The following is a 72,089-nucleotide window of genomic DNA, read 5'->3' on the forward strand; positions in this document are numbered from 1 at the left end:
AAAAGCTTCCTATGAATATGTGTAGTTCTGCCATTATTTTCCCAAAAGTTTTACCATCTGCTTACTGAGATGTAACCAGCCATGGCTCCTGTTTGCAATCCCATTTCTTGGAAGGTGGATGCAGCAGGTTCAGGGATGCTAGGTCAGCTTGAGATATCTGAGAATCTGTCTCAAAAAACAGAACATAAAGAAAAAAATTCACCTCCCATTCAAAAAGTTAATAAATGGGTCTTAATATACCAAAGCTACAAGGTAAAAATTTTGTAAAAAATATCACTCTTGAACAATAAAATCAATGTGTGAATAACTTAAAATACCTACAAGTAAAGGTTTAAAAAATAGTATCTCCTGAATTGAAACTATGACACCAATCACAACATTTTTTTCCTCTCAGTTGATTAAATATAGTTAGGGAATAGTTTCAAACTAGGTAAAATTATGTCCAAATAGATTAGCAGTTAGGAATTCATACAGTTTAGAAGGGGCTGAAATCTATAATTTAAAGATATAGAAAACTAATTTTCCTACCAGTAGACACAGAGTTCAGAAATATAATGTCTTCTTAAAATTTTTCCAATGCTGTTTATTTCAAAATTATATTAAAATTTCCAGCTTTTAGACAACCAATGTCACTTTGTTTAGAATAGAAACTATTTTACAAATTATACAACTGTTAAAGATAATTATGTCTCAATGAGTTCAGTGTAACTACGAATGAAAAGAAAAGGTCAGAGAAGAGAACCTATATTCTAAGCACTTGATGAAACTTAAGTGAGGAGGAAAAAGAGATGGCTTGACATGTTTAATTATATAATTCCCCAAATAAGCCAAGATATGAATGCAGACCTCTGCTAGGTACCCTTCAGTTCAAACACAGATTATGCCACTAATATAGTTGTGCTTGACTTCAGAAAAGAAAGTCTTATTCACATTTCAAACCTTAGTGTCTTCATTTGCTAAATGAATTTTCTCTGAGGATGATTCAAAATTTAAAATACTTGACTAAAAATTGCATTATTGTTTTGGACGATTCTTGTATTTTCACATTATCTTTAAGATCCCTTAATGAAAACACTTCCTACTCAGATGGTGTTGGTTGATATCCTATTTAAGGAGAGTATCCTTAAAAAAAAAGGACCATTTTACCACTTTTCTCAGAAGTGGGAGAGAGTTCAGAACATGCCAATTGGCCAAGCCTGAAATTTCAAATGGAACAGGTGCAAATGTAACTGGTGATAATTGATGGCTAATTATGCAAGCAATAACACACCCCAGGGTATGGACTTGCCTGCCAATACATACAAGGCTTAGGTGTGAGTTTATTAGCAGGCAAACACACAATCAGGAAATTATATTGTACAGAGAAAATGCTTTTGAGAACACAAAATAGTTTTAAGTAGCATGTACTATTTTGAAAAAAGATTAGTACACTACACAAAATAAATCAATTAGAATCAAGTAGTCAGGCTCTGACACAGCAGTTTATAACATTTCACTGAGTGAATTTTATTCTACCATTCATAGAGCATTTCATTATTTTGGCCCTTTCCCCTATGACTGTTGAATCCCAAAAGCCAGTTAATTGTGAAAATATCAAATTCCTTCATTTTCTTTTAAAAGTAGACATTAATTAACTAAATTAATATTATGGGAGGTTTTATAAGATACGATTAAGAAGATGCATTCTCATAAACTACCAACTATTATCTTTTATTTTTCTTTTTAAATATTTTTTGTTGAAACAAGATTTCATACATATCCCTGGAATTCAATATGTAAACCAGGCTGGCCTTGAACTCACAGACATTCATAAGTTTTTTGCCTGCTGAGTGTGGTGATTAAAGTCATGTTCCACCACATGAGGCTAAACTATCAATTATATTTTAATACTATGTGGTAAATTATTGTCATGTGCCACCACACGAGTCTAAAATATCAATTATATTTTACCACTGTGTGGTAAATTATTTGCTAGTCTCTGAACACAAAAATTGACAGTTAATGGTTACCACTAGGAAAATAATGTTCTCATCTGAGAAAAAAATTTCTATGAAAATAGTGATTTTATTAGAGATACTCTTTTCATTTTGGTAGTTATTTTTTTATTCGAAGTTATTCATCACTGCTATTGCAACATCATCCCTTTCCTGACCACCTATTCCTTTTTAACTTATTTTTTTAACACAGATTGGGTAGTGGTATTATTAAGATCATATAACTCCTCTGCTCAAGATTCTCTAAGGTTTTCCATGTAATTCAAGTGAACACTCAATCATCTTGGTAACAGCAGACCATAGAGAAGGTGTCATAGGACTATCATAATCCTCTTTTCCTCCCTTAGCCTTTCTTTTGTTGCTGCCTTAGCTTCTTTGTTGAACATTGAATCTTACACAAATTCTTCAACCACTTTCTTTTGTCTTTATTGTTCTCATGAGTCTTAGTCTGTTACTTCTACCCACACAGGTATCTAACTGAAATCCTGGTGAAAATTTCACAGAGAGTCACATTATCCACATTACATTGAACTCTTTACCCATTGTATGTTCTTTATCCCTTTTTTAGACTTGTCTTATCTGTATTCCTTAGCAGCTTCCTTAGGATTATATTATGTTGTTTGGTCCTTTGCTTATTTTCACTTTTCTCACCAAGATTGTGAATTCCAGCAGGACATGGCTTCTTGTATATTTTGCTGTTTGATAAACATCTAGCACAATGCCTATCTGATAATATTTGACTAAGGAATATTTGTTGAATTTATTCAGAGTCCCTTCTACATAGAATTTTATAAATAAATATCGGTTCAATTGCTAGTAAATATAATAGTTTTATCATTCAAATTTTTGGTTACAGGGATGATTAAATGCTAAGATCAACTTTGTTAATCTTAATTGATAGTTTTCAAAATCTCTAATGTTCGTCACAATCATTGTATCCACAGGCATGTTCACATTTGTTTGACAATAAATTATTTATGAATACATATTAAACAATTGTAGCATCTATGTAGTTGTGCTGTAGATTATTGCTTTATGTTGGGCATTTGTTGACTCAAGCAACAACTAACCTGAGGAAAATGTGAGTTTAAGTTATATATTAATATAAAGATTCAAAACATATTTCCTACTATCTCTGTTGGCTTGTCTACATTCTACATAAATATGATGTACATATCATGGGTAAAAGTCTTACAAACAACTATGCTCATATTCTTAAATCATTATAAATAGATGAAACCAATCAAATTGCTATGGGTCTAAACTCCAATCTTGAACTAAGATTGATCAAATATTGGAATACAATGGCTATCTCCACCTGGACTTTGTGTAATAATATAGAAGTGAACATATGGATTTATTTTTAGAACTAATAGTATTACCACTAATAAATACAATACCCATTACTTTGTTGTATGCATATTTGGGGAAACTGTTTATTATATATCTGAAACCCCACTTGTCTGATTCACACATTCTTTAACTAATTGTCATTGTCCTGCCAATTCAAATGTGTTCTCATGAAGAAAAGTAATGGTAGTTTCTGGAAAAAATAATGTAGATGAGCCTCTGAATTTCTTGTACTGATACAGGTTATCTCACATTAAAATAATAATATAACAATAGCAGTAAATAAATTTTTATACTAAGAAAACAGAATTTCAGGGGCTAAAGCAAATCCTGGAAGGCTATGTATTTAAAACAGTATATGTGAATATTGCTGGCAGTATGAAACATTAATAATAAATTTCCTGGAGAGTGTACAATATGAAAATTTTCAAGTTAAATCCACTTAAAGACATGTTATGTAAACAACAACAAGAAATTTTTTGTACAGTTGGAAGATACACTCAGTGTTTTGTCACTTTATTTTACACTATAGTCATTTGTGAAGTTTCTTGAAACCATAGATCAAAAATATGTGGGAGAGCATGGCTGATTTGTCTTTATATGAAATTCATTCAATTTTTAGAGCATTCACCAGGCACAGATTTCTATTGTGACTCTTAAAAATAAAGAAATATTTCAAAGGTCCTGCTAAAATGTGACTTTGTGTCACTCCTTCACTAAAAATATTTTAATCAATACTCTTCTCTTAGGGAAACCTCATGTCATTACAGTGGACTACAAGATCCCTTGCAATCAACTTCCAGAACCCTCTCTAACCTACCTTCCTATTTGTGAAAGTCTGTGTAACAGAAAGTTTTCTTTGGCTGCTATCAAATACGAATACTGCTTTGTCTTGCTGTGAATCAGTCACAGATAATTACACCTATAGAAAGTCAGCACATGTGGTAGCTTTCTTCCAAAATAATGTATGATTTCATGAACAAGCAATTGGAAGCTGCCTCTGTCATGTTCCATTCTATACTATATGACAATTAGAAATACAAAATCACTGGCACCAGGTTCTATATTCTACAATAGAGTAAGAATAATCTTATTTAACTGAAGATTTACCATAGTCTTTTCTGTGTTTTTCCTCAGTGCTTTGTGTTCCCCTCCTATGGACTAATCATTGGAAGTTGATAATGACAGGAAACACCTAACTAACTGATTGCTAAGATGTTGTTACAGATGATAAAAATATGCAATATTAATCCCCATATATATTGATATTCTAATTTCAGATGGTGACAAGAACAAATCTACTCTATTGTCTATGTAATTCCATGCTTAACAGATTTCTCAGAAAACTTGAACATACATTTTTATCTTCTATAGATATTAAGTGTTAATTAATTTGACTGAATTTATAATCATCAAAAATAAGATATGATTAGTGATCAACCAAAATTAATCTTAATATATGAATTATAATCTGTATCCTATGACAATAAGCCAGTTTAACAGAGCCTCTATTTACTATATTATTAAAATTTTCTTCTTGGGCATTTGATTATGTTTTTTCCCACTCCTAGAAGATTGTGCTCCTGATATAAATCTGATAACTGGTAACTGGTCCTAAGAAGGTGTAGGCAGATGTTTCTTTCTTGCCTGCCACTTCTCATACAAACACAAAGAGGCTTTTATTAATTACAAATGCTCAGCCAATAGCTCAGACTTGTTACTAGCTAACTCTTACATTTAAAATAAACCTTATTTTTTATTCATGCTTTGCCATATGGCTTGGTAGTTTTCTCCATAGGGCATGTTCATTTTCTGCTCCCTCTGTGTCTTGCTGGCAACTCCAGATTCCTCCCTTTTTTCTTCCACCATTCTCCTAGTCTGACTCTCCTGCCTAACTTTATCCTGTTCAGTTATTGACCAGTCAGCTTCTTTATTAAACCAATCACAGAGGCAAATCTTGACAATGTACAAAAGGATTATTTCACAGCATGAAGCTATTTAATATGGTTCATATGCATAGAATTAAGAGTTTCCATGAACTTCAGACACTAGGGAAAGAAGCCATTGACAATGCTTTTCTAGCATTATCATTCTATAATAATAATCGCATATAATATATATAGATGTCAATATATTCTTATATACTTATAATATATTTTAATTATATAAAACATATTATAACATATAATAAATATATTATTCAATGTTAATGCAATATATAAATTATTTATATACTTATATTTACATACCAAATATTCATTAAGTTTCATTGCTTTCATCCTCCATAATTAACAGTAATCTGAAACCTTGTCTTAAAGAATTTCTAGTACTATCTGGCTTCATTTTGAATAATATCCCGATGTAATGATGACTTCCTTTCAGAAATACTGGTCAGTTGTAAATAAAATTAAATCTTTAAGAGCTGACACTAGACCTGTCACAGAGGAGTGATTATGCATGGCATGTAATTCGTTGGAGAAATATTGTAAAAAAGAAATAAACATATCTCAAAATTAAAGTATTTAACTTATTTTGGATTGGTCTAAAGCTAGACATGTTTAAGAACAGTTGAGCCATAAGCATCTTAGGTCATCAGTTACATAGTTTTTCTGTGATTATCTCAACTCTCTCCCATCCAGCTCTCCCCAAATCAGCATCCCTGTTAGAAACAAAATGATTTATTAGTTTTATTCCTAACATCAACAGATAAACTGTATATATTTAATAACTCTTACTGGATAGAATCAGTTTCTCTAGAACACATGGGAATATGGATAATATAGCTTCAACTGCAAACTGCCACTTCATCAAATTCAATAAAGGTACCAAATTATATTATTAAGATTCCTGGCAGTGTGAGGGATGATTGAATTTTTATGCTACAATGTTGTCATGTAGTTTAATCACTTTAGTGACATAATTGTCAAACATTATTTTATTCATTTAATGTTGCATGTGTTCAAATTATGTCTCATTTTAAAAAGTCAAAACTAGTCATTGATCATATTAACTGATAAGTGACTTCAAAAAGAAAATACAGTCATTTTCAAAATATCCAGATAATATGGGACACTGTGAAGAGGCCAAATCTGAGAATAAAAGGTAGAGAAGAAGATGAAGAAATACAGCTCAAAGGTACAGAAATTATATTCAACAAAATCATAGAAGAAAACTTCCCTAACCTAAAGAAGAATATGCCTATGAAAATATAAGAATCTTACAGAACACCAAATAGACTCCACCAAAATTTAAACAATATATACCCTCAAACCCAGCCCTACAGAAAGTACTGGAAGGAAAACTTCAACCCAATGAAGATAACTATACTCACAAAGACAATAGATAATCCCACTTTTTCAATAGAGAATCTCACTTTACCAAACACCAAAAGAAAAAAGGAGGGAAACCCACACATAATAACACCACCACAAATAAATAAAAAACATACAAGAATCAACAACAAGAGTCATTAATATCCCTCAATGTCAATGGTCTCAACTTGCCTATAAATGTCACAGGCTAAGAGAATGGATACAAAGGCAGAATCCAGCCTTTTGCTTCATATAAGAAACACATCTCAATGTCAAAGACAGAAGTTATCTCAGAGTCAAGGGTAGGGAAAAGATTTTTCCAATCAAAGGGGCCCAAGAAACAAGCTGGTGTCAATCCTAGTATCTAAAAATTAGACTTCAAATTAAAATCAATCAAAAGACATGAAGACGGACATGTCATATTCACCACAGGAAAAGTCTATCAAGATGAAGTCTCAATTCTGAACATCTATGACACACATACAAAGACATCCACATTTGTGAAAGATACATTATTGAAGCTCAAATCTCACATAAAATCTCAAACACTAATAATAGGAAACTTCAATATTCTGCTCTCACCACTAGACAGGACCTCCAGACAGAAACTTAAGAAGCAATACATGTCCACTAACCCAGTCCTACAGAAAGTTCTGGAACAAAAACTACAGACCAGTTTCCCTCATGAACACTGATGCAAAAATACTCAATAAAATTCTGGCAAATCGGATCCAAGAACATATCAGAAAAATCTTCCATCATGATCAAGTAGGCTTCATCCCAGGGATGCAGGGATGGTTCAGCATCCAAAAATCTATCAATGTAATTCACCATATACACAAACTGCAAAGGAAAAGCCACATGATCTTCTCACTAGATGCTGAAAAAGCCTTTGACAAAATCCAGCACCCCTTCATAATATAGGTCTAGAGAGATCAGGGATAACAAGAACATACCTGAACATAAAAGCAATTTACATAAACCAACAGATAACATCAAACTAAACAGAGAAACTCAATGCAATTCCTCTAAAATCAGGAATAAGACAAGGCTGTCCAATCTCTCCATACCTTTTCAATATTGTACTTGAAGTTCTAGCTAGAGCAATAAAACAACAAAAGGAGATAAAGGGGATACAAATTGGAAAGGAAGAGTTCAAACATTCACTATTTGCGGATGATATGATAGTTTACATAAATGACCTGAAAACCTCTACCAGGGAACTCCTAGAGCTTCAGCAAAGTGGCAGGATACAAGGTTAACTCAAAAAAAATCAGTAGCTCTATTATATACAGATAATAAATGGGCTGAGAAAGAAATCAGAGAAACATCACCCTTTACAATAGCCACAAACAAAATTAAATATCTGGGGATAACACTAACCAAACAAGTGAAAGACCTGTATAGCAAGAACTTTGAGTCTCTAAAGAAAGAAATTAAAGAGGATACCAGAAAATGGAAAGATCTCCCATGCTCTTGGATAGGTAGGATCAACACAGTAAAAATGGCAATCTTGCCAAAAGCAATCTATAGGTTCCATGCAGTCCCTATCAAAATACCAGCACACTTTTTCACAGACCTCGAAAGGATGATCCTCAACTTCATAAGGAAAAACAAAAGACCAATGATAGCCAACACAACTCTGTACAATAATGAACTTCTGGAGGCATCACCATCTCTGACTTCAAACTCTACTATTAAAGCTATAGTCCTTAAAACAGCTTGGTATTGGCACAAAAACAACAGGTAGACCAATGGAATTGCATTGAAGTCCCTGAAATCAACCCACACACCTTTGAACACCTGATCTCTGCTAAAGAAGCTAAAAATATATAATAGAAAAAAGGAAGTATCTTCAACTAATGGTGCTAGAACAACTGGATGCTGGCATGTAAAAGACGGCAGATAGATCCATATGTATCATCATGCACAAAACTCAGTGTCTATACTGGCTTTGATTCCAAGTACCCCCATGGTGGTTCATAATTGTCTGCAACTCCAGTTGCAGGGCATCCCAGTCCTTCTTTTGACCTCTATGGACACCAGACACACATATTGTATATAGACATACTTGCAGGTAATACATTGATATACATACAATAAAATAAATCCTAGAAAAACTGAATGCCCATTCCTGATAATGAACTTGATGTCTATAACCATCCGGGAGCCTTCATCCTGTGACTGATGGAAGCAGAGTCAAACACACAACTAATCACTGAACTGAACCCAAGGAACCCAGTGACAGAGAGAGAGGAGTGATGAGCAAATTGGCAAAGAATGGGCTGGCAAAACCAGCAGAGACAGCTGATCTGAACAGGGGAGTGCTCTTGGACCCCAGACCGACAGTGGGGAGGCCAGCATGGGACTGATCTGGACCCCCCAAATGTGAGTGTCAGTGAGAAGGCCTGGGCAACCTATGGGGCCCTGAGCTGTGGATCAGTGTCTATCCCTGGTATACAAACTGTCTTCATGTGCCTATAGCACAAAGAGAGATGCTCTCTCAGCCTGGACTCTTAGGGGAGTGCCTTGACCCTACCAAGAGTAAAATGACAGACTCTAGATATCCCCTATGTGGAAGGATTTGGCAATAGCGTGGGAGGGAGGGGGGGAAGGGGAGTTGCGGGAAGAGGGGAGGGAGAGGGAACTGGGATTGACATGTAAAACAAGCTATTTAAAATTAAAATAAAAAATGATAAAAAAAACTGAGGAATTTTAAAGACATTGGCTTTGGGATTAAGAATACATTGTTTTGGATAATAAAAATATTGATAATATCTTGGGAATTATATCTGTTGCTTAAGTTTAAAGATGAATAGGTAGTTATAATTTTGTCTATTACTTAGAGGAGGTGGTCATATACTCAATATATAAATATATCCTTCTCAATATAATTCATGTTTGTGTAAACATGTATTTTGCTTTTAGATTAAGAATGTAACACTTAATTAAGGTGTATGATTACAAAATTCGAAATATAGCATATTAAACAGATCGTAAATAATAGCCTACAAAGAAAAAGATTTTGAAAGGGATAAAGGAGAATCTGAATGAACTCTGTAGACAACTGACTGATCATATCCTGATTCTTCTCCATTGTATTCTTTGTGGGTCTACAATAGCTTATGGGGAAACAATAAAACTGTGAGCTTGAGGCCAGCCTGGTCTATCAAGCGAGCGATTTCCAGGACAGGCTCCAAAACAATACAAAGAAACTCTGTCTCGAAAAAAAAAAAAAGAAAAAAGTAGTTACATCATTTTTAAAGAATTAGGTTCTGTTGGTTGTTGTCTGCTCAGAGAATGCCTTACATTTTTTGATGGAGACAAAAAAAACTCATTTATTTTATGATCATCAGGAAAATTATACTTTAATGTTGTTTTAAGAATGGAAGAGTTCCTTCTTCCTTGCTGCCTGCTACATGGAGTGAGCTAGGCTGGGCAGTGCTGGAGAGCTCATCCTGGTGTTGACTACGAGAGAAATGTGGCAGGCTGACCAACCCAGCTACCACTCAGGCGGAGAACCAGGACTACCATCCAAACACCCACCACATCTATGAATTGCTGGAGCATGTGAAGTGGCTGGACCTGCAGATCAATGCTACAGTAGCTCCATGCCACAGGGCAACAATAGGATATTGAATAGGAGTCCCAGTAAGGTCCTGGTATCAATAGTGCAGTAAAAGGCAGAGGCTTCGAACTGGACTAATGACTCATTGCAATGAAACTTGTAAGGACTACAAAGTACACTATGTAACTCACTGGGCCACACTACAGCTTCCATGCCAAGATTTATTTATTTACTTAGTTAATTGTTTTACTTTAAAATTTTGTTTTACAGGAGTTCAAGAGCAGAGGGCAGAAGTGAGGGAATGGAGATGAGTGGGATCAGGATGCAAAATGTGAAATTCACAAAGAATCAATAATAAAAAAGAAGGGAACTGTTACAGTTTTCATCTAAAGTGTCACAGGGATTCTCATAATGTGACTGATTGTTCCTCAAATGGTGGCTATTTTGAGAGGCTGTGGAACCTTTAGGAGGTGAAACAAAACTAGTGGCAGTAGGTTGCTGTGGCTAGAACAACCATTGTCTCCTGTTTCCCCACTTTGTACAATGCTTTCTCTGTGACTTGATTAAGCTATCAGTCAAATACATCTTTTCTCTTTCAAGTTCTTTCTATCACGTATTGTGATCATAATGAACACAATAGTAAAGTACCTAATCCTTGCATACATTCTTGTTCATCCTCGTCATTTGTTACAATGTTGACATTTTTTATCAGGGATTTTTATCAATTTAATTTGTTTTTGACAATCTCATAAAGATATGAAATGGATTATCATTATGCACGTTTCCACAATCTTTCTTCCTTCCTTGCTCCATCGTCAAAAAACTGCCCTCATCCCTATAAATTCCTTTCTCACAGTCATGTCTTTTGTGTCTTTTATGACTCATTGGTCACATCATGGTTATTAAAAAGTACAGTGGAACCTAGTGGGTTCTGTAACGTTCCTGTAAATGTAGACAATGATTCTTCCTCTTCCAGAATCTATTAGTTCATCAGGAATATTTAAGAACCTGTGAATTCTTCTCCCATTCATTACTGATTTTATCCATAGTAAAATATTTTTCAAAATAATACATTGAGATAGTAGACAATTTTCATCTGAAAATGGGGAAGATTATTTGTTAAATTTATTAACAGGATCTCTTTACTTTCCACATTCTTGTCAATAAAACTGGAGGTTTCAAATATTGTCCATTTCTCAACAAATTGTATTTAATTAGATCAAAATATCACAAGGGAAAAAAACGATTGGAGACTATGTAAGAACACATTGAAAGTCAAAAAGATAATGCTAAGTTATCATTTCTTGTCATAGGCTGATGTATCATGAATAAATAAAAAGCCCAGAGACAGATTTTGGGATTCAAGCTGAAGATCAGGGAAACAAAGCACCTGGCTACTAGCTCTCACCTCTAGGAAGAATGGGCTGATCCATGCATGAAGTCTTCACCAAACCTCACACCACTGCCTCTCCTCAGTGTGATTCCAGAACGAAAGCTTCATACTGAATACTTGCTCCTGTCGTTTATATCCGTCTAATGCTGGGATTAAAGGTGTGAGCTATAATTCTCTTTTAGATTGATTCAGTTTTGTGTATCCCTTGAACTCAGAGAGATCTGTCTATCTCTCAATCCTGAATCCTGGGATTAAATGTGCGTACCACCGCCTCTTAGATTCTGGCTGCTTAGATTAAAGGTGTATATCATCATGGTTTGATATCTATAGCTTGACTTTGCTGTTCTGAATCCCCAGTCAAGTTTTAATAAATCATAAATAATATATCACTACAGGCTTGTATGACAAAAGATACCTCATGAATAGGTTTAATGAGGAATGGAGTAAATATACTCCAGTGTATATCTTTTGTTTTAAATACAAGCTTCGTTGTGTTACAAACTTATTTTTCTGACCTAGATGTTTTGCCCACTAAAATAATATAAAGCATACTATAGAGACAAGGGGATAATGTAAGAAAGAAAACATAAAGACATTAAAGATATGCTATTTCAGTGATTCCATTATGATGCACTCCAATATGCTATTACAATTCCAATAGTCATCAAGGAGGATTGCATTATCGTCAACATGAGTAGTCACAATGGCTCTTACAAATCCATTATTATCTCTATTGTCAGAATCTAATGTATTCATTTCCATTGCTGAGGCAGCTTACAACTAAACTGCTTTTGTTTTTTGACCACAGATTGCTATCATGTCAAGTTCAAAAAGTACAATCCTAGTATTCCTGGGAAGAACACAGAAGTTTTTTTTCCCATGTCTCAGAGAAAAAGGAATTTTAAAACAGACATAGAAGGGATCCTGAAGACAATCTGTTGGAGTCAGAGAATCAGAGAGTATACTGCACAACAATCTTTAGGTGTGGGTTCCTGCTAGGAGAAGGGAAAAGGAAGAAAAGGGAAAAGGGAATAGTAAGTTTTGTGAGTTAAAAAAGTATATAATCTCAATACAAAACTCTGTTAGGGAGTTAACCAACTGACGTGATGGAATTCGGGAAGTATAAAATCACATATTTCATAGAAACATGGTTCCCAGGAACGAAATGACAGACTCTAGAGATACCCCAGGGAGGGTAAGGCCCTTCATGGAGTAGGGATTGGGTGGGGGGATAGGGGGCTGGGGGGACTAGGGGAAGAGGGCTTGGAGGGGAGGGAGAGGGACCTGGGACTGACATGTGAAGCAAGCTTGTTTCTAATTTAAATATATAATAAAAAACGCAAAAAAAATCACAAAAATCCAAAAAACAAACAAAAAGAAATGTGGTTATGATTGTAATGTCCTTGTATGTAAGGTTTATTCTAGTCTGATTTTCTCTATATTTTAGTATAGGATTTCATATTTAATGAAGGAGATTCATAGGAGTCCTTTACCTTGTCTATACATGGAAGGAACCTGTTTTCATCATAAAAACAACTGTTACTATTTACCATGTCACTTTCAAGGTTGCTAAGGATCACTCACTATGCCATCTGTGCCAGATGATGTGGGTATATTGGCATTCCACATGGTGTCTGGGACCAGATCCACAGAGCCTTCCTTAATTTGCTTTCTTCCTATCTGAAGCACTCTATCATTTACAGTTTTCAGTGTTAACTAGCAGTCATTCTGGCAACGTGTCATATAACATACACATATCTTCAACTATACAAGTTGTATCTTCATACAAAATCAGTAGTTTCCCTATATTCCAATAATGAAGACATTTAGAAAGAAATCAGGAAAATGATCCCAGTCACAATTTCCCAAAACTATCTAGGAATAAGAATTAAGAAAGAGATGAATGCTTCTATGATGAAAATTTTAGCGCTGTAAAGGAAAATAAATTGAAGATGACACTAGAAAATGAAAGACCTTCACATTTTCATGGATAGGCAGAATAAATATGATCAAAATAGCTATCATATTTTGTTTTCCCTTTGTTATGATAAATACAAGTACCGAAAGTAATTTGGGAAAATGGTTTACTTTGCTTACAGATTTCAGTATATCATTAAGGGAAGCAAAGGAGGAACTAAACCAGAGACCATGCAGGAATGCTGCTTACTGGATTGCTTTCTCTGGCTTGTTCAGGTTTTCTTTTTGTGTAGACTAGGCCTACTTGTCTAGGAATGTACCATTCACATTGGTCTAGGTCCATTTGACAGTAGTCACACAGACATGCCATATATTTTGGTCACAGGACTAGAATAAATTAACCTGGTATTGAATTAAGGGCTTTCTCTTTGATTTCTAGCTGTTATGGTGTTGAAATATTATGTTCAGGATGCTGACAAAGAAAAATCAACAGAATTACCCAATTGTAAACTCTGAAAACTACAATAATTACCTGCCTGGCGAAGTATACGTATTAACAGACTAGTGGCACTAATGTTATGGGTATTTAGAAACAGCTTTCTGATCTATCTTAAAAATATTCTCTGTAAGATGAAACCTATGTCTGGTACCATAAGCCTTGACAAGAACCCATGACTTTGGAGGTAATAGACAATCGGACAGATTCTATTACTCTTATTCTACTCAATGAACATAACATAAAATTTGTTTCTAAATATTCTTTCTTATATGACAAGATTAGTGCATCCCCTCTTACTTACCAGAGAAGCTTCTTTATGAAGTGAATAGCAATTTAATAAAAAGACTGACAACTAGTCCAAGTGCAGAGAATAAGAGACTATGGAGTGTTCAGTCCTAAGTGAGTTATCTTTAGCACACCCCTTCCTACACAATGCCCAAGAAACAGGGCAGAAATGTGGAAAGAAATATTTTAAGAATAAGAATTCAGAACTGCTGTGAAATAATGTTTTTGGACATGACAGGGCCTTGGTTTCATGTTCACAACATATAGTTGCCTACTGTAGACCTGCCCAAGATCAAGCTAGTGAATGCTTCAGCATGGATTAAAGAGTGGTTATAATGAAGCCGCACTCAGGAAGGTGATGTCTACTGAGTAAGAGAGTCTCAGTTTTATTCAACAGTATGAACAATCCCTAGTGGAGGGCTTCATTTTCACACACATTTAAGTAGCACTAATTTTGGATTCAGTGGAAGAAAAAAAATAAATAGAAGACATAAAATTGGTAAGAAGTTTTTGATGTCCAGAAGGAGTTACAGTGGAAAAGGGAGTAATGTTATAGATACACTGCACATGTTTTTAAATCAATGAATAATGTAACAAAAAGGATGGAAAAAAGACAGCAACAGGTATGGATGAGGGAAGGAACAAAAGGAAACCTAATATTGTTGGTGGAGTGTAAACTAGTTCAACAAGTATGGAAGTAAATGTGAAAGTTCACTGAAAATTATAAGCAGATTAATCATACCTACTTACAATATGTAAATATGGAAAAAACCCAGCTTTACAACTCTTGGGTACTTATCCAAAGGAATCTAAATTAGCATCCTGCAAAAATATTAGCTCTTTCATATTTGTTGTTGTACTATTCAAAGTAGCAAGTCAGAGAATCAGCCTCCATATCCACACAGATTAATGGATTAATGAAATGTAGTGTGTAGACAGACTGTAGATTTACCAGTCACAAAGAAGAATGAAATAATGTTACATGGTTAAGAATTGATACATTAGTATCAAGAAAAGCGAGCAAAGCAAACAACATATTTTCTAGTATTTTTAGAATGTAAATTATTTGTGACTGTGTGTACATGTATGTGTATGTGAGATAGAGAGAGGAGGGAAGAAATAAAGGGATGAATATTTTGAAGTGGAAAGAATTCACACAAAGAGGTCAGCAGGACAGGAGAATGTAAAGGGGACTGCATTCAGTCTGGCAACCTAGTAATATACTTGGACAAAAATGTCATTGTGAACCCCATTGCTTTTTACAAGAAATGTACACTGCTAAAATCCTTTAAAGGTAATGTTTGTTCCGTTTTTGAGTGCTAATGTGCTGTATTAGCAGGTTGGTTTCTTGATCATATGTGTTGGCTGTTTTGTTTCTGTGTTTTGTTTTGCTCTTTATAGCACCATTTCTTTTATTTCTTTCACTTTCCTTGGTCATCATTAAAGTTAGTATTAATTTATAGTTGGGAATCCATTGAAGAACTATGTTTCTCATTTTTTTCACAGAACCAGACTTGGACAGTTTCTGCCTTTCATTCCTGGTGAAGGGTAAAAAATGTTTCCAATTCCTCCACTAAAAGATAAATCCTTCAGAGTATTTGTGTGTTAGTAATCCGTGCCCAGTTTCTCCTATATTCTGTCTCTTGTCACTGATAAAAAGTTTGCTTCATTTTCAATATCATAGCTACATTTTATAAATTTGTTTATTTTGCCTTATATTGTTTCCTAGAAAACTAACCTCTTGAGAAGAGGGTCCAGATTTATTCATGTTTTAAGGTTTCAATGTTGTCATATTTGTTTAATGTATAATGACGGATTAAGATAAATTTTATTTGAGTAAAAACTAGTATTATATGCATCTGAGATGCACATGCCTATATACATATATAACCATTTTTGCTTGAAATATTTCATCTTCAGCTGAATTTTATGGTAAGGTATGCAGCTATGAGATACTAGTAATTGATAAGTGTTCTAGAAATATATAACACATGTGGTACTAGTTAAGCTAAATGATTTCACAAGACAGTATATGTGTGTGTGTAAAACTGTTAAACAGGAAAATTAATTATTTAATTAAATTTTACAGGGAATAAAGTGATTAGGAGATTACCATGCTGTTTAATATATGGGAACAGATTTTATTTTTTTACATACTGAGTCATTTTTATTGAAATAGTTGACTCCAATATAATGGATACATGAAATGGAAACCTTGTAGCTTCATAGATTAAATTTACAAATGAGAAGACTAAATAATAAAAAAGGATGAGATTTTTTGACAGGTAAGTGGAAAAGCTAAATAAGTTGGTTATAAAAAGATAGTTAAGAGGCAATAGTTTTTTGAAAAGTAATTTATTCAATTATAATAAGCAAGTGTTTTTTGGTTTTATGATACAGGGATTCTCTGTATTGTTTTTGAGGCTGTCGGTCCAGCTTGGCCTCGAACTCACAGAGATCTGCCTGCCTCTGCCTCCCGAGGGCTGGGATTATAGGCTTGAGCCACCACCGCCCGGCACAAGTTTTAATTCTGTTTTTGCCACAAACTAACTCTGCCTTAAGCTAGTCATTTTAAAGTAGAATCTTAGATTTCATCATCTGTGAAATGAAGACAACATCACACATTCTTTAGTATTTCATTTTCAAGGATTACATGAGATAACCTATTTGAATTGTTAGTAAATATACTATAGCACAAAATTATTACCACTCATAACCATTGTCCTTCTCTAGTACCCAATATACTGACCTTGTTCCAGTATTATATATTTTAATTTCTTTTGTCAGTAGAATCATTTATTAAAATAAAATCTTTTGTAAAAGCTATCAAATGTAACTTATAAATATGGAATTATGACTGAAGTAAGAACTTGCCTCAATATCTATAGTCAGTCTCCCCTTCAGCTTATTTGAAGAAACCTAGGAGTCTTCAGAATATAGAACAGGTTATAGTGAGCATATATAGGAAACACTGTGTGATCCTGTGTGTCAGTTTGTCTAGACAAACATTGTACTGGGTTTCTCTGCATTTCTTCTCAGACACACTAAAATACAAATATATAGGGAACCAGCATAGGACTGAACCAGGCTTCCTGAACTTGTGTGACAGTTAGAGGCCTGGGCAGTCTATGGGGTCTCTTCAGTGGATAAGTATTTATTCCTAGTGCTCAAATGGACTTTGGGAGCCCATTCCTCCATGGAGGGATACTCTTTCAGCCTACATACATGGGAGATAGCCTAGGACCCACCCCCAAATGGAAGGCCTCACTCCTTACTCTCCCTGGGGAGTCAGTAGGGAGTGGGAGGGGAGGGAGGGGATTGGTTGGAGGCATGGAAAGATTGGAGGGAGAGGGAACTGGGAATGATATGTAAACTAAGATTGTTTCTAATTTAAATGAAAAATATAGAACAGAAAAAAAAAGAAATTGCTGCTCTATGTATTAAAACGGTAGAGATAATTGAGATGGTCTTGTATAGAACAAAAGGTCAAACTCCTCAGAATATATAAAGGATATACTTTGAAATATTCATACACAATTTTCAACAATGAGAGTACCCTCCCATTGTTTAGGAGAATAACTAAAACATCTATAATGTTTAATTGCCTTAGAATTGATTTGAAACTGGTAGTGAAATACTGGTGATTATAATAAAGCGATGTTAAACTAATATGATGGCATGTTTATTGGGTAACAATATTTTTGGGACATGGTAATTCTATCTGATCTATACAATTCAGTGTTTGTTCTATTAAATATAGAGTGGTTTTCCTAAGTGGTGTCTCTTAAATTTTTAGTGTCCTCAACAGTATATATGTGTTCACAGAGAATGCCTGCTGGAGTTGAGTGATGGGATAACGCACAGAGTGGATGGAAAGAGGTTAGGAGGGGAAGACCTGTGGGATTCACTAGAGATGAGGTAGGAGGAGGCTGTTGAAGGTGTTCTGTTATAGAAGTGGGCAACAGATGTGGATTTGACTTGAAAAATGGAAAAAGAAGTGACCATCTTCAGTTAGCCTATCTACTTCCTTTGCAGGAGTGGCTTGTGAATTCCCAGGGAGTGCCTGTTGGAGTTGGGGGCTGGGATAAAGCAAAGAATGGGGAAGGGTGGTTAGGAGAGGAAAATAGTATGAAAATGTTCAATCATTTTTGTTTATTTCTGCTATGTACAAGCAAATCAATTTTATCACACACACATGCATACATACATACATACATATATTTATCATTCACTGAGAATTTTTGCCTTTTGGAGTAGGCTATATATTTTAGAAGAGAAAATTGTCTGCTGGCTCTGTGCAATACGACTTACAGCAATATGTTTTTATTTCTTTTTAGAATCTCTCCTCATCTTATTTTAAATTTTGCTGAATTTGGCAGCCCTGCTTTACATATTTTGAGTTCATATTTGCAACAAATATAAAATTGTAGTTATGCACATTTTGTCAGAATAGTTTTTATTTTATCTTTCCAAGCTAAGATGAACTTGGAGGATCTATTTATTCTGTCCCTTGCATTTGAAAATAATAAGAAAGAAAGCTGCAATTTAAAATCACCATCTTAAGTGGAAAGCTGGACTGTTGTGCTCTTTGCACTACAGGAACTTGACATTCTCATCTGATTTATCCTCATCTGTTCCTTGTGGACATGCTGCTCATTTTGAGTTCTGTAGCATTGCTACTTCTGAGCCTTAAAAACAGGTACTTCTTGACATTTTGCTATTTCATTGTGTGGTGATGACTCAAACAAATTCAAGGTTGTCTCATACAAGAATTTTTTCTGACAATAAAAATAAAGTATGTACATTGAAAAATAGTAAAATAGAACAAGCAAAATATTATCTTAGTGTTTAGGGTTAATTTTGTTTATTGCTGAATAGTCATCATCTTTTTTCTATATCCTTTAGAGAGATTCTACATCCACTGTTACAACCCTCAATGAAGTGCAGTGTGATTTAGATAAAGTAATTTAGAGCTTTGGAAGAGGTATAAACCAAACAATTACAAACAACTGTCCAAGTGTTCACTCTCATATAAATGTATCTTGTCACTTCTTAGGCTTTGGATACAGTTCTAGTTTCCAGGACTCTTATGGCCTTCTATTGGTATTCGACATCAATATTATTTCCATCTCCAGTACAAAAACAAAATGTGGATACACAGAAAGTGTATTAGAGATGCACAAAGAAGTCTATTATTCAAATATTTTCATGTATTGTTTTGTTTCTTGTTTGTTTTAGAAACAGTCTCTCTACAAATCCCCAAGTGGCCTGAAACTAGGCCCTTCTACCTGTTCTGAGACTACAGGTACGTACAACAATACTTAATTTTATTTAAATATGTTTTAGCTGGTTTAGTAAGTTATGTGGGACTTTCTCCAAGATGCTAGTAGCTGTTGCCATCTAGGTATTGCCAATTTCCACTTATGGTTTAAGGACAAATTTAGGATGAGAATATATTCCTCTTTCCATTACACTTTACTGCTTTCCCATGTACTAACTCAGCATATAGCACTCGTTGTTTGGAAAAGTACATTGCTTTCCCTTAATTCTCCTTACATTGCTTCTGTATTTCCATCTGCTCAAAGCCTCCTGACTCCATTTCTTCATTTCAGTGATAGAATCCTTGACCCAAAATGACTTAATAAGCAAAATGTTGATTTGGCTTATACATCTCCATCACAGTCCAGCACTGAGAGACACAGGCAAGAACTCCCAGACACACCTGCTCAGGGATAGCACTGCCTACAATGAAATAGGCCTTTTCACATTATTGATTAATCATGAATATGCCCTATAGACTTGCCTACAGGCCAATCTGATAGAGATGATTTCTGAATTGGCATTCCCTCTTCCCAAATGACCCCAGCTTGTGTCTAGTTACCCAAAACTAACAAGCACAAGTCTCACATTTTCCATTGATTTGTTTTATCTCTTACCTAATCTTAAGAATTAAAAGTGTGTGTTTTTCTTTACATTTAAGCATCACAAATGTTACACAGTTATTGTCTTACATTAAACATTTCTGTCTGCATTCAAATACCCTAGTTCACCATAATTTTTTTCTTTAGATTCATTACTACCAGCATTTAAAATAGGGAAATGAGGTGGTTTAACCAAAATTAAAGAAGTGTGTTGAGGACTGCTTATTAAAATATCATATTTTTAAGTTCAATACAATTTAATTCTTAAAAAGACTTTAAAAAGTAGCACACTACATGAGTGTATAATGCAGTTATCAGAAGATTTTATTAAATGAAAATCTCAGTGCCAGACACAAACTGATCATGGAGATTCCAGATAAACCCAAATAACATAGGCTATTGCCATTAGACTTGGTTGTCCACAATAAGATCCTATTACTGAAGACAATGCATACTTTGGCTTCAAGGCATACAAATTCAGTCTTAGACTAGATAGACAATTCCCTCTATGATAGATATCATGCATAGTTCTAGACATGCTAGTCATGCTGCTTGGAGAGAAAATATATGCTTGGTTTTAAATAGCATTGGAACATACATGACACAACACTGACACACCAGACAAGATGTACCCAACAGTATAATAGTGGTATGACATTATCAGGGTAATGGAATTCTTCCTAGTTAGATTGAGTCCTGTTCTACAGGATGTAATTTCATATCTGATACAATAAACTTGATCAAAAAGCCATGGCCTGGGAGGCCATAAGCCCTAGAGGAGGTGCTTAGTTGCTTTGTTATTTTAAATAGTCACATGACCAAACTGCTTTCTAAATATCAGTGTTTATACCCATGCATTTCTACTGAATCAGTCTCCAGAAATACTCATATAAAAATTTCTCCATTCCAAAACTTAAGAAGCATTGGTGAAAAGGAAAGCAGAAAGAATATGCAAAGGTGAGGAAGAATGTTTTGAAATACGGCACAGATAATACACAGACACACACACTAGCTGTGATTTCCTGAACTAGACATATATAAGATCAAACCAGTAAAAATTCCAATGTAGCTGATGGCTTGGCTCCTGAAGCTGAGCCAATATTCCCTCATCATTAGCTGAGGGAAAATTGTAAGTTGATAGGTGCTGTTTGGGTATTACGTCTGCTGGTGTGTTGCCTGTGAACCATTAAATGATGTCATTCTCATGTGTACCGTGTCAACACTAATGTGACTCAATGGATTATAAGCAAAAGTAGACATGAAACTGAAGTTGGGAAAGAAATGTGTTAACAGGGTTCCTTGAGGAACTGGAGAGGGAAAATAGAAGGTAGAAATTGTCAAAATATTCTCATTCTCTCTCTCTCTCTCTCTCTCTCTCTCTCTCTCTCTCTCTCTCTCTCTCTCTCCAGTATATGTGTGTTTGTGTATGAAAATTTGGAGTAATAAATAAAATTTTGTCAAGAGTACTTGAGCACATTTATAGTGGTAATCATGAAACACTGTGGAGAAAGGCTCATAGCCAATGAAAAAGTATTTGGTTAGCTTGCAAATACTGTTATGTCACAATTGCACCATTGGGTACACCTTGTCAGGAAGGTGGGCATTGTACTATTCAACTCGAGCTCTGAGTAAAACCACTAATGTCACATAGCACTTTATAGCACTATATAAACTAACTAGTCAGGAAAGTGTTTCCTAGTCAGTCAAGGTTAATTTCTGTGTCCTGCATTGTCAATAAATGGTATCTTTAGCAATGGATTTTCCAGCACAATATCAATCAAGTCAAAATTACAGTGTGAATACTCAAGAGGGTCTCCCTTAGAGAAAACATTGGATATTTGCAGAGACAGAGAGAGACAGAGAGAGAGACAGAGAGAGAGGGAGAGAGAGAGAGAGAGAGAGAGAGAGAAAGAGAGAGGGAGGGAGAGAGAGAGTGAAGGAGGGAGGGAGGGAGGGAGAGAGAAAGACAGAGAGAGACTCTCCTTCACGGATTCGGTTGCTAGTAGTTTTGCAATGCCTCAGCAGATGGGCTACATCCATGTTCAAAATAAAAATGTTTATAATAGAAAGAGAAAGCACTAATTAAACTCTGGGAGCTATCAGTAAAAAATAAATGAAGAAAATGAACTAGGGAGGAAGAAGGTGTTGGAAGCACTGAGGAGAAATTGAGGGAGATAGATAAATATGATAAAAATGCATTGAATAAATATAGAAAATTATCAATGAATAAAAAATTATTAATAAGTATGAACTAAGCAAGGAGATCACAAGAAAATATCTTTGGAAATTGCTGTGTGCTTAAGTAATTACAAAGTTTCACTATATTGCATTATTTCATACTATGTAATTCTATTGCATAAATAGTAGTAGGTTTTCATCTAGGTTTCAAACATGTTACTACCAAAAGACTCAGGGATCACCATAAAAGAGAGAGAAGAATGATATTTGCTAGGGGAGGAAAAACCAACTTTTTCATGGATTAGACCCCTGAATGCTTTAGGCGATGGTCCTCCACCCAGGTACTTATACACAGCACTATATGGACTAAATGGGTTTCAGAAATTAGTAAATGATTTGGGGAGGGAAAATGATGGGTGGGGTAGGAAAGGAATTGAAGGGGAGTGACTTGGTAGTATATTTGATCAAGACACATCATATGCGTGTATGGAATTCAAGAACAGTTTAAGGATTAAGAAAGAAAAGACTCTGTCTTTTGCCTTATAGAAACTTCTCAGTTTCAGGAGGTCCCAATTATTAACTGTCGATTTCAGTGCATGTGCTACTGATGTTATGTTCAGGAAGTGATCTCCTGTACCAGTGCGTTCAAGGATACTTCCCACTTTCTATTCTAAGAGGTTCACAGTGGCTGGATTTATGTTGAGATCTTTGATCTATTTGGACTTAAGTTTTCTGCATGGTGATAGATATGGATGTATCTGTAGTCTTCTACATGTCAATATCTAGTTATTCCAGCAGCATTTGTTGAAGATGCTTTCTTTTTCCATTGTATAATTTTAACTACTTTGTCAAAAATCAGGTGTTCATTGTTGTATGAGTTAATATCAGGGTCTTGATTTTGATTCCATCTGTCGACCAGTCTGTTTTTGTGCCAATACCAAGCTGCTTTCATTAATGACAGGGAAGATGACGCCTCCTGAAGACTCTTTATTGTACAAGCTTGTTTTGGCTATCCTGGGTCTTTCATTTGTCCATATACAGTTGAGTATTGTCCTTTCAAGGTCTGTGAAGAATTGTTCTGGGATTTTGATAGGGATTGCATTGAATCTGTAGATTGCTTTTGGTAAGACTGACATTTTCACTGTGTTGATCTTACCTATCCAAGAGCATGGGAGATCTTGCATTTTCTGGCATTTTTAATTTCTTTCTTTAATGACTCAAAGTTCTGGTAATACAGGTCTTTCACCTGTTTTGCTAGAGTCACCCCAAGATATTTTATGTTGTTTGTGGCTATTGTAAAGAGTAATGCTTCTCTTATTTCTTTCTCGGCCTCTTTATTGTCTATGTATAGTGGGGCTACTGATTTGTTTTTATCGTGCATTCTGCCACTTTACTGAAAGTGTTCATCAGCTGTAGGAGTTCCCTGGTAGAATTCTTTGGGTCACATATGTAAACTATTATATCATATGCAAATAGTGAAAGTTTGACTTCTTGGTTTCCAATTTGTATCCCTTTGATCTCCTTTTCTTGTCTTATTCCTCTAGCAAAAATTTCCAGTATTGAAGAGATATGGAGAGACTGGACAATCTTGTCTTGCTCCTGATTTTGGAGGAATTTCTTTGAGTTTCTCTCCAATTAGTTTGATGTTGGCTGTTAGTTTGCTGTATATTGTCTTTATTATGCTTAGGTATGTTCATGTTTTCCATGATCTCTCCAAGACCTTTATGGTGAAGGTGTTTTGAATTTTGCTGAAAGCTTTTTCAGCATCTAATGAGATGATCATGTGGTTTTTCTTTTTCAGATTGTCTATATGGTGGATTACATTGATGGATTTTAATATGTTGAATATCCCTGCATCCCTGGGATGATCGTGGTATATGATTTTTCTGATGTGTTCTTGTATTTTATTTTCCAATATTTTATTGAGTAGTTTTTATCAAAGTTTATTAGGAATATTGGTCTGTAGTTCTCTATCTTAGTTGTGTCTTTGTGTGGTTTGGGTACCAAGGTAATTGTAGTCTTGTAAAAAGAATTTGGTAATGATCCTTCTGATTCTATTATGTGGAACTCTTTGAGGAGTATTGGTATTAGCTGTTCTTTGACTTTCTGGAAAAATCTGCACTGAAAAAATCTGGCCTTGGAATTTTTTTTGGTTGGGAGTGTTTTCATAACGGCTTCTATTTCATTGAGGGTTATAGGTCTATTTAAACTGCTGATCTATTCTTGATTTAATTTTGGTGATATCTATCCAGAAATTCTCCATTTCCTTTTAATTTTTGAATTTTTGGAGTATAGATTTTCAAAATATGACCTGTAGTTTCTCTGAATTTCCTCAGTGTGCATTCTTATGATCCCCTTTTCATTTCCGATTTTGTTAATTTGCATATTCTCTCTCTGCCTTTTGGGTAGGTTGGATAAGGATTTCTCTATCTTGTTGATTTTCTCAAAGAAACAACTCTTTGTTTCATTGATTCTTTGCATTGTCAGGCCTCCTGAACATGGGTGTCAGCTTGGAGCACTGGGCAGTCGAACCAGTATGCATCCTTAGTGCACAAATAGACTTTGGGAGCCCATTTCCCGTGGAGGAATATTCACTTAGCCTAGATACACAGGGGAGGGCCTAGGCTCTGCTCCAAATGACAAAACAGATTTTGATGATCCATCATGGAATGCCACACCCTCCCTGTGGATTAGATGGGGCATGGTATGGGGGTTCTGTGAGGGTCATGTGAGGATGGAGGGAGAGGGAACTGGGATCAATATGTAAAATAAGATTGTTTCTAATTTAAATAAAATATATAACATAAAAACAAATATGTTTTATTGCTTTAGATTTTTTATGATTCTGTATATGTGTATTTGCATCACTAATCACCATAAACAGGGTTTAGTGTATATTACAGCACAGATTCATTTGGGGGATTAGGCTTGCACTCTGGATGTGTCCCGAAACTAGTGCTTTGCAGGCATTTTGATAAATGGTAGTATAGTTTAAATACATTATGCTACTGAGACTTTGTGCATACTTATTGTAGCAATGAAGGAATAGGCAGAGCTCTGGAGTTTTATTTTCATAAACAAAAAAGATTCTGTACTTTGACAGATGTGTTTTAAAATAGTGGCTTAGAACATAATTCCTGTATTCATTCTTAATCCTATTTGATACCTACATTAGCCAGCCAATACCTTCGTGATATTAAGCTGCACCATTACAATATTCTGTGCCTTGTGCTCCTTATAAATTGAGGATATTAAGAGAAACACCCCTGAAGAATGGTTGAGAAAGTTAAATGAAAGTAGTATAAATCTCAAGATATTTGTGTCTTTAATTTAATGAACAGAAATCTCATGATCATCAATAGTCATTTTATTAAATGTATTTTCTATGATGTATTGCTGGGAAGATGCCAACAAAATAATTCATCTTTATAAATCTTGGGTCATTCTGATATCCTTCCCCTCTCGCATTCCCTCCCACCTGTGTTTCCTCCATTCTTTTATTCATCTGAAATTTATCTTAGTATATATTGGGAAATGCACAGATAGTAAGGCCAACAGAAAAAGAGGTAGAGAATCTGTAGATACAGTTTTTAAGGAGTATTTTCTTTTTTAAGAAAAGAGGCTAAAATAAGTTATTCTCAGTCAATAGGGTAGGAAAAAGCAATGATGAAGGTCTCCAGTAGCATAGCATAGTGAGAAGCATGCTACTTTGAAACTTATTGGATATTTATGGTGATTTTAATTTTTCTATAACATGAAAGACTAAACAAAAAGTGGTCACACAGAAAATTACTTTTTATTCCATATACTTTGCATATTGATTTTTAAATTTTATATTTAGAAAATATAAATCCCAGAGATAATATCAATGAAAAAGAAAGTCATAAAAGTATAAAAGAATAATATACATTAAGACAGCATTATTAAATACAAATCAATTTTTAAAAAGAAAATAAAGACAGTATTGGAAATCAAATGAAAACAAAACATTATTGAGAGAGAAATGTTTATATACAAAGTGATTATCACTTAATATTCCAATACTTAGTGACTGATCAGACAAGCCAGAACATACCAAGTAAGCAAATTTCATCAACTGACAACTTTATTAATTTATAATCATCTCCAACAAAATAAGGCTTCCTAGTTTTATTTAATCATTGTGTGTGTGTGTGTGTGTGTGTGTGTGTGTGTGTGTGGTGATGATTTTATGTGTATGAGGACACTTGTTTGCCACTATGCGCATAAGGAAGTCAAAAAAAAGTGTCAAGATTCATTCATCAAAATTAGGTAATGGTAAATAGTTTGTAAATATATGATAATCAAAAATTAATGCAAAATCAAATGAGCAGCAAATGTAAGGTGTTTCTGAGAGCACAAGGAAGTAGTGTATCATTCAACTTCACTGAAGCCTTGTGCTTCATACACTAAATATGTGCTTAGTTTTGTGTGCTATAATCACAATGAAACACCATGACTCAAATTTCATACTAAAGAAGGTTATTAACTGCAGTCTTTTCTTATTACTTGCAGAACTCACACTTCTTACGTAAAAGTAATGGTTTAATTGCAAAATGCAAAGTCTTATAAATGTTTCTTATTCCTCTGTATACAAATACTGAACCAATTTTTTCAATTACATTGTATTATAATATGTATTTAAAATATTGCTGTTTAGGTGGAAAATTACATCACTCAGTGAAATTTGGGATTAGTAGAAAATTCTCAACTGTCACTGAAGCTGCTTTATTAAGAATTTACTTTAAGTGACATTCTGTCAATTCTTTAAAACTCTGAAAAAAGTTAGATTCTTTATATGTTATATTATAAAATATTCTGCCACTTTTATTGTTTTTATAAAATAAAAGAACACATATGCCTCATTAGTATACAATTTCCTTATTTTACAAATAGTAGGTTATATGTATTTTTTTAATTAATTAAATTATTTTTCAGTTTAAATTTAGATTAGAAACAAGGATGCTTCACAAGTCAGTTCCAGGTCCCTCTCCCTTTCCCTCCCTTCCTCCCGTGCCCTCCCCCCATTATCCACTCATTTCCCCAGGGAGGGTGAGGCCCTCGATGGGGGTGTCCATAGTCTGTCATTTCATACAGGGCAGGGGGCCTAGACCCTCCCCCAAGATTTCAGGGTGAGAGTGCATCTCACATTGTTGGATGGGTGTCCAAAGTCTGTGTGTATACTCGGGATGAGTACTGATCTACTGCCCAAGGCTCAATAGATTACCTAGGACTCCTCACTCACACCCATATTCAGGGGTCTTGATCAGTCCCATGCTGGATTCCCAGGCATCAGCCTGGGATTCAAGAGTTAACCTTTGTCAGGTTAGCTGTTTCTGGGGGCTAAACCAGCCCAGTCTTAATCCCTTTGGTCATCAGTCCTCCCTCTCTGTTACTGGCTTTCTTGAGTTCAGCTCAGTACTTAACCACAGGAGACTGCCTCTGCTTCCATCAGCCACTGAATGAAGTTTCTGTTTCCCAGACTCACTGGCCATGGGATTGTAGGCTGGCACTCCCCAGATCTATGTCTAAAATCCATATATGAGAGAGTACATGCCATGTTTCTCTTTTTTTGTGACTGTGTTACCTCACTCAGGATGGTTTCTTCTAGTGTCACCCATTTGCCTGCAAATCTCAGGATTCCATTGTTTTTTTTCTGCTGAATAGTACTCCACTGTGTAAATGTACCGCATTTTCTCTATCCACTCTTCAGTTGAGGGACATCTAGGTTGCTTCCAAGTTCTGGCTATTACAAATAGTGCTGTTATGAACATAGTGGAACAGACATCCTTGTTGGATGAATGGGCATCTTTTGGATATATGCCTAAGAGTGGTGTTGCTGGGTCTTGTGGTAGGTTTATTCCCATTTTTTTTGAGGAATCTCCATACTGATTTCCAAAGTGGCTGAACCAGTTGGCACTCCCACCAGCAATGGAGGAGTGTCCCCTTTCACCACATCCTCTCCAGCATAAATTGTCATTGGTGTTTTTGATTTTAGCCATTCTGACAGGAGTGAGATGATATCTCAGAGTTGTTTTGATTTGCATTTCCCGGATGGCTAAGGATGTTGAGCACTTTCTCAAGTGCCTCTCAGCCATTTTAGACTCCTCTATTGAAAACTCTCTATTTAGTTCTGCAGCCCACTTTTTAATTGGGTCCTTTGATGTTTTGGAGACTTGCTTCTTGAGTTCTTTGTAAATTTTGGAGATCAACCCTCTGTCAGATGTGGGATTAGTGAATATTTTTTCCCATTCTGTGGGCTGCCTTTTTGTCTTGCTGACTGTGTCCTTTGCCTTACAGAAGTTTCTCAGTTTCAGTAGGTCCCATTTATTAATTGTTGATCTCACTGTCTGTGCTACTGGTGTTATGTTCAGAAGCTGTCTCCTGTACCAATTCGTTCAAGGGTACCACCCACTTTCTCTTCTAAGAGGTTCAGTGTGGCTGGATTTATGTTGAGGTCTTTGATCCATTTGGATTTAAGTTTTGTGCATGGCAATAAACATGGATCGATCCGCATTCTTCTACATGCCAGTCTCTAGTTATGCCAGCACCATTTGTTGAAGATGCTTTCTTTATTCCATTGTATATTTTTAGCATCTTTGTTAAAGATCAGATGTTCACACGTGTGTGGGTTAATATCCGGGTTTTCAATTCTATTCCATTGGTCTACCTGTCTATTTTTGTGCCAATACCAAGCTGTTTTCAGGACTATAGCTCTATAATAGAGCTTGAGGTCAGGGATGGTGATGCCTCTGGATGTTGCCTTGTTGAACAGGGTTGTTTTGGCTATCCTGGGTCTTTTGTTTTTCCATACAAGATTGATTATTGTTCTTTCAAGGTCTGTGAAGAATTGTGCTGGGATTTTAATGGGGATTGCATTGAATCTGTAGATTGTTTTTGGCAGGATTGCCATTTTGACTACATTGATCCTACCTATCCAAGAGCATGGGAGATCTTTCCATTTTCTGAGAGCTTCTTTAATTTCTTTCTTTAAAGATTCAAAGTTCTTGCTATACAGGTCTTTCACTTGTTTGGTTAGTGTTACCCCAAGGTACTTTATGTTGTTTGTGGAAATTGTAAACGGTGATGTTTCTCTGATTTCTTTTTCAGCCCTTTTATCTTCTGTATATAGTAGGGCTACTGATTTTCTTGAGTTGATCTTGTAGCCTGCCACTTTGCTGAAGGTGTTAATCAGCTGTAAGAGTTCCCTGGTAGAGGTCTTGGGGTCATTCATGTAAACTATCATATCATCTGCAAACAGTGAAAGTTTGACCTCTTCCTTCCCAATTTGTATTCCCTTGATCCCCCTTTGTTGTCATATGGCAATATCTAGAACTTCAAGTACAAATGTTGAAAAGGTATGGAGAGAGTGGACAGCCTTGTTTTGTTCCTGATTTTAGAGGAATTGCGTTGAGTTTCTGTCCATTTAGTTTGATGTTTGCTGTTGGTTTACTGTATATAGCTTTTTTATGTTTAAGTATGTCCCTGTTATCCCAGATCTCTCCAAGACCTTTATCATGAAGGGGTGTTGGATTTTGTCAAAGGCTTTTCAGCATCTAGTGAGATGATCATGTGATTTTTGTTTTTCAGCTTGTTTATATGGTGGATTACGTTGATGGATTTTCATATGTTGAACCATCCCTGCATCCCTGGGATGAAACCTACTTGATCGTGGTGAATGATTGTTTTGATGTGTTCTTGGATCCGATTTGCCAGTATTTTATTGAGTATTTTTGCATCAATGTTCAAGAGGGATATTGATCTGAAGTTCTCTTTCTTAGTTGTGTCTTTGTGTGGCTTGAGGATCAAGGTTATTGAAGCCTCATAGAAAGAATTTGGCAAAGACCCTTCTGCTTCTATTGTGTGGAATACTTTGAGAAGAATTGGTATAAGCTGTTCTTTGAATTTCTGGTAGAATTCTGCACTGAGGCCATCTGGACCTGGACTTTTTTTGGTTGGGAGACTTTTGATGACTGCTTCTATTTCCATAGTGGTTATAGGTCTATTTAAATGGCTTATTTGTTCTTGATTTAGTTTTGGTAAGTGATAGATATCCAGGAAGTCGTCCATTTCCTTTAAAATTTCGAATTTTGTGGAGTTCAGGTTTTCAAAGTATGACATCATGATTTCCTGGATTTCCTCAGAGTCTGTTGTTATGTCCCCCTTTTCATTTCTGATTTTGTTAATTTGCATGTTCACTCTCTGCTGTTTGGTAAGTTTGGACAAAGGTTTGTCTATCTTGTTGATTTTCTCAAAGACCAACTCTTCGTTGCATTGATTCTTTGTATTGTTTTCCTAGTTCCTACTTTATTGATTTCAGCCCTCCTTTTGATTATTTCCTGACGTCTACTCCTCCTGGGGGAGTTTGCTTCTTTGTGTTCTAGAGCTTTCAACTGTGCTGCTAATTCTCTAGTATAACTATTCTCCAGTTTCTTCATGTGGGCATATTGGTAATGCTTGTATCAGTAGTACCTGACTGTTTGCCCAGCTTTTCTATTTCCTGCCTTTCTTCAGATTGTGTTTTTTTTTATTGTCTCTATTTCAGTTTTCAACCCTTGCAGTGTTTGCATTGCTTCTTGAATTTTTCAGTTTATCTTTTCGTCTATTTGTTGCCTTTTATGAAATTTTTGGTTTGTTCTTTCTTCCATTTCTTGTATTTTTTGATTTGCTTTTTCTTCCATTTCTTGCATTTTTTGCTTTGTTTCTTCTTTCATTTCCTGCCTTTTGTGGTTTGTTTCTTCTTCCATTTCTTGCATTTTTTGCTTTGTTTTTTCTTCCATTTCTTGCATTCTTTGCTTTGTTTCTTCTTCCATTTCCTGCCTTTTTTGGTTTGTTTTTTCTTCCAATTCTTGCATATTTTGGTTTGTTTTTTCTTTCATTTCTTGCATTTTTTGGTTTGTTTTTCTTCCATTTCTTTGAGGATTTTCCTATATCCTCTTTTAGGGCCTCTGTCATTTTCATGAAAGTGGTTTTAAGGTCATTCTCTTCTGCTTCTTTCGCATTGGAATTTTGGAGTCTTGCTGGTGTGGAGTCTCTAGAATCTGGCGGTGTCATAATTGTTTTTCTGTTGATGAGTGTGTTTTTGTATTGTCTCTTTCCCATCTCTTCTTCTAGTGGGTGCAGAAAGAGCCCCTTACTGGTCTGGTGGTTAGGGGACCAGAGTTCCCTTTTGGTGGGTGCTAGCAAGTCCAATAATCTGGTGGTTCTTCTATTCCTTGTCCTTGTTCTGGTCCCGTGGTTGGAGAAGAAGAACAGAAATCTGGAGCGCTTAGCCTCCCACCTGGTTCACTGGACCCTTTGCTGGATCCTATTGTAACTGATCCTGTGGCTGGAACAGCTGCTCCCCTAGTCTCCCTGGCTCCTCTGTTTTCCTGGTCTCGTTGGTGGGGGAGAAGTCCAGGAGTCTGGGGTGCTTGGCTCCTGCTGGGATTGGAAGCTCTGTGCAGTTCCCAGGGGATCCCCAACCACTGGAACACAGGCCAAGAATCAGGGCCTGTTGTACCTGATGCCGCCGCCATAACAGCTGCTTCCCTGGACTCCCTGGCTCCTCTCAGGTTATATGTATGTTAAAGGTTTGTTTTAAAAGAAATTTCGTTATTATGAGTAAATGCTTGATTTGTTTGTCTAGTTCATATATCTTAATTCTAGGGGCCACAAAATGTTTGTGCTAATGGGGGTAGTGAATAGAAACTGTTTAAGATACTAATCACAAACTAGATAAAAAATTATTGTTAATTTATTTTAGTCTTTAAAATGTGGATTAAATAACAAGCTGAAAGGTGGTGATGGTATTGTGGCTCTGGGACTGAGATTCGTGTGCATTTCATTGATGATCACACATCGTGAAGAGCTACAAAAGTCCCAATTGCTGTAGACTGAATCACAAGCATTTCTTTAGCTGACACTTGTTCTGTATTCTAAAACCCTTGTGTTTTTGTGCAATCAAATTAATTTCACACTTCTATATTCCAAATTGCTTCAAAGAGAAGTAGGATGAAGAATATCCAATAAAATTTAAACTTGTACTAGGAACAAAGTACTTGATATGCTTCGCTTAATTGAATAGATGGAAAATATTTTTCATATTTTAATAGATATACCACAGTAGCAGTGCACTGTGACCATTGTTAAATACCACTGCTAATATTTTTACAATCATCTTTGGTCAGTGCACCTAATTTTGAATAAACACAATCCTCATTAGTTCAAATGGCTCACAGTGAAAACATACTGTAATAACAGGAACAAAATTTCGTATACCTTACCTGCGATGCACTATTAAATTCTGTGATAGTCCCTATGGTTGAATACAGCTCATAGTTAATTCTAATAAATCCTCTTGACTTCATGATCTCATGTAATTATAATTAACCTACTCTGCATACTAGGTCCTCTGATTTGCATCGCTGTATTTAGTAAGCCTGTATTATTAAATCATTATGGGTAAAGTTGAAAAGGTGAAGAATTTTCATCAATCCTCCAGTATCCTATTAATTCAAAAAGCATGTCTAAAGGAGATTTGTGGGGCATTGCTAAGTTTCAAATGTTGTTTGAAAAAATGGTTAGTGATTATGTTACTTACTTTTCTCTTTACTGTTATAAAACAGCTGATAGAAATACCTTAAAGGAAGAGATGTTTGTTTCACTGTTTCAGTTGTAATGAAGCTTATAACACGTTTTTTTTACATTTTATGATCCCAGGAAATTAGGCTATAATTCTTATGGTATTGTCCTACTGGTCTGTATTAAAATAGGCCCTATATACCAAATATTCCATAACAGCTTCAAACTGTGTTCCAATTTGGGAACCAAGAATTCATTCAATTTTGGAACCAAATATTCAAGCACATGACTGTGTGAGAGACAACTCAAGTTAAAAGCACGATACTGACATAAAATATATGAAAAGTATTTTTGATTCAGGATGAATACCTACCACATAATATTAAAATGAAAATTTAAAGAATAGCACATAATTGATATATAGTAAGCTTCAAATTCTGCTTCCAGGCCTCAAAGCAGGTGTGAGGAATTTCTCATAAACATCTCAAACACTTTATTATACATGAAGAATACATAAGGGTCATAAACTTGGATTTAGGATGTTTTGCAGAAGGAATTAATGGATAATACATAGATATTCATTGAGTCTCTACTAAGAGACAAAAATGTGCTAATGAAATTGTCTTAAAGGGAAGAGTGAACACTTAAAAAGTTCCTACTATTTATTTGGGAAAAAATAGGATAAGAAAGATGAATGGATAATAAACTGGTGGAGAGTATAGCATTAAACCTAAAGAAAATTATGGCATTTGGTGGTAGGGAAGAAATAGTTCTAGAAAAACTTAGAAAGTCTACAGAGTATTGGAGCCAGTGCAAAGATAGGGGCTTACTACACTGCTTCTTTCAAAACACTCACCTCCAGTATACAAATGGCACCTCTATAATAAGGAATCTGGTGACACACATCACAGACATGCAATCCCTGTTTCTCAATGTTATTATTTCTAGTATGTGAGAAAGAGAATTTGGAGAGATTGCTCTTGAGTAGTTCCATGATTTGCAAATATATGTAATGATTTATCTTACTCCAAAATGCATAATAATACTTTTACTATTTGAATCAATAATTGTGAAATGAATAAAGGCTCTAAGGTTCAAATTTATTAAGAGATGAAAATGTCAAATGACAAATTTAATTAATAAAATAGGGGGTGTCATTTAGAGAAGACATAATACAAAGTGGGAATTAATTTGGTTTTATTTCAGTAAATATTGATACTTTTAAAATTTGTTTTTTAATGTACCTATGTATGAGTATCTGAGTGTAGGTTTGTTTATCTGAGTTCAGGAGCTCATGGAGACATATGGAGGACCTTGGATATCTGGAGCTACAAATATCCACCTCACTTGCATGCTGGTCACTGAACTTGGATCCTAAGATAGAAGAGCAAATGCTTTTAACCATTGAGACATCTCTACAGTCCTAATTAGTTTACTTCTGAGACCTTACTCCATGCCAAGGGATGCATCAAACAATGAGAATACTTCTAAAAGAAACCACATCTAAACCTTACCTGTTTTTATTCTATTATGTCTGTAAACAACTACCAGAAATCAAGTAAACATACTGATTATTGGTCACATATTGAAATGTGTAAACAAAATGACTTTAAATTTGTTGAGTCATGGATTGTTGAATCACAAGTGTTAGTTTTACCGTTGCAGAAACACTCCTTTATATGGTGACATTTAAGAAGGCACTTGGATGAAGTGACTGGCAGATAGAATAATGGATTAAAATGGACTGTGTGGAGAGTATATTTGGCAAGATCAAGGGACTGCAAAAATGGTGGACAATGTTCTTGATATATTTCAAAGATAGAGATACCACTATTTGCTGATGGGTTGGATGTATAAGAAGAAGACATGGGTGAAAGATAATTAAATTTTTCTTTTACTTTTCTGAACAACAGGTAGAATGGGAGTGAAAAATTGATTATTAATGTGACTTAAGGAAGTAGTTTTTAGAGAAACTAGAAGTTAAGAGAACAAATAAATTAACAAAGGAGACTGAAAGGCAGTAGTCACAGAGGAAATTATACTACCAGGAGAGTGGTGTCCTGAAAGTCAATTTCATAAATTATTTCATAGAATCAACAAATAAGTTGACTTAAAAGAACTAAAGAATAATCTGTGTAATTTTTTGTAAAAACAAAGGGGGCATGGACAGACCTTCCATAGCATGAGGTGTCTGAAATTAAGGAAGTTATTCATTGTGTACCCTTCATTTTTGAAAAGGACATCTATTCTGAAATGTTTTGTGCTGATAGAAGCAGTATCGCACATAAGCAGATAGCACTTGACTATTGATTTAAGGTCATTAGGAACTCCCAAGAGAAAAGAAATGGACCGATCAGAGGTGAAAGCTTGGAGCCTCCTTCAGAAATGAGTCCACAATGGATGAAAATTACATAGCAAACTATCATGAAAGCCAGTGGAGATTTCCAAGGGTACAGTGCACCGACTCTGAATAAATGAGGAAGGCAAGATAAAAAGCAAAGGCCTTTGGGTAGTAGAAATGACTGCTGTCATACAGAATTAGCATTGTGAAAATGCCCAGTTTCAAAGAAATGGAAATAGCTAGATTTGCTCTAAGGAGTCTGCTTCCTGACTTTGAACAAATTGGTGAAAAGTTATGCAATTTGCACAGTAAAGAACCTTAGAATTGTAACAGATTCCAATAACATCTAAATGTTTCAAATCAATCTATAAAGCATGTTACCAGTGCAGAAAATAATCTATTTTTTAAACAAAACAGTTTATCCAAAAATTAATGACTAGAGTTAACATATATCTGTGAATAGGGAATTAGAAACTGAGTATTTCAAAACTGCTACCACACAAAATGGTCAATCATTGGGAATCAAAGAACAAATATAGTTGCACATAAGCAATGATTGTTGGGTTGAATTTTTGTGGTAAATTTAACCTGATCAATAATAAGATGTTATATGGTTGTTACTACATGATACGTCAGGTGAACAGAGCTGAACATGTCTGTACTTGACTCTTGTAACTTGTAAGTCATGTGACAAAACAAATGAAGCTTTATTAAATTACGTTTTCTGAGCAAAATTGAGGACTGTACATTATTTTTGTTACAAGAATGCAGGTAGATGACATTCCTATATTTAAAGTAAATTTCCCTTTTTGTCTTGAATCTATAAAGGGTGCCACAAATATCTGTGACTGACTTCAATACAATACCTAGAATTGACTATAAAATAGGGATGGCTTTTTTAAGCGAAAAGAAATGAATATACTGAGTCAGTTGTTCCCTGGGTCTCCGATGAAAGTGAATTTGATAATTTTTGTTTATCTTCTACTTAACCCACAACTAATAAATAAACTGTCTAAGGGCCTGTTCTTTAGTAAGCTAGCAAATAACTATGCCATGATTATCAGGGCCTACATTTAAGCACACAGCTCTTACCTGCATAAAAATGACACCTCACTCCCCAGTTTTAACAGTCGTTATGTTGCTACAATTAAAGCAATCAATAATATCTCAGTCATCTGTCAATACTACAATGAAAACATGGCTACAGAAAACAAAAAAATGACGGGGTTCTCTTTTTATTACATGCATCAATTTTAATGGCTCATTCTGATGCAGATATATTATATCTCTATCAGAATAGTGGTCTGTGTACAAGTATGCACCAGACCACTCAAAACCACATTGCTTTTCTAAATTTCAAAATAACAAAAAAACTGTATCAAAAAACACATCTGCTCATAAGCAGAGAAAGTGCTGATTGAATTCTTATGCTGAATATCTTGTCTGCTTAAGTTTTCTGTCAAACTTCAAATTGTCACTGACACTTACCAACTCAGAAAACTTTCTACCAAAAAGCCACTTTCTCTGGTGTGAACTCATCTACTGCCTCACAGCAAAATTTCAAACACATTTTAAAATGTGCAATAGTCAGTGACTTTCATAAACACCAAGGAAACCCCCAAAGTATTTCATTGCTAAGCTTAGCTAATGTGAAGTTAAGCCATATTCCCAAGGGAGTTTTCCAAACACTTTTCTGAAAACTGGGACCCATGCATCGAATGAGACTATGAACTGAAATTATAAAACAGCTAGTTCTCCAGGTGAAAAATATGGCAGGTAGCAAAACTGTCACATGCAGCAATAAGTAGATGGTACTGTAAATTTCTTATTCTGAGTAGTTATAAATGAGTAGACTAGAGAAAATATAAAACTCAAACACATCATCTAATCTATATTATGTATCTCTGTGAAACTCCGTAATTCTGTGATTAGTATTCATTTCTGAGTTAGAGTTGATGTATTGTACATTTTGCCAAAAACAGACCAACTATTCAAAGCAACTTCATTCTTTCAGCAGCCCTTAATCAAACATCACCTACCAAAAGCAGAAGTGTCAAATAGATAACTGACCAAGAGATAATGTTCCTATTTTAATTATGATTCATTTGGCCCTACATATTAGGCACATATTCTCTAACAAGTCTACTTCATCACTTCTATTCATCTTGTTGTTACTAGGCCAAACTGCATACTCTGACTTTTTCCTCAATGGCTTTCCTCATAACCTACCTACTATATATTTGTTAATTACACAGCCTTGGGGAGGGATTCCTGCTCTACTGAATTATTGAAAATAAATAGGTACAATGAGTTCCTTATTAGTCTTTTGAGTTTGAAAAGTGGATATTTATGATGTTTTGCTACTCTCTTCACATGCATACATTATTCTTTGGTCATATGACTCTGCATTTTTTATATTGTTCACATTTAATTGACATATATTTAGCTCATATATTGCACTTACTATAGAATGTATGATTTGATGAGTGTACATCAGAATATTTCATGTATTGTACAAATGGGTGAAATAAAATGTTAGAGATTATGTGTGTTATGTAAAGTTCAGCATACTGAATTTCAGAAAAAACATGTAGACAAAGAAATTTAACCAAGTAAATGAGCTACATTGAGGGAAATAACTACCAAGTATGGTTATGGGGGTTTATAAGGTAAGTTTAATTAGCTAATGTCTAATATATCTCTTATCATGTATATTGTGGCTGATCACATTTATTAAGTCTTTAAAGTTTGCTTGCAAGTGCTTTTACTTGATTTATTGTATATATAAATACTTTTTAATTCAATAAGGATTGAATTTTCATAGAAAATCCTGGAAATATTACTTTTTTACATGAAAACAACACCAACACCAAAAAGACAAATTGTCTCTCTTACTGTTCCAATATGGATAGACTCATTCAGTACATCTATTACCCTCTTTCCATTTCCAGAACATATATTCTATTAGATTGTCCATATTCCTTAGTAATAAAAATCTTCATTGCACAAATTATCCATACTCATCAACTGTAATATTTCACAACAATAAATATATCTAGGATTGTTCATTGAAGAAATAATCAGTACTTTTAGATGTGGAAGTTGTTTCATTGACTGGACATCTAACAATTACTAGTCAATTAATTTGAATTTCTAGAATATTTATCAACTTCTACCTGTTTTAACTAAATGAGGCTGAGTAATTTTGTGATGGAGAAGGTAGAGATAGAAGAAAAATCACAATGGAACAGAAGCACCAAGAAAAATTGTGTTTAGCATGTTTGATCAGGCATTACACAGCAGCATTATCATCCTCTGCTCCACATGTTAAAATGTGTCCTATCACCAGCAAATGACACCAGTGTTCCAGTAATAAAGTATTAAATGTATGCAACACCTATTCAGACCTATTCCTTGTGTAGTACGCTAGGCACAAAAATAAGTTTTGTCTCCTATTTAATTAGTTTTGTCCATGTTAGAAAACAAATATTTATTATCACACTTCCAACTAATGTCCTAAATCCGAACACCATCAATAGGTGTAACTTTAGAGACTTGATACCATAAAAGATGTCTAATCTTCAAAATTTACACTATGTTACCACAGTAAAAAAAGCCTTTCTTATTAATAGAAGATAGCAATAACTGTCAGGACATGGCAACCTCTAATCACCTTCTAGTTGTTATATATCCTATTTAAAATGGGCATAGGGAATTAATGTATATGTCTATGATCCACAGAATTCAGTGTTCAACAGAATCACCAGGATGGTCATTTAAAAACAAACATAGCTATTCCCTAAGAAGATTTTAAGTCAGAAATTAAGAAGTGAAATTAGATAATTAGCATTTAACATGTTCTCGGGTGGTAATACTGTTCTGGTCAATGGATTATATTTTAAGAGCCACTGACCTAAGAAGTCAAAATGACTAAATGCCTTTGTTTTCCATTGTCCATTATTCCATTATACCTCAAATTGGCAGAGGACACTGCCAATTTCTATGAATGCTTTTTTATAACCCCGTCCCTAATATGAGTTACGAATTATACATTCTCTTTCCCTATTACTACAAATCTCCAGAAAAGTGATTTATGTTTTCCAGGATAATTTATTTGAGTCTCTAGAGTCTTTCTTATATGGACTAGGAGTTATAGAACCTGTTCAGCTTCTTTTAATGTGCTCTACACGTTATGTGAATCCTCACAATAGGAAACCGCAACAACAAACTAGTCACTGGGTAATTTAACAAATAGAAATAGTTTATTCCACAATTTCAGAGGCAAAATATACATGTTCAGTGTCTTGGCAGATTGGCTCCTTCTGATGGCTGGGGGCAAGAATTATTTTTATGCTTGCTTCCCCATTTCTGACATTTGACCATGTTTTTCATTACAAGTGGATTACCCCAATCTCTCCCTTTCCCAAATATACAGAAACAGCTTTCTCCCACTGGAAAGGCCAAGAATCTGGTAGTTTTTTCAATCCATATGGTTTGATGTCTCAGTAGACATAATCTGGTGCTGGAAGCCTAGAGAATTCCTGGAGAGTGCCTGGCCTTTTGGCTTTGCTTGGAGCCTGAAGAAGCTTCTGATACTAGTGAACTCTCCAGCTTAATGAAAGCAAGTTTTCAAAAAGCAAAGTTTCTGGATGCTATCAGAAAGTGCTATCCAGATATCCTGATTAAGGAGGTCTATCACAGGTTTCCTGAACTTGTGTTTTATCCAATTCCAGGATACTCATGATAACATTCTAAACTATCCCATCGCAATAGGTTTTGAGGAAGAGGAAGAAATAAACTATGGCTATACCACGGGGGACAATCAGGAGAGTGATCTGGAAACAAATCAAATCATACATTTTCTCTAGCATGGAAAATGTACAGAAATGTAAGTCATAGGCACAGAAATTGTAAGCTATCACATTGAATTATTTTATTGAATTCCCTTTGTTTTGTACTTTGTCTACTGTCAGCAGTCTAACTTTATTTAAGACAATCATTTTGGGCTATTTCTCAGACACTTCATTGATGTCTGTATATGTAGTTTTATTTTGATGGTATAATGTTTCTTGATATCTTGTACTGTCTTTCCATTTAAAAATGAAGCAAATTCATTAAGGCTTCACTGGCTTATTTAGGAAGAAAGAGAGAAACATTCAAGTCAATATTAATAAAGTGTCTACAATTCCAATTCCTTTCCTCCCTCTAATGAGAAAAGTGTCAGGCACACATGCCTTATTGCCGTCTTGGAAGTCCAAGCCACAATCTGAGGAATTTTAATACTTTATCTACATCTTTCAGTAGATATATACTCCTTGGGGAGAAGGTATGTACTTGCTACCTGATGTGTGTCACCCCAGGATTTAGCTTTGTACTTGAAAACTCTCTCTGATTACAATGACATTCCAAATACCCAGTAGAGTCATGGGCTGGCTAATAAAAATTTTCTAATGAATTAAACCCATGTCTGAGTAATCTTCTTCGGTGGCTATCCTACTACAATATAATGTATTAAATAAATATTGAGTTTAGGATGATAATACAGTGTATGCTTTGTCTTTTGCACTGAAATTAATTATACTGTATTTTATCATATTGAGCCTGACACATTAACAGACTAACCATAATGGCTTTTTTACTTTCATGAGAGATCCAAATTCTTTTTAGCTACAAGTGTATATTTGTTTTAATTAAAAGTGAACGTTCTCATTTGTTTAATTTTATTCCAATTTACTTTGGAAATGAAATTCCTTAAATGAAATTTCTTACTGAAACATGAGGTCATATAGACATTTGAGTTCATCTCCCTTAGGAAAATTATATAAAAATAGAACTGAACCTTCTTGGTTAGCATTTTTTTGTGGAGCAATAGACCTCATGCAGGCATATCTACACAATGGGAAGACCTTTAAGTATCAGTTATTTTACCATACGTTTATCATACTATGAAAGTGATCATATTGATATTATATCATTACCGCAATTCTGGTCCTCATCTTCATATTTATTTGTTTGTTTGGGGAGTGGGGGAATCCATGTGAACAACAAAAGACTACATGTAGGATTCCATTCTCTCCTTTTAACATCTGGATTTCTGTAATTGAACTCAAGTTGTCAGTTTTTATGGAATTTTCAAGTAGTCCTGTGGTATGTGTGTGTGTGTGTGTGTGTGTGTGTGTGTGTGTGTGTGTGTGTGTAATATGATGCATGTTATATATTTATTTGAGATTATTCTGTGATTTTTTTATTTGCAATAAATTTATTTCTCTGGGCATAGATGCTTCTTCCTTTGTTGTCTAAATAGTTTATTTTGTCTTTGGGGGCTTATGATCTTTAGTGACTTTTTGCAACCTGCAGCCCTCTGTTTATATTTGACCTTGACAGTATTTATCCTATAAACAAATATCATTGATATTTGTATACTGCACTAAAATGTATTGCTGTGATTGGTGTAATCAAAAGCTGAACATCCAAGAGTTATAAAGAGGTTAGGTGGGACTTCTCCGGATAGAGGGGTTCCTACGAAGAAGAGCAAAGCAGCCAGCTAGTCAGAGAGGAAACAGGAGGTCAATACGGAAGAGTAATACCACCACATGACAGTATATAGATTAATATTAATGGGTTAATTTAAGTCATAAAAATTAGTTGGGACAAGCCTAATCTAAAGGCCAAGCTTTAATAAATTAATAAGAACTCTCCTTGTTGTTATTTGGGCCTGGCTGCAGAAAAGAAAGTCAATCTACACAATACATAATTTGAAATATATCTTAATTGAAAAATGAAAGTATCTTAAACATTGAAAAGCCTAAAATTTTGGTGAGGTGGTGGTTTGGTGTTAAAAGATGTTTTATCAGAAAGCTTCCTGACACACAGTATGAAGAACATGTAACTATGAACTCATGATTCAGCTAGTTGACTCAGAGGAAATATGCCCTAGAATATTATGTAGAACTAATAAAAATCAATTTAAAAACAGCCAAGTTGTTTACTTTGTCTTTCACTATTCAGAACATGGCAGTACTGTTTGTAGCACAAATTGTTAATACATGAGTCAACAAAATGTAAATATTAATAACTATCCTCTATTCCTGTGTTCTTTACAAGACATTCCCTTCTTCAGTTTGTCTTTATTATTTTGAGCATTTAACTGAGTCATTGTCAATTATTCTTTCAAATTTGTTCCCCCACACATACAATCTATTAATCACTTACTGTTCTCAAAGATTTCTACTTTCTGTGTTGTATTATGTACCATCCTTTCTGATGTTGCTGCCCCTCCCTTAATTTCAGCTCTGTACCATGGCTCTGCCAATTCTACCTTTTCTTAATCTTGTCAAATTACTAACATTCTTTCCATTTAAAAACTGAATTACATTTTGAAATTAAAAGTAAAGATGCACATTTTATTCCCCAAATTAATTAGTTTTGGAGATCAATACTGTTTCTCAAATTGTTTCCTTGACGTCTATCACGATGTAATCATATTATGTTCAAACATCAATAGGCTGGATGAAATAAAAATTCTATAATTTACTTGAAAATTTACCAAATAAAGTGAATTGAATATCTTAGTTTCCTCAGTTTAAAAATGCAATTAAGGTGCTGAAGCGAGGTCAGTGGTTCCTTGTTGCTCTTCCAGTTGACCAGGGTTCAGTTCTCAGCATACACAATCAGCAGCTCACAATTATGTGTAGGTATATCTCTAGGAGATCCAATACCCTCTTCTGCCATCCACAAGTACACACATACACATGAGCATACACATAGACATAAGTATATAAACATAAACATAATAAACCTATAAGTGGAACAAAACTATTCAAGGTATAAGATTATTGTAAAATGTTAGCTTTGATGATATAAGCAAAGTACATAAATATTTACATGGTATATGAGAACTCTTTAGTAGATTCTAGTGATACTGCTAATTTTATCTGTGCTAACATTTAGTGCTTGTCAAATACAGTTGTTATTTATACTTTCTATGTTCAAAACTTGTATGTTATATTTCTAGTTTATATTTTCCATTTTTAAAAATTGTGAAACTTGCAATTCATTTTCTTGGTTACGAAAATTAGCCAATTTTAACAGTCTCTTTCATAAGATTTTGGTTTCTTTGGAATGGCAATGAGCTGTTACAATAGTGGAGTTGACTACTGCAACATTTAAATTTAATAAAAAGACAATTAATTGTTCAATGACATCCTCTGAGATGACAGATAACACAATAACATGTTTTCTACATGGGAAATATCCTTGATAATAGTTGAAAAGGATTTAGTTATCAATTCAGTGAAAAATGAGATAAAGACAGTGCATGATGTTACAAGTCTTCATTGCAGCACTTAGGAGGTAGAGGCAGTTGATTCTCTGTGAGTTTGATGCTAACTTGATTTAAGTAGCAAGTCAGGGCAGCCAGAGATACATAAAAGACTGAAGTCTGTCTCAGAAACAAGCAAAAAACAAACAAAAAAGAAAGAAATGAAAAAAAATGTTGTAGAAACATTGGAAAGACCCCAGATCACAGCAGAGTTACTTACATTCTTCAGGTATACTCTGCAAGGAAAAAATTTCAAATGTCTGACGTAGCATGGCTTATGTTTAGCAAACATTAAAGGCTGCAACATGATATTACAGAATTATTATTGGACTTTAACACTGACCTTGCTTTTAACATGCCAGCATTGTTATATACTCTTCCCTCTGCTCTTCAATTTCTTCAATTATAAAATTACAAACTTTTTAAAAATACATCCCAAAATTATTTCTCTAGACTTTGGGAAATGCCCATGATTTAGTTGTATGTTTCACATTGAAAAAGCTGTACAGCATGAATAAAAAAACCCAGAGACAGATATTAGGGGAAAAAACTGAAAAGATCAGAGAATCAAAGCAGCCACTAGAGAGTTCTTACCTTTCCCAAGGCTCAGAACAAAAGGGGCAATCCTGTCCTCAGCATGACTGCAGACTGAATACAGTGCACTCCTGTATCCACCCAGCTAATATTCTTCTCTAATGCTGGAATTAAACACATGCACCACCAGAGCCCAGCTTCTATGGCTAACTAGTTGTGGCTGTTGTAGTTAAAGATATGTGACACCACAGCCTGGCCTTTATGAATGACTAGTGTGGCTAGCTTTGCATGCTCATCTTCATGCAAGCTTTATTTGTTAGATCATGAACAAAATATCACCACAAAAGTTTTAGATTTCTGTGGAATATTCTTTTACCCTGTGTGAATACGTATCACTGTGATTTTTTTAGTGAAGAAGATTATTGGCCAATAGGTGAACAGAAGAAGGTTAGGCAGAAGAGACAGACTAAGAGAATACTTGGAGGAAGAAGGGAGAAGTATGGGGTTGCCAGTCATATGCAGAGGGAACAGGAGAGGAATATACATGTTAGTAAATATACTACCACATGGCAGAGTATAAATAAGGAATACAGATTAGCTTAAAATGTAAGAGCTAGATGGTAATAAGCCTGAGCTATCAGCCAAGTATTTATTATTAGTATAAACCTAAGTGTATTTATTTGAGAGTGCCTGTGGGACAACCTTTTGATAGGTAAAAGGTTAATGTTGACTGATGCCAAACACTTGAAATTGAACAAACTTAGTCTCTATGAATATGTTCACAGTAACACACAGGAGAAAGTTCAAATATACTAATTTGTCATCAATATTACCAATATATTGTCTGCATAAGGATTGAAAGCTCCTGTGTTTTAATTTTTTATTCAAGAACACTTATTAACAACATATATCCCATTAGATTATTGCTACATGATGAGAAAAAAATGATTATAAAGCATCTTCCCCATACGATTTACCACATTTTGAGAGAGATAAAGGAATCAAAATATTTCAGTGTAAATATGTAAAAGAAAACAACAACAAAACTAAGGTCTATGGTGCCAAATGTTGCTATCTTAAGTATTACCTGCAATGTTTTGAATATTTAGTTATCTGCCAAAGCTCATTTTTAATTACTTCTTAATGAAATATTGTAAAGTATTCCAGATTTGGCAAGACCATTCACTTCTAAGGAGATTATCCTCCTGAGTGGAATGAAAAATGCTGGGAGTAGGTAACAAGATCTGTTTTTCATTTTATCAGGATATTACATTTAAACATTGAGTTTGCAGAGGGAAAATAATTCCCTTTAAATTTAATCCCTTCACCTTTTGTGGAAATTACAGATATAAACATGTAAAGTGTCTAGGATAAGGTGTCAGGTGGTATGGTGAAATAGAGAAATAATGGAAAGAAAGAAGAAAGAAAAGCCCACAAACCTCGATTTCAGAAATGCAAAATAAATATAAAACTCTTACCTAATTGGATAGAACCATCCCCTTTGGATGTATATTATTCAAGTAATCATGTTTAAGCAAATAGTAACTAATATTACCCCAACTGAAAAAGTTTGCCTCTGAACCCATCAAATGTTATATCATATTCCCTAAGATATATTCTGTACACAATGAGTGCTGAAAAGAGAGGTGATTAAGATTAAAACTTCAACAACCATATCCATTAATAAGAATATTTAGCACTGGAACTTAATTACCTAAATGTCTTTGTGAAATACACTGAGTACCATTTGATGTATAGAATACTCACAAGTAGATTCCCAATTAGATTCTTTTTTATAGAAAATGGTAAATTTCTATTTTTTGTTTAGGTTAGTTAACTAGTCAATTCAATGGAATTTTATCTCTGCACAATTATTATTCTTTTGTTGTTGTTGTTGTTTGTGCTTTTTAATATATTTTTTATTTTTAAATTTAAATTTAAATAAGAAACAAGGTTGTTTCACATGTCAATTCCAGGTCCCTCTCCATTTCCCTCCCCTCCTCGTGTGCCCTCCCACCAACCCCCCAATATCCCCTCCCCCAAGAGTTCAGGGTGAGATTGCTTCTCTCATTGTTGGATGGGAGTCCAAGGTCCATTTGTATACCCAGGATAAATACTGATCTACTACCCAAGGCTCAATAGATTACTTAGGCCTGCTCACTGACACCCACATTACTATTCTTATAAAAGTAATAAAATTTAATTTGAATTGTATTAAATTATAATTTAATAATCTTCAGTAAGATTTTCCAATTTTCAGAGAAATACAAAGCATACATGTTAACATGCTATATAATTGATATATTTTTTACTTATAATGTGTCTTTATCTGTAACATAATGTTTGGGAAATATGAAACAAGCCAAAGGTAGGTATTAATTCTGTTTGCAGAGCAAAGTTGCAGACTGGTACTGCTGCTTTCTGAGTTTTGGATTCAGAAGTAGTTCACTATGATCCCAAAGCCCAAACACATATTGACTTTTTATTGATTTTATTTAAATTAGAAATATGCATGCTTCACATGTCATTCCCAGCTCAATCTTCCATCTCTCCTGCCTTGTCCCTCTACCAGCCTCCCCCAAGCCCCCACCAAATCCCCATTTCATTCCCCAGGGAAGGTGAGGCCCTTCTTGGGGGGATCCCCAGAGTCTGTCATTTCATCCAGGGCAGGACCTATGCCCTTCCCCAGGTGTCCAGGCTGAGAGAGCATTCCTGCATGTAGAATGAGCTCCCAAAGTTCATTCATACGCCACAATAAACACTGATCTACTACCCAAGGAACCAGAGATTTTCGGAGGCCTCCTCACTGACACTACAATCATGGAGTCTGGATCAGTCCCCTTCTGGCATCTCAGCCATCAGTCTGAGGTTAAAGAGCTCCCCCTTGTCCAGTCAGCTGTCTTTATGGGTTTCACCTGCCTGTTCTTGACCCCTTTGCACACCACTCCTCCATCTCTGTCACTGGATTCCAGGAGTTCAGTTTGGTGTTTTCCTGTGGATATCTGTCTTTCCTTCCATCAGTCACTGGATGAAGGTTCTAGGATGGCATATAATGTAGTCATCACCCTTATCATCAGGGAGGGGCTATTAATGTAGTCTTTCCACTATTGCTTAGTTTGCCCATTGGTGTTATCCTTGTATATCTCTGGAAATCTCACTAGTGTCAGCTCTCTCCTCAAACCTATAATGACTCCATCTATTATGGTATCTCTCATCCTGCTCTCCTCTATTCTTACCTCGACTCAACCTTCCTGCTCCCCATGCTTTTTTTCTCCCTTCTTTTTCCCCCATCTCTTTTTCTTGGTTCCCTCTCACCTCTCCCAAAGTTCCCAATCTCCTCAGGAGATCTTGGCTCATTACACTTCTCTGGGCTACCATGGATATCTCCTGACAATCTCCCGGTTTCCCAGATTCACTGGCACTGTGAATGCAGGCTGACACTACCCTGATCCATGTCTAAAATCCATACATGAGTGAGTACATGCCATGTTTGTCTTTTTGTGACTGGGTTACCTTACTCATGATGATTTCTTGTAGTGCCATCCATTTCAAGATTCCATTGATTTTTTTCCACGGAGTAGTACTCTGTTGTGTAACTGTGTCAGATTTTCTCTATCCACTCTTCAGTTGTGGGCATCTAGGTTGCTTCCAGGATCTAGCTATTACAAATAATGCTGCTATGAACATAGTGGAACAGACATCCTTGTGTGAATGGGCATCTATTGGGGATATGACTAAGAGTGGAATTTCTGGGTCTTGTGGTAGACTGAGTCCCATTTTCCTGAGGAATCTCCATATTGATTTCCAAAATCACTGTAAAGTTTGTACTCTCACCTGCAATGGACTAGTGTTTGCCTTTCTCCACATCCTCTGCAGCATAAATTGTCTTCGGTGTTTTTGATATTAGCTATTCTAACATTAGTAAGATGGTATCTCAGAATTGTTTTGATTTGAATTCCCCTAATGGCTAAGGATGTTGAGCACTTCCTTAAGTGTCTCTCAGGCATTTCAGACTCCTCTATTCAGAATTCTCTATTTTGTTCTGTCCCCCACTTCTTAATCGGATCCTTTGGCTTTTTGGAGACTTGCTTTTTGAGTTGTTTGTAAATTTTGAAGATCAGCACTCTGTCAGATAGGGGGTTAGTGAATATCTTTTCCCAATATGTGGCTTGACTTTTTGTCTTGCTGACAGTGCCCTTTGCCTCACAGAATCTTCTCAGTTTCAGGAGGCTCCATTTGTTAATTATCGATCTCAGTGTTTGTGCTATTGGTGTTATGTTCAGGAAGCAGTCTCCTGTACCAATTCGTTCAAGGGTATCTCCCACTTTCTCTTCTAACAGGTTCAGTGTGGATGTATTTATGTTGAGGTCTTTGATCCATTTGGACTTAAGTTTTATTCATGCTGGTAGACATGGATCTATCTGCAGTCTTTATATGCCAATATCCAGTTATGCCAGCGCCATTTGTTGAAGATGCTATATTTTTCTGTTGTATAATTTTAGCTTCTTTGCCAAAAATCAGGTGTTTATAGGTTTGTGGATTAATCTCAGGGTGTTCAATTCAATTCCTTTGGGCTGCCTGTCTATTTTTGTACCAATACCTACTATGTATAGATTAGTGTATCTCTTTAAGATCTTATATATAATGATACCCAGTATCAATGACTATGGATATTTTGGAAATAATATTTATGAGGATAATATCAAATAAGAAAATGAATCAGTTACAAGGGCCTTCATTCAGTATGACTATGTTTTTGTAAACAGAAGATATTTGGAACAACAACGTTGGAAGATTAGAAATAAGCAATAAGTCCTTGCTTCTCGGTAGCATGTACATAAAAAAGCAAGAGAAAGCTTTTTAGTGATATGTGTGACTGAGAGGAGGCACTGAAGTTGAGTTTTGGGGAGGATAGATAATGACTCTTGACATTAGAACGGAGGGTTGGAAAAGGTATGAAGCCGTGATCCCACCGTGGGTCCAGTGAATATGGCATAAGGGAAAAGAAATATAAGGGGCAATTTAAAGAGATGTGGTATCGAAAATTGTTTTGGATATGGATTCAGAACAGTAATATTCTAAATATAGCTGACCTAGGAGCTACATATTGTGATGATCTGCGTTTGTCTATATAAAAGCATGGTACTTAAAAAGAGAAATTATCTTGATAATGTCATAACCAAAACAAATTTGGTTCTGTTCTAGTGTGAAATAAGTATCAGGGAAAATGAAAGCTATTTTAGTTATATTTGTCCCAAATTATTCTCTCTTTCATTTTGTTAAACAAAGTTTCACTTTCCATTCTTCTTGTGCTTTCCCTTATTTCACATTTTAATATTGTAACTTTTCACATTCATATTCTTACTCCTTTTCTCTTTAGTATATTTGTTATGTGTTACCTTTTTATGTTTGCTTTATGTTATTTCTGCCTTAAATATTCTATGAAGTCACCAATGATCCTCTTAATATAATTAAAATTCACCTGTGCTGATACCTTATTTATTATTTATTAAAGCTTGCCCGATGATTCAGAAAGCAAAATCAGCCACAAGCCATAGAAGCCAGGCACACACTTTTAATCTCAGCAGCCAGAAGCTAGGAGGTGGTAGTACACACCTTTAATCCTAGGACTCAGAATTAAAAGATAGATGGATCTCTGTGGGTAAAAGATCTATATAATATTGATCCAGTTTAATAGATAAACAGCTCACACAAAGATGATCTCAGCACCTAGCATCACATGCTTTTAATCCCAATGTTAGGAAAGAACATAAGACAGGAGCAAGGTCTCAGTATCAGGCATTCATTCTCCAGCCACATTGTATTGAAAATAGGAAAACATTCAGCCTCAGGATTCTCCAGCCATGCTGAGGAAGGCAGCGGGATGACTCCATTCAGCATAAGGTAGTTGTAAGAGATAGTGAACTACTACTTTGCTTTTCTGACCATCAGCTTGAAGTTTGAACCCCAATATCAGTCTCTGGGTCATTTGTCTTTCTAGCTACATTCATCTGAATTTACAAGGAAACACTAAAGACTTTGAATACCCTAGAATTATCAAGAAGAAATGGAAAAGTTGAGGGTAACCAAACATAAATGCAAATCATACTCTAGAACAACAATAATTAAAACAACTTGGTATTGAACAGAAGAAATGATCCACAAATAAAATACAGATACAGAGATGGAGGAGTGATGAGCAAAGGGGTCAAGACCATGATGGTGAAACAGACAAAGACAGCTGACCAGATAAGGGGGAACTCTTGAATCCCAGACTGATGGCTGAGAGGCCAACTGGGGACTGATCCAGAATCATGAATATAGTGCCAGTGAGTAGGCCACAGAAATCACTGGGGCCTTGGGTAGTAGATCAATGTTTACCATGGTGTATGAACGAACTTTGGGAGTCCATTTCAAATAAAGGGATGCTCTCTCAGCCTGGACACATGGGGAAGGGCCTAGGTCCTCCCCTGGATGAAATGACAAACTCTGGAGATCCCCCCGAGGAGGGCCTCACCCTCCCTGGGGAATGATGTGGGGATTGGGTGGGGGGCTGGGGGGCTGGTGGAGGGACAAAGCAGGAGGTGTGGAAGAGGGAGCTGGGATTGACATGTGAAGCATTGATGTTTCTAATTTAAATAAAAACATATATTGAGGAATAAAACACAGATACAGTCAAGCCCTGTGTCTCAACAAAAGTACAAAATTGAGACCAGGCAGGTGGGAGAGTAGCCCCTTTAACAAAAGATGTTATGAAAATGTGATATCTCTATATATGTATAATCATGAGATTAGACCCTTGTCTCTCACAGTCATCTGAAATGATTAAAGAAATTATAATTCTGAAATTTCTAGAGAAAAACAAAGGAAAAGTATTTAAAAATATTTACAAAGGCAATGACTTTGTTAATTGGAATATAATATCACAGGAAATAATATCAAGTACTGACAAATAGGATTACAACAAATTGAAATCTCCTGAACAAGAAAAAAACAGCAACTAAAAACTTCGAACAATAGCAAATGCTAGGTAAGTCTATATGCAACAGGAAAGTAATATGTACGGTACATGAAGGACTCAGAAATAAAAAAAAACTAAAAGAATAAACTGTTCATTCAGTAAATGAATGAATGTGTTGAACAACAAATTTTCTAAAGAAGTGTAGGCCTAGAGAGATGGCATAGCACTAAAATGTGCTTGTTGATAAGCCTGATGACCTGAGGCAGATCCCTTGAACCCACAGAAAACCTCCATATAGTTGTCCCCTGTCCACATAACACACAATAAACAAAAAACAGGCAGATAAATAAATGTAGTACTCTTAAATACTACAATTCATCACTACATGCAATAAAAATATTCCACAAATTTATTAACAAAGAAAATGCAAACTAATGAGATTTCATCTCAACCAGTCAGAATATGTGTAATTAAGAGATAGAATGACAAAAATGCTTGTGATTATAGGATATACATAAAAAGAACCCATTATTCATGGTTGTTGAGATTGTAAACCAGTGTAGCCATTGGAGAAATAAAAAGGAGTTTCTTAAAAAAAAACTGAAAACATAACCACCGTATAATCTAGGTATACTTAGCCTGCCACAGAAATATTTGCACACTTTTTTATTACAGAACAATTTATAATAGACAACATATGAAATCACCATAGGTAGCCATCACCAAATGAATGAAAAATACAACACACACACTACACAGTGAACTACTAACACAGCCATAAATAGATTTATACTGTGCAAATGAAAGTGTTTAGAACTGATGACTCGCAGGTTTAGAAAATAAGATTCATATTTTATCTCACAAAGTTTTGCTCTTTGGATGTACAAAAATATAAAAATGAAACCCATTTTTGTGTGCTGTAAATGCATGCTCAAGAAATGTTTATATAATATTAAAAATCTTGTGATAGTTTATTCATTAACAAAACTATAACGTCTAAAAAGGTCTGGCACGTGATAAAAATTGGAAGCATTGTTTCAATAATAAAAGCAGTTGTGGCAGAGCTGGGCATGTTTGTACATATGCGTACACTCGGCATTTCAAAGGCTGAGGCAGTAGGGTCAAAAATTCAAGACTTATCAGGATCCAAAGCAAACTCCAAGCCAGTCTTTGCTGTCATTTTAAGAAATAGAAATCATGGATGGGAGAAAATAATTATAATGTAGTAGTATCTAATTTGAATATGAAATTTGCCCTAATTTCCCATTCAGTGGAGTGGTTATAAACCCCCGGTATTATCCTAGATATTTAAGCAGAGGCAGATATGTGCAGAGGGAAATCTGGAGGGGTAAATTCTTAGGTCAAATAAAATAAAGCATCTTTGAACACACAGTCTTTAAATGACTTTAGAAGAAACCATTCTTGGCTGTACCTAAATTTCTCACGTAAAAACAAAGATATAGTTCTAATTTGTGATCCAACAAATTGCTGTAGTTCATCACAATAGTTCTAGGAAACTGATACAATTGTGACACCTATTGTTGCTAGGGGAAATAAAATAACAAGAGTATAACTATTTAAGGTAGTCAAAATGCTCTGAAATTTATGGTGAACTGTATTTGGTCAATACAAAATGTTTTATGGCAAAACTCCTTGGAACTTGATTGGAATATAGACACATGTATACATACACAAATAAATCTTTGCATGTATGTATACACTTATATTTAAATACACAGGAAGATACTCTACATATAAAAAAGAAGAAATGTAAGCACAAACCCAACCACAAGTCATTTAATCTACAGAGGTGTCCTGCCTCAAAGTTAATGTAGGGCAGTGGTGACACAAAGAATGTGGGAGTCACCAACAAGATGGAACCCATATGCAATACTGCTTAGGTGAACAAGCACCTGAGACTAGATGGCCCAGGGACCTAGAATAAAAGCAAGCAATACTGTAGCCCAAAATGAGCCCTTTTGTATGCTCTGAATATATTTTATTACCATTGGTTAATGAAAATGCTGAATTAGCCAATAACTCAGCAGAATAGAGCCATGGGAGAAATCCAAGCAAAAATATAGGGAAAAGGTAGGCAGAGTCAGGGATATACCATCCAGCTGTCCAAGGAACTGAATGCCTACAGACTGGAGAAGCTATAGCAATATGCACTTTAATACAAATGGCTTGATTTAAGTTGTAAGAGCTAGCTAATAAAAATTTTGAGCCACTGACCAAATATTTCTAATTGATACTAAGCCTAAGATAGATTATTTTATAGGCAACTGTGAGACTGGCAAGCACGACAAAATGTTCTAGCTATACCGAATGACATTCAGGTATAATCATAGAGCAAGGCTCAGCCATTATTAAAAGATCTTCCTCTTGCACAATGGAAAAAATGCAGAGACTTATATTCAGGCATGATTCAGAGAGTGAGAGACTGGAATACTCAGCCCTAAATGGGATGTCTCTATCACATACCTCCTCTCAGACCACAGGGGGCAGAAAGCGTGTAAGAACCAGACGGGATGGAGGACATCTATAAAAATAAGGCCCATCTAAATCAATAGGATTGAAGCACATATGAATCACAGTGACTGAGGCAGCATGCACCGAGATAGCACAAGTCTACAGCAGATGCGATCATAGAGCTGAAAGGAGATGGAGACACAGGCCCCAATCCCAAACCCCAAAGCTATCACCAATTGATAAATGCTTATAAACAAAAATTCCGTTTTCTCTAACAGAGTATCACTAGGGAAACAAACTACTCTTTATGTATTGATTTTACGTTCCAAACTCAGTTTCCCTCCCTCCTCTCCTCCCGGCCCCTGGCCTCACCTGCCCTTTCACCTCCCACCCTCCATTCCTGTTCCATTTCTATTCAGAAGAGGGCAGGCCTTCCGTGGTTTCAAGAGAAATGGCTTATCAAGCTGCCATAAGACTAAATGTCTCCTCTCATGCTAAGGCTGGACAAGTCCACTCTTAAAGGTATGCTGCGTGTCAACAGAAAATTAACTCAGCCATATCTTTGGAGGTATCATATCATATACTATTATAAAGATAAGCTTTTTCCTTGAGAGAAGCCTTCCAGCCAGCCTGGTTCTAGAGCCGCATCAGTCCCAAATAAACACACAGGAGGCTATATTAATTATGAAGCTGTTGGCCTTGCTTGTTTCTTACTGGCTAGCCCTGGCTTAAGTATTTATCCCATAATTGTTAATCTAAGTATGTCTCTTACCGGAGAAGTTTCCGGGCTTCCTACCCCATGGCGTTACATCTCGACTCTCTGTTTCTTCTTCCCAGAGTCCTCCTGGACTCCTAATCCCACCTATCAAGATTCCTATTGGCCAGCAGTGCTTTATTGACATATACATAGGACTTCCCCAACATACTATTATGTCAGGGCTTTTTATTTTTAATTTTATCTTAGTTTTCATTTTTATTTCATTTCTTTCTCTCTATCTCTATCTCTCTTTATACACTATTTGTACTTTGTGTGTATATTATGGCTTCTGGTTAATGTTTTTATGGATTCCTGAGTTTGTGAATGAGTGGGACTCTGCCTCTATATCTGTTTCTTGTGCCATTTCTTGAGTACTTTTCCTTCTGTATTGGGTTTTTTTATCCTATTTCTTGTATTGATTTTTTTATTTATCTTATGATATTTTATTTTATTTTTATCCTCTGAAAGCCTGTTTGTTTTCTAATGAGAGACAGAAAGAAGGTGGATTCTGACCAGGCTGCTGATGCTGTTGTATAGGTGGGAACTGAGAGGAGTAGAGGGGCAAGAAATCACAATCAAGATGGATATATTATGTTAAAAAAGATATTTTTAAAAAGTAATAAAATAATGTTCATATCAAAATAGAGACCATGTTGCCCAGTCGTGGTGGTGCATGCATTTAATCGCAGTACTCAGGTGGTAGAGGCAAACGGATCTCTGTGAGTTTGAGGTCAGCCTGGTTTACAAAGCTACACAGAGAAACCCTGCCTCAAAAATTAAAACGAAATAAAAAGCCCATTGTTTTATGTGGAATAAAATGCAATAATTACTCAAACCCTAATTGATACCAATCAACACGGAATTCTTACTGGCCTTGCATTGTGAGTCTGAAGATAACCTGCAACTCTGAAATCCAACAGTTAACAAAAAAACTACCATGAAATTATACCACAATAGTTTCTAAGATTTCTTACTGTGCCTTTCAAATTGAACTCCAATCAATCCCAAGAGAGATATACATGGTAACTCCAGAGAAGGTGGAATGAGGCAAGATCTCCTGAGCAGATTGGGAGCATGGAGGATGGGACGGGAGCCAGGAAAAAGACGGGGGAGAAAAGGAGGGGAGAGGAGGACATGGGGGAGCAGGAAGTTTGAGTTGGGGGAAGAATAGAGGAGAGCAGGATGAGAGATACCATAATAGAGGGAGTCATTCTTGGTTTGAGGGGAGATCTGGCACTAGTGAGAGCTCCAGAGATCTACAAGGATGACACCAACTGGCAAACCAAGAAATAGTGGAGAGACTGCCTCAAAAGCCCCTCTCTAATAATGATTTTGATGACTATCTTACATACCATCCTAGAACCTCCATCCAGTGACAGATGGAAGCAGAGGCAGGCACCCACAGCTAAACACTGAACTGAACTCCTGGAACCCAGTGACAGAGAGGGAGGAGTGATTAGCAAAGTGGTCAATACTGGGCTGGTGAAACCCCAGACTAATGGCTGAGAGTCCAACATGGGACTGATCCAGACCCCCTGAATGTGGGTGTCAGTGAGGAGAACTAGGCAAACTATGGGGCTTTGTGTAGTAGATCAGTATTTATCCATGGCAGACAATTGGACTTTGGGTGCCCATCCCACAATGATGGATGCTCTCTCAATCTGGACACTTTGGGGAGGGCCTGGACCCTACCTGGAACGAAATGACAGACTCTAGAGATCCCCATAGAGGGCCTTACCTTCCCTGAGGAATAGAATGGAGATCGGGTGGGGGGCTGGGGAGGCTGGGGGGAGCAGGCATAGAGGGGAGGGAAAGGGAGCTGCGACTGACATGGGAAGCAAGCTTGTTTCTAATTTAAATATATAATAAAAAAGTGTTAACAATAAAATAAAATAAACAAAAAGAAATTCAAGTTTTTTGTCCCAGAACTTAAAGCAATTGCAATTTACAGCAATTCTATAATATCCTCTTGCATGCTCTTGTTTTATTTCTCAGTTTCCTTTAAACTTGACCAATATTTTGTTAAAATACTTGGAGGAAAGTCTGACATACTATTTTGCACAGTATACTACATTTGAAAACAAGTATACTATTCTCAATAGTAGTATCTCTACTCGTGTCACTAGTCAATAAATATATCAGGGTTATAGATCCACATGACAAAATATATCTTATGTTTTGTGGATGATCTCATTAGGGATACAGACATGTTCTTACCAAAGTCTTATCTCGTTGATATATTTCTGAGGAAATTACACAGATTACATATGTAAGTAGCTATATCTGTATCTCATTAAAATATCAGTCTCTACAAATGTATTTGAAGTTTAAATTACTCTCCCATTTTAAAATGTGTTGCTAAATTTATAATTTGTTGCCATCTGTTCATCTGGCTTTCCTATAAACTCTAAAGTTTCCCAGAAAATCATGAAAATCTGTGAGGATTTCTTAAACTCTACATGTGTTTAATTGTAGCATTTACAACATGGATTGCATCAGCAGTCCCCAAACAGAGCACAGGCCTGTAAACACATTCTTGGTAAATCATAATTACTATATAGTTTATATTGTACAAATGCTATTGTACCAATGAATATCAAAATTTTCTTCTTGAAATGAAAAAAACAAGTGTCACATGAAACACTGAAAATTGGGTAAATATTATCAAAGGTGATAATACTAAATGCCAAGATTCCCAAAATGTTAAAATAATTGCATTTTCTTTCTTATTACCTTAACACTCGTGTACATAAAACATGCTCAGGATAATTGAATGAAGCTGGGCTCTTCTGCGAGAAGTATTTCTAAATGTAAGTAAGATATAATTAAGAAATCATTAAATTACTACTAACGCCTGTGTGTGTGTGCGTGCTTGCGTGCGTGCATGCGTGCGTGCGTGCGTGTGTGTGTGTGTGTGTGTGTGTGTGTGTGTGTGTGTGTGTGTGTGATGTCAGGTAAATTCACCAAATATTTGCTAATATTACATCCATTAATGTATCCAACAGTTATTCACACCCTGATGAGTGTCTTCCAGATGAAGTTGGAGTGATGCATACCTGAACTCACATAGAGACTACAACAGTAAGGATTGTGCCCTCACAGGTGCAAGCCAGATGGGGTTGCAGCACACAGAGGGGAAGATGAACATGTGTTCCCATCCCTTGCCAAGAACTAATTTCTGACTGACAAATGCTTACAAAGAAAAAATTACATTTCTCCATTGGATTCTCACTGAATCTAGAAACCACACTTAAACGAGGCTCCGTGACTAGCAGTAGATGGCTAACATTAAACCAACCCAATGATATTGTTGACTTTGTGTCTCACATTGCTTTGTTTAGGCATTTTTTCTTATATGTCTTTTGCTTGTGTATTATACTTTCCAGTTTTGTGTTTGTATGGATTTTGTTTTTGCATATGCGTTTCTTGTGTTTTTTCTTTGATTTTTTTTTACTCTGAACTGGTCTTTGTTTTTTGTTTTTTTGTTTTGTTTTTTTTTGGTTTTGGTTTTTTGCTTTATGAAGAGAAAGAAAGAAAGAAATGCCATGAAGTTGGGTGGGTGGGTGTGAGGTAGGAAAGAACTAGAATGAGTCATGGAAAGACTATCCATGATCAGAATATATTATATGAAGAAATGTGAATTAAAAGCATTAAAATAACAAAGAACATTGAAATCATACAACAAAAATAAAATCTTGGCAATAGCACATATTCAAACTACTGAGTGGTTTAATAACTTTTGTATAAGAGTCTTTATCCAGCAAAATCACCTTTGAAGGCTGGAGAAACAATTTCCTTCCAAAATAAACAAAATCTGAAACAACTGTTGCTAGCCGACTCTTTACCTAAGAACTACTAATGAATATGCTTTTGGAAAGCAAAGAGGAATCAGGCAGTAATTTGAATCTACTGTATAGAAAAAGACTATCAGTAAAGGTAATTGAGAAAGAAATTGCAAAAGATGGGAGAATTGCATATTCTTTCTTCTCTTAACCAAAATAAAAAGCAAGTAAATAAAACAAAATTATATATAATTTTACTGAGTTGGCTCTTAGAAGCATAAATATAAGAAACACAACAAAGACAATACAACACATAGAAATTGCTAGGGAAGAAAGCTGTATGAGAGTAAGAAAATTACACCAGATGGTAACTGGAATCCAGAAGAACAAATGACAAAAACTTGAAAGAGTTCCCAAAATAAATAGGTTCAGAGAATAAACTCTATAAAACTGTACTTATACCTTTCCTTGGTTTTCTTTAAAGAAACATTATTGTATAAAGAAATATTACTTTACAACTATGGTGAGTATTGTACTGTTTTTTAAGGTAGTTTGATTAAGCAATGGTTAGAAAGAAAAATGCTATTTTATAATTAAAATCTGTTTTTAACATAGCATGATCTTATACATATAAAATTGAGAAATTCTGTAAAATCTTATAATTTAGTTCAACAACATGCTTCAATAAAATACCAATACACATATGTAATTAAGAATTCCTAAACTACAAATGAAAAGGTCATAGATGAAATTAAGGAATAAAGTCCATTACAAACACGACAGGCAAACACTCACCAGTATGCTAATGGAAACAAAACTTATAAAAAAGATCAAGTTAAAGAACGGAAAGTAATTTGAAATCTGAAAACTATCAAACATTGCTGAAGAAAATGAAAGTCTTTAAGGAATGTGAGCATATTCCAAGTTCATGTATTGAGTGATAATGTTTTTAAATTGCCATGATCTCCAACTTTATTAGCTTGTTTACTAAAAATTCCTGATAAACTAAAAAACTAGTTTGATTTTATTAGTATCTTTGAATATATTGGCATATTCATCCGTGTGTGTGTGTGTGTGTGCGTGTGCATGTGTATCTTTAAAGGGTTCCCCAAGTACTAAAATGATGTTTAACAATTGAAAGGTGGAGAACTTTCAATTCCTCATTTTAGAATTATGATAAAGTAATGGTAATCACTAAAATGTGCCACTGACATAATGATACATGAAGATAAATGTAACAGAACTGAGAGTCTAGAAATAAATCTTTATATATGCATATGGTCTATTGACTTTTATGTAAGTACCAAAAATTGTTGATAAGGAAAAAATTGCCAGTTTAACAAAGGTTACTGAGAGATGTGGCTATATTCTTCATCAACTCTTCTCTGCAGGTCTCAACCATCTATACAAAATAAGAGGCAGAAAGACTGTATGATCCAGAAGTGAAGGTGCCTACCAAACAACAAACTGATGTTCACATGAGTTAACAAATCTATCAGAGCACGCAGAGGATCGCACAAGTTCAAGCCAAATGAGGTCAAAACACTGAAAATAAGAAGCAGCCATTTATTCTCACCCCTAAACAAGAAACTATCTATAATTTATACTCATGTTCAAAGGAAAAACAACAGTTTTCTTCCATGGAGTCTCAAAGGATATAGTTGCCACACTTAAGTGATAGGCCCCACGACCTGGAGTATTCAGCCAATACAAAATGAATTCAATAATATTTTAGTAAATTTTTGTCTCATATTGCTCTGTTTGGATATTTTCTATCTTACTAATCTGTTACATGTATGTTTTAGTGAGGAAAAGAATAAATTATGTATGCTTCTTTTTTTTTTAAGAGAAAAATAAAGTGTATGGAGTTGGGTGGGTGGGGAGGATCTGGAAGGGTAGAGAATCCACCAGGAGTAGTGGCTTATGACTTTCATAGCAGTACTCTAGAGGCAAAAGAAGATGGATGTCTGAGTTGGAGAACAGTCTCTAGGTTATGTACTGAACCCTAGGTCAGTCAGTGCTATCAAGTGCTATTTTGTTTGCAAAAAAAATTTTAGAAAATATATCAATATTTTCATTTTCACTCAATAAAATTTATTAGATTCATATAAGAAACTAAAGCATAAGAATCAGGTATACATATATTTACACATAAAATCTTACATTAGTGCACTGACATATGTCATAATGTCTTTAGATTGACACTAGTTTTTAAAAGCAAAGACTGAGAATACAAACAATGTAAAATTAATGAAATAAATTTGACTAATGTAAAAAAGTGAGAAAACATTTTCAAACCACATATCTGATAAGATACATGCATTTAGAAAATATGATGCAAATGCAATTAAGCATTCACAAATGAAATTTACAAAAATTAATTAATAAAATATTTTAAAACCTAACAAAACCAGGTGGTAGGGGCTCACACCTGTAGTCCCAGCACTAAGAAAGCTCTGGAGGCAGGCGTCTGGTCTACAGAGTGAAGTCCGGGACAGGTAGGGTTACAGAGAGAAAGCCTGTCTTGAGAAAACAACATAAAATTAATCTAATTTTGGAATAAGCAAATGACCTAAGCAGTCATTAACTTAAAGAAGATATGCTAGACTCTTGAGAGATGGTTCAGCAGTTAAGAGCAGTGTCTGCTTTTCCAGAGAACCTTTGTTCAATTCCTAGCACCACATGGTGTCTCGCAATCCCCTGAAATTTTTTACAGATTATCCATCACCCTCTTCTGCTTCTGTGGCACCAGACAAGGAAGTGATGGACATAACATCCTTGTTCATAAAATAAAAAATCATTTTAAAAAGAAACTATGCTAATATCTAATAAATTCTTAAATAATGGTTCAAATTCATTTCAGAAATGAAAATGAAGATCATAGTGAGATAAAATTCTATGCCAATATCAATTATGATAATAAAACAGAAATAAATTAACAAAAGTTAGTAAGTGAGGGAAAATTATGACAACAAATATAATAATTATTATCAATTATGATAATAAAACAGAAATAAATTAACAAAAGTTAGTAAATGAGGGAAAAAAGCTGAAATCTCCTATATTTCTCAGAGCTATTTAAAATAGCATAGAATGGATCAACGGTTAAGAAGCCAGCAAATCCTCAAAGCGTTGGATATAGTTAATATCTAAGACATTCCACTCTCACATATGTATGTTACTGGCAGAAACCTGATTTAAACAACTGAAAAGAAATTACATATTAGGGGATTGGGTTTCCATAGGTTCAATAAATGGTCATGGGTTTAGAGTTACAATAGTGCGTGCTGGTGGGAATTAAGGGGTGGAGCAAACACTGCTCCCTCATGCAGGCCTACAGCAGAGAAAAATAGGAAGAAGCCAGTGAGAAGTTGTATCTCTTCAGTGAACAAACTGAGTGACCTGCCCACTAGAGCAAATTGCTTATAGTCTATTATCTCTTTTGTTGTTATTTTTGCTGTTTCCTTAGGATATTTTACTCATTTAATTTTTATTTTATGTGCGCATTTGTCTGTGTGAGAATATCAGATCCCCAGGAACTAGAGTTACAGACATTTGTGAGCCGCCATTCAGGTACTGGGAATTGAACCAGGGTCCTTTGGAAAACAAGGCAGTGCGCTTTTGATTTTTCAAGACAGGATTTCTCTGTGTAGCTCTGGTTGTTCCGGAACTCACTCTGTAGACAAACTGTCCTCAAACTTGCATAGATCAGTCTGCTAATGCCTCCCAAGAACTGGGATAAAAGAAATGTACCACCACACCTGGGCTATTCTACTACCTCTTAGCAATGTTATCACATTATGAATCCATTAAGGGATTAATGTGCTTTTAAGATCAGAGACTAAAGGGTCAATTCACTTCCAAGTAACCTAATAGCTGACAATCAATCCTCTGACACACAGATTTTTTATATACACTTCATACCAAAATCATATCCTGATTTATATATATATATGTATATATATGTATGTATTGCTCAATATTATTTTGTAATAAAAAGAACAACATTTTTATATATCTTACATCATGGATTATTCATAAAACACTGCAAGTGAAGGATGTCAGTAACAAAAGTATACATATACCTTCATTTACATTAAAATCAAGAATATGAAAATTATGTCTACATAAATTAAATGTAAATCAGGAGCTTCCAGACAGTACGTTGAGGGGCTGCTAAAGGTAGTGATTTCTTATGATTATGGGCTTTCGTGGGAGAATACTTCATCTTTTTGAAACAAAATTGGGACCTGGACATCCTCTAGTGGATAAAATAATATGGAGTACTTAGGCATAACTAAGATTTCTGTATCACTCTTCTCTAGCAAATGCTCAGGAATCAGCAGAGTAGAGGGTGACAGAAAAATTTAAAGAGTCAGAGTAAGCAGATATCTGTAGCAGCAGAGTGTTTGCTAGGCATGGCAGTACAGTTACACAAATTCAAAGTGGCTGACTTGGCATACACAAGATTTGCACAGCATCAAGCCAACGTATGTTTTAGCATTGGGAAGAGGTGCTCAAAAATTCCCACTCCTCGATGAGCCGAGGTTGGCAATGAATAACTGTTGAGAGAAGGAGAGTCAGTTTTCTTTAAGGGTGTGGATTTTGGTAAATCAACTATGTTCCAATGGACAGCCACAGACTCATTAGTGTATGTGTGGCACAGGTAGGATGTAATGAATTATTCTAAAAAACAGAGTACCCAAAGTTAGGGGTTGGATAGGAAGGAGTTAGTGGGTAGAGTAGGAGGATAATATGAACAAAATGCTGAGTGCCAGCCATAGAAATATATGCAGACAACACTGAACAGACTTTGCCTGTTCTATATGTTGATAGTTTTATATGTATTTGTAACAACAATGTTTAAAAATGAGAAGGCTGTGAATTTCAGAGGAGGGATAAATCATGAAAGTAGTAGAAAAATAATTTAATTAAAATATGCATATTGGGGAACTGAGAGGGAACAGAGATTGACATGTAAAAGAAATTGTTTCTAATTGATACTAAAAAGAATATATATATTGTATGAAAATTTGAAAAATTAATACAAATATTTTTAAATGAAGCCATCTCTCTTAGCACTAACAACTTTTATCATTTTTAAGTTTTGTCCACTATTATATATAAGGAATTTAACTTCAGAAAACATAATAAATTAATCTGGCAGATGATTTATTAAAAGATATTGCTTAGTTATGAAATTTAAAATAATGTTTCTTTGAACTATCAATTTCTACTAAAAGTTAGGCAAGGATGTTGATGTATATTTCTTAATGGAAATTTATCATTTATTCTAGGAGAGAAAGATTAACATGCCATTTAAATTCTTTCCAAAATTGCATTCTATTAGCTGGAATTCAATGAAATATTAATGGTATTTATCTATCTCTATATCATGTGAAATCCTATTTGAGATTAAAAGACAATTTCAACATTTCTCTTTTTTCTTTGTTTTTTTTTGGGGGGGTGTTTTTGAGACAGGGGTTCTCTGTGTAGCTTTGCAGAAATCTGCCTGCTTCTGCCTCCTGAGTGCTGGGATTAAAGCATGTGCCGCCACCACCTGATAATTTTAATACTTCTTACATTGAATGTTTTGATTTGCTAAGTGCATATTTTTATAATATATGAATTTGAATTGTTAAAATATGTTCACATAAGTTTAAGTCGAACCACAAAAGGAAAAAGTTAAGAGAATAAGGTAAATATTGTTAGAACCATAGTTGTAAAGATAATATTTAGATAACTAAAGATAATATTTCTGTGTATTTTCTTGAATTTTTTGGTTATTCGAGACAGGATTTCTCTGTGGCTTTGGAGGCTGTCCTAGAAATAGCTCTTGTAGACCAGGCTGGTCTCGAACTCACAGAGATCCGCCTGCCTCTGCCTCCTGAGTACTAGGATTAAAGGCGTGCACCAACAATGCCAGGCTTATTTTCTTGAATTTATGAATAATGTTAATCTGCATAATTTAGTATCAAGGAAGATAAAGTAATATAAGTCTAAATATGCAGATGTATTTATGTGCATATATCATAGAATACAAAAATATAAAGGAAATTTTTTTAAAATCTGTTTTCATTTAACAACCTGCTGACAGAAACATGTAAATCAAACTTCTAATCTTTAACACAACATGATATTTTTGAAGAAACAAAAAATTAATACATTCATTTTTCTACAAACTAAACAAGATAGAATACATTTGAATGCATGAAATATGTATTCAAATGTAGGAAGGAGGTAAAAATATACAACATGAAAGCAGAAAGGAGGTCTACTAATGGGTTACTGCATAAAGGGAGAGGATAATAGATTAACAGAAGTGGAATGAGACCTAATTCTAGCTATGCAAATAGCTAAAAACGTATCTAATTTGGATGTTAGCAACAAAGAAATGAGTATACATACTAAGTAAGAATAAAAATTAATGTATTCAACCTGGAAAATATAACAAAGTTTCATTTAAAAATTAAAAGCAGAGCTACCAAAAAGTCTTGCTAACCTATTCATGAGTATATATCTAAGAGGAGTGAAATCAACATAAGAAAGAGATATATGCATGCCTATGTTCACTATGGATCTATTAACAAGAACAGAAATATGAAATTAATGTAGACATTCATGAGCGAGTGAATAAACAAAGAAAATATGTCATATGAATATACAACAATATTATTCATATAATACAAAAATGAAAATGTGTCATTTGCAGAAAAATATGTTATTGGAGAATATTATATTAAGTAAAATGATCCAGATACAGAAGGACAACTTCTGTAAATAACCTTTCATATCTAGAAACTTAAAAACAAATGAACCGAAGAATAGTGATTATTAATGAATGAGAAGGAGTCTGAGGAGAGATGAGGTTTAAGGGTGGTTGAAAATGATCAATGTCTGGAAACTTTTTGGGAAATCCTATTAATTAGTATAATTATTTTGATTAAAATTAAAACACACATATTAGCATGGAAAACTGAAAAGATATACCACAAAATGGAAGCAGATATTTTAAATACAAACAAGCGGGAACAGAAGCTCCTTGAATTTGGTCAGGTAAATACTGATGAACTACTTCCAAAATATTTGAAAAGATTAGACGCACACAGAAATGAGCAACACTAAATGGACTTACTAGGGTACATGTATTCATATGTAAAAATAATTGAAGAAGAGGTAATAAATTTGTGTGGGAGGCATGGAAGCAGTTTTAGGGGAAAGAGGAAAAGGTAGAAGCAATGTAAATAAAGTACTGGTGAATTGTGGGGACACCAGACCTTGAGCAGAAACCCACTTCCCCTTTGGCCTGGGAGCAGGCATCTGTGTAATGTTTACTGAAAACAACTCAGTGCTTTAAAGCTCTTGATAGGGCTCAGATAAGGGCTTACTCACTGAAATACCATGCCTTTCACACCCCCTACGGCTAGAAGCCTCTTCCTGTTTCCCTGTGGTGTCTCCCCGATTCTGGGGCCAGAGATTAAACCACCAGCCAGGAGGGTGAGAAGTCTGGAAAGAATGGTATGTAGATGAATGGCAGAAGTCCTTAAAAAGGGAAGCTCTTTTTTCTTGGGGAGACTTCTCCTGAGAGCTCTCTCCTAAGCGGACTGGGGTCTCCTCCTAAGCTGACTTGGGAAGCATAAAGTTTTCTTAAAGCAACCGACCGGTCTCTGTGCCATCTATCCTGACCACCTCGCTACATTCTCGTATGCAGGCCGCACAGCAGGTGCGACAATTGGAGGATCCCACCGAGATTGTGAAAGCAAGGTAAGTGAGCGGGTTCATCTCTTTTTCTGGCCAGGGACAGATTGGGGAAAAAAGAAAAGAAACCATGGGGAATAGTTCTGGGAAGCTTAAATTACAGTATCAAGATAAAAAGTTACTTGAAGGACATGGGACTACAGTAAAGTCTAAAACCTTGGAAGGCTTTTTAAAATGGATTGAACGTGCGAGTCCATGGTTCATTACTGGGGAAGGCTTAAATGTCCCAGATTGGAAGGATGTTCGCTATGATCTTTAGAGTCGGGTGTTGGTGGCATATGCCTTTAATCCCAACACTCAAGAGATAGAGGTAGGTAGGATGGAGGCCATCCTTGTATATAGAGCGAGTTCCAGGACAGCCTCCAAAAGGATAGAGAAAAACCCAGTCCAAAAACAAAAAAGAGGGTAAAATAAGAAAAATCTCCAGTCTTTCACCTGATCCACTGAGGTCAGGAAAGTAAAGAAAAACTCAGAGATCTAAAAGAATAGCCAAATAGTAAGGCTATAAGTATGTATTTAAAAGAGGGTACCAAGCTAGGGGTACCAGATTAAATGTCTAGGCCTTTGCCTGACAAAGGTCAAAAAAGAAAAGCTAAACCTAAGAAGTTGCCCTCAGTTGGAGGGTAGATTAGAGAATCATCCTCAATGGGAGGATGGATTAAAGATAGATAAATTTAAAAAACTGGTGAAGTTAATAAATGAGGCCAGTTTTTCACCTGATCCACTGAGGTCAGGAAAGTAAATGAAAACTCAAAAATCTAAAAGGATAGCCAACAAGTAAGGCTATAAGTATGTATTAAAAAGGGGGTATCAAGCTAGGGGTACCAGATTAAATGTTTATGACCTTGCCTGACAAAGGTCAGGGAAAAAAAGGGAACCTAAGAGATCACCCTAAGTTAAAGGGTGGATTGGATTAAATGTGTAGGCCCTTGTCTGACAAAGGTCAGGAAAAAAAAAAGGGAACCTAAAATAAGAAGTTGCCCTCAGTTGGAGGGTGGATTGGAGGATCATCCTCAATGGGAAGATAGATTAAAAATGGGTAAATTAAAAAAATTGATAACAGTTAATAAATGAGGTATTAGCATTCAGTAAAGAAAAAGGCAAAGGTATATAAAATAAAAATGTTTGGTTACATTTATATGGGGTAGGTTATTGAATTTTGTGAGTCATCTCTAAAAACTTTTGGCAAAAGCCTGGCCTTTCCACTTTGCATCTACAGAATTACAAGGAGTGGATATGGCTGTAGCCCCTAAGTATAGCTCAAAACTTCTCTAATGAAGAAATGATGAGGGACATACAGGACTTTTTCAACCTTTTGTCTTAATTAAAAGATTGACTGGAGTTGTTCTGTTAAAGAAGTTTCAGTTCAACAAACTAATCATAACCTAGGCAAAAGGAGAGATATGTATACATGGTCTGTGTGTATGGACGTGGCCACGTCAGTATGTATGAAGTGTGGAATGTAAATGCGTAAATGTTGACAAAAGCAACTGTTCTAACTGCCTTGGATATGATTAAAGGGATACTTAAATCCCTTCAAACAGTAAAAAACTACCTAAATCGATTTAGATATAGCCAAAAGAAACATCCAGTCAGTCGGTTAATATTTTAACAAAAATTCAAGTTACGCCCTCAGAGCCAGTCAGAGAGAGAGAGAGAGAAAGATGTTTTTTTCAGGGAGCTGTCCTGCCTCTTTGGCAGGCCCCCACCCCCAAAGGCGTCTGTGTAGATGCAAATTAGGCCTTGTCAGCTCAGATGCAAATGAGGCCTTGTCAGCTAGTGAGAGCTACAGATTAGAAAAAAAAAAAGGACTATTTGGGACAGAGTATAGTTTACAATCCTTAAATGATTCTAAAAGGTACTTAATGGTTATGTCCCTTTTAAAGGACATCTACTAATACTTTAAATAGTGATCCCAATTCACCTAGATAGTTGACTAAGGAGGGTAGACAAATCCTTCTACTGTTATGGTCCAACTTCAACAGTTCAAACAAAATTTAAAAATAAAAGGGGGAGTAATGTCCCCAGTCTCCACATGATTCATTAAATAATCCACTCCTCATTTAAAAATTTTTAAAATGTAAATGCCAGTGAGGAATCTGCTTCAGACAGATTCTGACATAATGAAAGTTAAACAACTATTACTCAGGTCAAATAGAAACATCCATACACTAGACAGTAGAGAAGACCCTAATTTGGGGTCGAGGGCATGTTTGTGTTTTCTTACAGGAAAAGAATAAAGCTTCAGTAGCTGTCACAACATTTGGTGAGATGCATGGAGCAGAGAAAACTGGACCTGAGACCATGGGAGCCTGCTCAAGCCAGTTGGAGATCTCCTAAGTCGGTGTTCCTGACCCTTGATGTCATCAAATCTACAGCCTGAAAAAGAAATAAAACAGTCAGTTCGAGATTTCCAGTTTCTCATCAGGCTTGCTACATCAACCTCCTGGACCCGTGAGTTTTCATCCCAAAGCTAACAAAACTGGAAGATTAGCAGCTAGCCTTTGATACACCTTAAAACAACAGAATTCATTTTGCCAGCTTTTCCCTTTGGGGGAAAAAGGACCCATTTAAAACATTTGGACATTGGTATGGACTGTGATGAGTGGCAAAAGCCTCTTTTCAGTATTTGAACAGGACATGGTCACTTGAAATATCAGACTTGGTAGTTCCTGTTTCTGGAATCACACCTATGCCAGTGTGTTCCTCTGGAGAAATGTGGTTTGTCCTGGTGCGACAAAAAGACTTTGACTCGGGTTACATGTTCAGCTGATACTACTGACATTAAATCGACAGACTACATCACCACAGGAACAAATTGGTACTCTGTAAACAGTGCACAAGCCTCTTGTTCATATTTTTTATAATGCTACATGTGTAACATCAATGATTGTACCTAATGTATCTGTGCAAGTGCACTCTCTAATGCTTTCCTAAGTAGATCTTAAAATGATTGTAAACGTTATCACTGTTTTGACCGTCAAATTGTAACTATAAATCAACCTTGTAGCAAAGAAGGCTGGTGGTAGAATGCTAAGGCCCAGATCGGGGGATGGGCAGGTGACAGAGAAGCGCTATGTCAGTGGGGGTCCTAGGAATGGTAACAGTGGCAGTAGGCATTCTGGCTTCATGCTGAGTTCAAAGTGCCTTAGCCCATGGCAATCCCGATAGCCATAAAGCCTTATTACAAATGATTTTAAGGTTGGGGAGCTCTTTTGACGGGCAACCTGTGGGGAAGACCCACTCCCACCTAAGACAGGGGTTCAAGGTCCCCCAAAGACGGGCCAGGGAGGGTGACCCTACTTGACCTAAGACAGGAGTGCCTCATTTAAAAATAAAAAGGGGTGAATTGTGGGGACACCAGACCTTGAACAGAAACCCACTTCCCCTTTGGCCTGGGAGCAGGCATCTGTGTAATGTTTACTGAAAACAATTCAGTGCTTTAAAGCTCTTGATAGGGCTCAGATAAGGGCTTACTCACTGAAATACCATGCCTTTCACACCCCCTACGGCTAGATGCCTCTTCCTGTTTCCCTGTGGTGTCTCCCCGATTCTGGGGCCAGAGATTAAACCACCAGCCAGGAGGGTGAGAAGTCTGGAAAGAATGGTAGGTAGATGAATGGCAGAAGTTCTTAAAAAGGGAAGCTCTTTTTTCTTGGAGAGACTTCTCCTGAGACTTCTCTCTCCTAAGCGGACTTGGAATCTCCTCCTAAGCTGACTTGGGAAGCATAAAGTTTTCTTAAAGCAACCGACCGGTCTCTGTGTCATCTATCCCGACCACCTTGCTACATGCTCGGATGCAGGCCGCACAGCAGGTGCGACAATTGGAGGTCCCACCGAGATTGTGAAAGTGAGGTAAGTGGACGGGGTTAAGAAACTATGGGGAATAGTTCCGGGAAGCTAGAATCATTGCAGTATCAACTAAAAAAGTTACTTAAAAAACATGGGACTGCAGTCAAGTCTAAAACCCTAGAAGGCTTTCTAAAATCGATCGAGCAAGCCAGTCCATGGTTCATTACTGGGGGAAACTTAAATATTCCAGATTGGGAGGAGGTTCGCCGTGATCTTCATAGACTTTTACGAAAAGAGGGAGCTGAGTCCTTACCCCCTACGACATTCTCCTTATGGAGATTAGTGAGGGGAGCACTTTTGACAGATAAGGTTCGTCACCGCCAGGTAGTTCAGGACACAAAAGAGGCTTTTTTAGAATTACAAGAGACTGAGACTCAAGCCTCCTTGAGTTCAGGGGCAGAGAGTGATGATGAATCATCTGAAGGGACCCTGACTGAAACTAGAGGCTCCATTGTTAGTGAGGATGAGGGGGAGTCTCTTAGTAACAACAAAAAAACGGGTAGAGATCTCCGTGCGCAACCCAAACAGAAGAACTCCGGTCAGAATCGGTTATATCCTTCTCTATCAGACCTAGAAAATGGAAGTAGCTCAGACTCAGACTCGTCACAGTCTGAAAAGGAACGGTTACTTGCTGAGATCGCAGCCCTTAAAAAAGAACTAAAAAAGATTCGATTTAAGGAAAAACAGGACAGGGAGAGAAACCCTTCCCCATAATCTGAAAAAAGGGACTCCTCCTATGAGATAACTCAGTCCTTCTCAGACCTGGAGGGAAGACCCAGAGGAGGGGTCCAATGCTGCCCAGTGGTGGCCCCAGTAATGGAAGTTCCAGACCCGAACAATTCTGGACAGGTCATTCGGCATCATAACCCTTTAAATTTTAAGGATATAAGACAACTTAAAGAGGCAACTTTAAATTATGGAGCACAGGCTCCCTTTACACTTTCCTTAATGGAATCTTTTGCATCTCTTAATTTGACACCTGGCGATTGGCAGCAGCTTTGCAGAGCAGCTCTGTCGGGGGGAGATTATTTGATTTGGAGAGGTGAGTTTCAGGAAAGATGCAGCCAGACAGCCCAAAGAAATGCACAGGCCGGACAGCCCCAGAGAAATGTGGAGATGCTTACCGGGAGTGGTCAATATGCCACCATTCAGCAACAAAAGCAATATGACATCGTAGTCTATGCCCAAGTGGCAGCAGCGGCCCAAGGGGCTTGGAAAGCATTGCCTTCCAAGGAAGGAGGGGATCATCTGTCCAAAGTCCTTCAAGGACCCTCTGAACCTTTTCAAGACTTCGTAGACCGTCTCAGTCAGGTAGCAGAAAGAATATTTGGGGGCATTGGGCCTGCGATGCTGGTCATCAAGCAGATGGCATTTGAAAATGCAAATAAGTATTGTAAGGAAGCCCTTCGCCCATATCGCAATAAAAGTCTAAATGACTATATTCAGATTTGTAGGGACATTGATGGAAACTTCATCCAGGGCCAAGTGTTAGCTGCTGCCATTCGGCCCCAAGTGGGGAAAGAAAGACCTACTCTGGGAGGGAGAAAAACATGTTTCAGCTGCGGTAGGGAGGGACACTTCCTTAGAGAGTGCCCTCAAAATAGTACTACGGGTCTCAAGCGACCTGGTTTATGCTCCCGTTGCCAAAGGGGATATCATTGGGCAAAAGACTGCTACTCTAAAACTGGCCGGGAGGGAAATTTCCTTCCTGCTAATAATAATCAGGGAAACGGGAGGAGGGCCCCGCCCCAGGGCCCCAAAACCAATGTGTACGGGGCAATGACCCCTGCTCCGGGCAGTGGCAGGATTCATTTTCTCCCCCAGAGCAACCACTTCATATCTCAGACCTCCTTAGAGCCACCTCGGGGAGTGCAGGATTGGACCTCGCTCCCTCTGCCCGGGCAATCCTAACACCGGAAATGGGGGTCCAGGCCCTCCCTACTGGGGTGCATGGGCCATTGCTCCCAGGCACAGTGGGACTACTCTTGGGATGGTCCAGTACTATCCTTCAAGGCATCCAGGTACACCCTGGGGTTATAGACCAGAATAACAAAGGAGAGATTAAAATAATGACATCAGTGGCCAGTGGGGTTGTCTCCATCCCAGCAGGAGAGCGGATTGCTCAGTTGCTCCTCCTCCCTACAACTCCTTACAAGGCTCGAGAAAATTAAAAGAAAAACTAAGACATTTAAAAGACTGGCCAACAAGTAAGGCTATAAGGATGTATTAAAAACGGGGTACCAAGCTAGGGGTACCAGATTAAACGTCTAGGCCTTTGCCTAACAAAGGTCAAAAAAGAAAAGCGAAACCTAAAA

The 72,089-nt window shown here is 35.9% G+C and overlaps 1 long non-coding RNA gene across 1 annotated transcript; it reads left to right on the plus strand.

The window, feature by feature from the left end:
• Positions 1 to 17,717: 17,717 nt before the first annotated feature.
• Positions 17,718 to 36,066, plus strand: LOC121139888. Its single transcript, XR_005876708.1, has 3 exons — positions 17,718 to 18,196; positions 19,556 to 19,622; positions 34,286 to 36,066. It is a non-coding gene; the product is annotated as an uncharacterized LOC121139888 (long non-coding RNA).
• Positions 36,067 to 72,089: the final 36,023 nt, after the last annotated feature.

Source organism: Mesocricetus auratus, unplaced genomic scaffold (genome assembly GCF_017639785.1).
Source record: "Mesocricetus auratus isolate SY011 unplaced genomic scaffold, BCM_Maur_2.0 Super-Scaffold_100003, whole genome shotgun sequence".
Taxonomy (NCBI): Eukaryota; Metazoa; Chordata; class Mammalia; order Rodentia; family Cricetidae; genus Mesocricetus; species Mesocricetus auratus.